This window comes from Lynx rufus, unplaced genomic scaffold (genome assembly GCF_022079265.1).
Source record: "Lynx rufus isolate CCGP_SWC_20201006 ecotype Redwood Valley unplaced genomic scaffold, mLynRuf1.p SCAF_9, whole genome shotgun sequence".
NCBI classification, from domain to species: domain Eukaryota; kingdom Metazoa; phylum Chordata; class Mammalia; order Carnivora; family Felidae; genus Lynx; species Lynx rufus.
This window is the reverse complement of record NW_025814897.1, coordinates 27,885,867-27,957,955: the sequence shown is the minus strand read 5'-3', so window position 1 is coordinate 27,957,955 and position 72,089 is coordinate 27,885,867.

Genomic DNA, 72,089 nt, shown 5'->3' with positions numbered 1-72,089 from the left:
TAGTTGCCGGGGTGGATGAGAGAGAAAGGGAGATGGGAAATGAATGCATCATTGGTATCTCACCTTTAACAGAGATCAAGAAGCTCTTAAAAGCTTCTCATGGCCTTTGAGAATGCTGGGTCAGAATGCCTGGTTACTGGCCTAGAGCCAAGGTCAACATCCAAGGCTTTGGAGGAAGGGAGAGGACTTCAGAATAGGAAGACAAGTGCTTTTAGATTTGTCTACAAAACATCCAAAATTCCAAAAGAAAAGTCTCAGTTATTTAGCCAGATATTTTCTTCATGGAATATCAAATAGCTTTCCATCCAAATTTTTGGCACCATATAGTTTTACAGAGGTATTTTAGCAAACTCAAAGTTATCTATCAGCCTAAACTCCAAAAAGGAAAAACTGGAACTGTACCTGAAAAGGACATCAAATAACAATAAATGAATTTGATTTCGGGTGTAGGTAGGTGCTTCTAACTCAATGCAGAATTTGTAGAGGTCAAGCATACCTGTATAGTCTATCTTGTCCTTCTAAGCTCTTTTTTTTTTCCTGTACCTGTTAACCAATATGCTAATAGACTGAAAGGGCTAGAGACTCACCAAAAAGTATTTATTTTAATACAGATGACTTGTTGCTTTATACAACAGGTATATTCTTTGAAGGCTGTATACATATTGATTCAATAGTAAAATACACAGAAATGGGCAAGTTGGCTTACAGGAGTAACAATCTTCTAACTAACTCCCAATATATCAAGTTGTTAATATTAATTTTTATATATTGTTCTGTCTCTAAACCATCATAATAATGCAAAGTTCAGTTGAATGCAAGGAAGATAACTTTCAGACAGGCTCAGGTAGACATTTACAGCAATCTTTTACTAGGCAACTTTTTCCACATGCCCTCTTTCCTTCCCCATGGTCCAAGCTAACTTATGAGAGTCCTTCATTTACTGATTATTATGGTCTAGACATTGAACTATAATTAGTTATATAATACATGCTCATACAAGCATGGCCCTTCATCTCAAATGACTCAGAAATGCTCATGGGGGTTTGGGAGGTGTGCTCTGGGATGACCAGGAAGTGTCAATCACTTAGACTTGAAAGGTATGGGCTAATAGAACTTAGATGAGTAGGGCTTCCCTTGGGAACACGGAAGATTATTCTAGAGGGACCAAGAGCTGAAATGAACCTGAGGGGCAAGACCAGGGTATGTTTCAGGAACTCCAAGAAACATGGCAGGAATTGAGAGAGGAAAACAGAAAGCAGGAGGATACAGTGTTAGGTATGTGCACAGGGGAATGCTGCTGCTGAACTAATAAGGAATGCATATGGATTTATATGATCCTTAGGGACCAAGAATGGGCCTGAAGACATCATCAGAGTGAATTGACAGATTTTGGTTTAGGAAAGATCATGCTGACTGCAGAATGTAGAATCCATAGGGGTGGAGGGCTAAGAGACCTATTAAGGAGATATTGCAGTCAACATAGAAATGGACAATTGTGTGAGTAGGTCCATGCAGTGCACATCTTTTGTTGCACTCTACCCACAAGCCCTGTACTTCTTACAGTGTGGTGTCCCAGCCAGGCTTTGTCCACCCTGACTTGGCTCAGTGAAGGAGCCCTGTCATCAGACCCTTTCATGCGCCCATTATCTAGACTCTGTTAATGAGGCAGCAATTTTGCTTGGTCATAAAGAGGTAAAGACAGTAATAACAATTGTGAAACTAAGCCAGGTGTGTTCTAAATCTTCTGTGAAGTAGACACAATTTTTCCTTGTAGAGAGAAAAGTTTGAGATAAATAGCAGAGAATTGGTAAATAATTCAGCCTATGACCTTGATGCTTATTGATTCCTGCAGCTGTTTATCTTTCTCTAGGCTACCCAGGAAAAAAAAAAACCTCCAAAAAAACAATTATCACTTAATTATAAAATTGCTTGTCTTGGGAGAGCCTTCTGGTTGGTTGCTGAACACTCCAAGGGGGCAAGTTAATCTCTATAAACCACCCAGCCTGACTGAAGCTGCTGCTTAAAATTCCTAACCACATCCTTCATTATTCTCTTGTATGGATGACAAATCAAAGAAAGAAAGAAAGAAAGAAAGAAAGAAAGAAAGAAGAAAGAAAGACCCACATTTTCTTCTCATTTTCAGACACTTAAGATGTTTATCCAATCAGATAACTCAAATGACTATCTATTTCTCACATATGGGATTTGAATGCTGATGGATTTTGTCCACAGGGGTGCCAGATGTGGCACACACTGGCCCATGTTAGTAGCAGTGGTGGTGACAATAGTTGCTGAGGTTGTTGCAGTAGTAATCTTCAGATTGGGCTGCAAAAGGGAAAGCGAAAAGAACAAGAATTTTATTTTTGTTTTTACACACAGATAGTTTCTTCTTTAACCTTAGTTTGGATATAACATAGGTCCCTAAAGCCAGTCCTGGTTCCCACCATTTTAGGGATAGGGATTTTGTTTCTCACCATTAGTGTCACAGCCACTCTGAGCCAGAGGCTAAATCATGCCAATGGAGTAGGTGATAAACTCTTAGCCAAGCTTGCCTTTATATTCCTTTATATTTATTTTTCTTGTCTTGTTGACCATTTAAAATGTTTGGCTAGCAAACAAACAACCCTGTTAAAAATGGGCAAAGGACTTAAATAGACATTTTCCCAAAGAAGATACACAAATGGCAAATAATTACATGAAAAGATGTTCAACATCACTAACCACTAGGGACATGCAAATTAAAAACAAAATGAGACACACTTCATACCTGTTAGGATGGCTACCATCAAGGAAGGAAGGAAGGAAGGACAGAAGAGAGAGAGAGAGAGGGAGAGAGGGAGGAAAGAATGGAGGGAGGCAGGGGGGGAAGGAAGGAAGGGACCCACAAAATGGAAGTGTGGCTGAGGATGTAGAGAAATTGGAACACTATGCCCTGTGTGTGGGAATGTAAAATGGTGTGGCGACTATGGAAACCAGTATGATAGTTTCTCCAAAAATTAAAAATAGGGTTACCATATTACCATTCAGCCATTCCACTTTAGGAAGACAATTGACAACATAGTCTCAGTATTTTGTTCATCCGTATTCAAAGCAGCATTATTCACAATAGGCAAAAGATGGAGGCAACTCAGGTGTCCAATAAGGGATGAATGGATCTAAAAATTGATATATGTAATGGAATATTATCCAGCCTTAAGGAAGAAAGAAATACTGGCACATATTATAGCATTGATGAACCTTGGGGACATTATGCTAGGTGAAGAAAGTCAGTCACAGTAATGTAAATGCTGTATGATTCTATTTATCTGAGATATCTAGAGTAGTCAGAGTTATAGAGACAGAAAGAACAATGGTTGTCAGGGGCTGGAGGGAGTGGGGAATGGGGAGTTGTTCAATGGGTACAGAGTTTCAATTTTGCAAGATGAAACAATTTCTGGAGTTTGGTAGTACAACACTGTGTATGTACTTAATGCTACTGAATTGTACACTTAAAAAGTTAAGATGTAATGTTATGCATATCTTACCACAATTGAACACTTTTAAAGGCTGCTTGCCTGGCTTTGGGAAATGAACCATATTTCGAACCATATTCAGCAGGAGAATAGGCAAAGTTGTGAAGCCCTATCTTGGTTCCTCTTCCAAGAGTTGACTTTCTGGAAGACCTCAAACAAAACACCTAACTACTCAGTTTACCCATCTCCAAAATGTGATGGATATTATTCTTATCTCATTGAGGGGTGGGGATTGGGAGAAGGTGTTTGGAGCAAGAAAAATGTCCAATGTGTCATAGAGACCAGACTTCTGCCTCTATTCACACCATTATGGGAAATAACAAGTCACACAGACCCTTCTGGCAAAGGGAAGTTGCAAGGGATATCTGTTTCTGTGGGAAATTAACCTTTCTTTAGCACTTGTTACATTGGCACACATATAACCTGGGGAGGGCTGAGCCACTCTCTTGCTTTGTAATTGTGCAAGCTAAGGTCTAAGTGTGGAACTTGAATGCCTATCTTATGGCAAGTCAAGAGCACATGCCCTGCTCTCCACTTTCCACCTTTCTTCATGATTGTCTCCCACGTTTACAACACCTTGATTTCTTTCTTCTGAGTGTCCACATTCTACCCAGCCTCCAAACCCGATTCAAATTGTTCCTCCACTTCCAACTCCTTCTCTGAGCCTCTCTGCAATATCATTTCAACACCCCACTCTGACCATTCCTTTCTCCTATCCCCTTAACTTCCTCTGTCCCTACCTCTTGATAAGTTCTTTGGCTTATGCAGAAAAAAAGTATCATCCTACCAATCTAATTTAGGAAAAACTCAACTAAATAAAGTCACACATGATTTTTTTTTCCTTCAGGGCTTCTGAAATCCTTTTGTGCTTTGATATGTCAACATGCATGGCAGAGCTATACGGAGTGGGATATCATAGGCTGCACTCTCCCAGCGGTTTGTCCGCATAGTCAACTTTGGAAGGATGTCTGCACAACACACTTGGATATGCTGTGCTGCATGAGTGAGTTCTGTGTGTTGGTGAATTCCTTCCTCTTCTGTGGCCTCAAGTCTGATTGGTCTAAGGCTTAATTTGATGATAGGATTTCAGTCTCAAAGAGCTGCTCTTAGTTCCTACTTTATTCCTTTCCACACAAAGGTGCTCTGCTCTATAGGAGCACTACTTGTGTCTCCATTAACACACTCATTCTATCTGATAATCTGGAAAGTTGCTTAAAAGAGGACTATCATGAACTTAATGAAACAGAAACCTCTAAACCAAATGTAGCCCACTTTCCTGCTTACCACCTGCAGCAAGAAGTAGGAGTTGGTAGGAAAAGTGACCATGAGCCAAATGGGGGTTGTATTAGGATTTCTCCTCTACATTTAGAAGGAGAGCCATTGGAGATGCATGGGATCCATGCCTGGGGACTATCTATGGAACTGCATAAGCAGGGAAACTAAATGTTTATACCTCAGAGCCAGAGCTGGCATACGAGTTCCCCACCAGGAGAACCCTTGGGACTTGGCCCTTATACCCATCCCTGCTTAGCCTCTCACAGCTGTCAATTGCAAGCCCACTAGATGGCAACCTCATGTCAGCTGTAATGAAGAGAGGCAGTATCTAACAGAGACAGAGATTGTAGTCAGTTAACATTTATTGGGTGTTTGCTGTGCATCTCACACTTAGAAACATTTTCATGCCTTATTAAATTGGCATGCATAATAACTGTGCAATATGTATTGTATCCCTATTTTACAAATTTGAAAACTGAGGCTCAGAAAGGTAAACTAATTTGCTCAAGGTCACACAGCTAGATCTACTCTCTCTAAGGTAATGTTCACTATAGCACAGTAGTATCTGAGAGAGTGTGTGAAAATAGAGGAACAAAGCTCTAGGAGACACAGGCAGGCAAGGAGTGGAGGAGGAGGTGGAGGACAAGAAAGCAGTGCCTATTCAGCCACAGACTCCTTGTGGAACAATTTCTGGGATGATATTAACCCCTGGTGAAGAAGTCCTAACTTTGAGGAAGGAGACAGGGGAGACAGACAGGCAGATAAGGTGGAGATAGAATGGGTGAAGAGTCTTCAAGTTTCTAACTCCTTCAGATGACCCACTGACCCTTCATTAATGTCAAACACAACCCCAGTTCTCAACACCCATCTGGTAGGCTTGGTGAGAAAGGAGCAAGCTCTTTGGAAAAAGGCTGAAATTTAGGAAGAGTGGCATTTAAATAATCAATCCTGATTTGCTGGATTCTCACAATATGCCAAGGCCTTGATTAGGCTATGCAGGAACATGCAAAATGGTCTCTACCCTCAAGTGACCTACAACAGGGTTGGAGGAATGGGATAAGCCTCACATGGATACCTAAGACTATAATACAATGTATAATAAATGTCAGGAATGAGGAATGATAAATACTACAGGGTTTCAAAAAATTATGCCCAAGTATTGAAGCAAATATTCAAATTTGAGCTAAAGCCTGCTATCCAAGGGAGATGAGAACAACACACACGGAAAGCATGAGAGGCAGGATGAGGCAGTGAGTAGACCCACCAGACCAGATAAAGAGCTTGCAAAGAGACAAGATGAGGTGGAGCCAATTTGTGGTGGCATTTAATGCTTATCTAATAAGTTCAGGCTTTAACCTCTAAGCACCAAGATTTACAAACAGGAGAGTAGCAGGTCCTAGGGTCTATTTTATAAGCTCAGAATGATTGCAAGATGCAGACAGGATAGCCCAAAGACAAGAGGATGTGAAGCAAGTGGAGAAGTATTTGCAGTGAATATGGGTTCTTTTCAACTGCTCAGTATCCATTTCCTCTTTTCCTGGTAACTGTGCTCAAATTTTCCTGTAGGAACCATATCTCACCAGTCTCTACCTCTATGATTTGGAATGGCTGATTCTACTCCCAATCCCATTATAGAAACAAATGCAAGACCCAGGCCTAGCAACACAGAGGGTCCTTTCCCAGGCCACACACAAGGTGGTTAAAAAATAAACCGTGCTTCAAGTTGGTCCAATGAGAATTCACTCTTGCATTTTTTCATAATCACTGGAAATGAAGCATGTTCTTTGCACTGGGTTTGTCAATTGGAGGCTAAAACCCTGAAGGGCTGCTGGCCATTTTGCCAACACTGGAGAGAAGAATAAAATCCAACCAGAGGAAAGAAAGGCCAAGAGATGAGGAGAGTTCTGAAGTGACTGAACCCCTGGGTTCAGCTATGGCTGATATGTGCTCTGGGTAAAAACATCCAACTTCAGAGGCTAGATATTGCCAGAAGGAGGGGGAGTGGTGGTCAAGGACAGCCTCTCTGACAAGATGACTTTGGATGTCTTTCTCATCTTATCTTCTTGCAAGCTCTCTACCTAGCCCAACTGGTCTACACAGAAGGAGGCAGAGGAGTGAGCAATGTGGGTATCCAAGGGAAGAACTCTGTAGAGAGAGAGAAGAGCAGAGCAAAGCCTTGGCTGGGATGTGCTCAACATGTTTGAGGAGCAGCAAGAAGGCCAGTGTGGCCTGAGCCAAGTTAGCAAGAGGGAAAGTGATGGTCAGGGGTAAGGTCATGTAAATCTTTGTTGTCCCTGGAATGGAGCTCGGCCTCTCCCCTCAGAATGAGTGACATCCATTGGAGAGTTCTGAGTTAAAGAATGACATAATGCAACCAATGTTTAAAAGTGTCATTCAAGTCACCCTGCATCTGAGAACAGAAGGAAGCAGGGCAAGGGTAAAAGGGAGGAGAAGATTCAGAAGGCAATAAACACTCCCACCCCCTTTTGCTTCAGCCAGTACTATTTGAGATCTGGTCTTCAGTCCAGGCACCAGGTTGTTAGAAATAGGGGCCTGGGGTAGGGTGGTGGCTGGGAAAAGGAATGGAAGTGAAGGCTGAACAGAAACAACCTGAGAAGCAGGCACCCAAAGAAGGAAGGCAATAGAAAGGGTTAGTGGGCTCATGGCTGGGCACAGGAAAAAGGAGAGCATAAGGAGTCAATAGCTGCCATGTCCCCAGGGGTATGAAGTTCACTGGACTCCCCCACTTGCATGGAAGCTGCAGCAGCAAGTGGTTGGAGGAGGGGAGGCTTGGCCCAGGCTGTGCAGCTAAGCTGGCCTGCATCTCAGCCACAGATTGCATTGGCCTCATCCTGCAGTCTGCTCCAGAGCAGCTACCAGGAGGTTCCTTGGGACAGGGGCAGAATGCATACAAAGTATGTAAAAAGACCTCTAGAGGACTGCTGCGTGCCCAACTTGCCTTGGCCTAGTCTGCAGGCTGTGGGGCGGCCCAAGTCCTCCCCAACAGCCACAACACAGCAATCCTTTCCCACAACCTGAAACCAGTCACTTCTTCCCTCTACCACCATCCTTCCAACACTTTTCTTTCACTGCTTTCTTCTCTCCAGGGAGCACTGAAAATCAGACCAAACTCAAATGCCCATTTGAAGGGGACCTTGGCCCTCTAAGGGGGCTGGGAGGGCAGAGCTGCATGTAAATTTCAGCAGTAAATATGAAGCTCTGTAGCTAGGGGCACCTCCACCAAGGTCAGGAAGCTTCTCCTATATGGAGAAAAAGAAATTGATCTTGCTTTTAGTATTTACCAGGCATTCTCTGAGGAAGACACTTCATCAGCTGCAGCGTTTGTCTTTGGAAAAGACAACATCTTGCTCTGCCTCCTCTTTGCTATCCCACAACTGCTTAGCTTCTGCTTCCAACTGGTCCTCCAGAGTCACATGCTTGGTGGTGGGGCCTGAACCAGAGCCAAGTGTCCCCAACTTGGAGACTCCACCGATGCACCAGTCACCATACTACCTCTCATTTGCTCTGTGGTATCTTTTTGTTGGTGCCTTAGCTCTTATTTCACTTCCAATCTTAAAATGTCTCCATTGAAAAGGACCTCATATCATCCATCACAACATGCTCATTTTATAGACAAAAAACCTGAGATTTCAAAATGTGAGTAACTTGTCCATGGTCACTGAGGTGATATTACAGGCAGAGCCGAGACTGGAAGTCCAAGATCCCTCACTGCCAGTGTGGTGAGCCTTTGTCTAACCTGTTTTCTAGAAAGAGAAGGGGCTGTTGCACACTTCTGTAGTCCACAGCAATCAGCACGGAGCCTTTGAAGTAGTCAGTGCTTAATAGATAGATTTTTATTTGGTAAGAGACAATGTCATGCACCTGTACCTGTGATGGATACAGAAAGCAGAGGCCATGGTCTAGTTTCCTCCCCTAGGGAGTTGAGAGAGGTGTAGAAGAAAAAAGTGTCTTTTCAGATGTTTTCCTGGACTATGATTTGGCTTCTTCCGAGAAGGACCAGGAGCAGATGTGAGGTAGTATTACAGAACGAGGTGGTTGTTGGTCAGGAGCAAGAATTCACTTATTAAATTAAACAACATTCAACAGATACTTAACTACTATATGCCAAGCACCGAGACAGGTCCAGATGCAATTATGAAAGCCTGAAATAAGATGTGCAAATTCAAAGCCCAAATCAAGACACTACATAACACTTAAGTTTTCTGATCATCAGTTTTCCCCTGCATAAAATGGGAATAATAATAGAACCACCCTTACATAGCTGTTGATGGGATCAAATTAGTTAATGTATATTAATTTCTCAAGGTATCTAACTATGGTAGAACCTCAATAAATTAACATGTTGAGTGAACAAATCAATAGTCGAGAGTAGCACTATACAATAAAACTGTCTATGATGATTGGAAATGTTCCATACCTGGGCTGTCTTGTCTTATCTGTGGCTGTTGAGCAGTTTAAGTGTGTCTAATGTCACCAAAAACTGAATTTTAAATTTTACTTACTTTTAGTTATTTTAATTTAAATAGCCATACTCTTTAAGTGTTATAAAACTAGGGGCTCGTGCATCAGACAGAACAGGCCTGAACACTAAGAAGTACCAGAGTTTAAAAAAGAACAGTGAGATGTGGTACTCTCACATGAGATATTATACAGAGTTGAAAGGAAATGACCCATTGAGGGACAAAAAGACATGGAGGAAGCTTAAATACATACAGGCTTTATAAGTCCAACTATGTGACATTCTGGAAAAGGCACAACTATGGAGACAATAAAAAGATCAGAGGTTATCAGGTGTTGGGGGAGGAAGGGATGAATAGGTGAAGCACAGAGGATTTTTAGGGCAGTGAAACGATTCTGTATGACACTATAATGGTGGATATATGACAGTTATGTATTTGTTGAATCCCACAAAATGAACACCAAGAGCAAACCCTATTGCAAATGATGGATTTGGAGTGACAATGATGTGTGGCACAGGTTCATCAGTTGTAACAAATGTATTATGCTGGTGGGGGATGTTGATAGTAGGGGATCTAGGGGTGTGCGCAGGCAGGGGGTATATATGGAGATCTCTATACTTTCTGCTCAATATTTTTTCTGTGAACCTACAATGGTTCTAAAAATTAAAGTCAATTAAAAAAAAAGAGTGATGCAGGAATGTATGGAAGAAGGGAGATTTGAAATAAGTTCTCAAGAACGGGCAGGGCAGGAATAATAGGAATTGTGTTTGCAATGCCCAGTGGTGTTCAGAGGCTATGAGTCAGGCAGTGGGTCAGATTGGAGGGTTTTTATGGGAGAGAATTGGGAGCCAGGCTGGAAAGTAACTGGGGAATCTGAATTCCACATTAAAGAGCCTAAGATGTATTCAGCAACCAACTGAGTCCCTGAAGGTTTTCAGCCAGGGATATGGGCTATCCAAAAAGTGTTTTAGAAATATTAATATCCTAAATAAGCATCCCATTTAGGACTTTAAGTTTTTTTGAGGGTCAGATCCATGTCTTTAAGTTAAATCATGTGAGGTTCCTGCTATCACATCAGGAACTCAAAAGTGCTTAAAACAATTTAAATCAAATAAATTGATAGCTTAGCTCAGGATCATGCTGCTTTACAAGAATCTTCCATTATCAATGTGGTATGTCCCATATTGCCTGGAAAATTATGGGCTTTTAGGGACTCCTGCTTGATGGATTTGTCTAAATGTGTCTAAAAGGAAGTGCACAATGAAGACCCCATCAACACTGGGGACTCAGCATTCAGAATGCTTAAGTATCAGGAAAAGATTCTACTTTGTGCTCTCCTATGGTGCACTATCTTCAAAGGTCCTCAGATTTATTATTTCATCAACAGATCGGAGAGGGGAGTTTGTATGAGATCAAACAAACACAAGTACTATGGGAAGGCTGGCAGGTGATAGTGTATAAATTGCCCGATGGAAAATGTCAAAAGTTGACATCAGAGCAGTGAGAGCGGGGGGAGCATGCGGAACAGAGAACAAACGACTGTGCCTTTCTAAGAGCCAATTCCTTATACAGTCTGGCTAATGCACTGCAAGAAACTTGGGGCTCAGAAACCCACTGAGAATCCACTGAAACCCATTAACTCAAAATATATCCTTTACAAAAAAAGTTTTAAAAAGCATCTCTTCATTTCTGCACCCGTTCACATTTCTGTTATTTTCACTTTCTTTCTCTGTCTCTCTGTTTCTGTCTCTCTGTCTCCTTCTGTCTCTCTGTATCTGTCTCTGTCTCTCCCTCCCTCTCACACACAGATGGACACACACTCCTGTGTGCATTCTTTTTATCTACCCTGCATGTATCCCCTTGTTTCTTTTATATGTCATTCTTTACATCTGCTTGACCAATCTTTCAATGGTAGTGTCTTGATGGTTAAAGGATCTTCCAAGGCAGAAAATTGTATATCTTTTGTCATTGCCAGAGCCTTGCAGACTCAGACACTCAGATATAAGAAAGTGTGTTAAAGTCTCTCCTACCCACGTCCATGCTCATTTCCTGCATCAGTTTCTGTATATCTGAATGAGCCTTGCAGACTCAGACACTCAGATATAAGAAAGTGCGTTAAAGTCTCTCCTACCCATGTCCATGCTCATTTCCTGCATCAGTTTCTGTATATCTGAATGAGAAGGTAACAAGCAGCTTTGGAACATTAAGCGTGGTCTGAATAATAATATGTGCACTATGTCCATCAGCTACTTCCTCACATTGCCTCACCACGTCTTTGCTCAAATGCCAATTCCTGAGAGTGGGCCTTTCCTGACAATCCTACATAAAATAACCACCAACCTCTGGACAACTATCTATTCCACAGCACTTCTCATTACTTGCCACTGGGATATATATTTATTTCTTTGAGATAGGCTATCTCCTCTGTTAAGATGCAAGTTCCATCATGTTTGTAATCCTCAGCAGCACTATGAGGTAAGTACTGTTATGAATGGCATTTTCCAGATGGAGACATGGTAAGATTAGGGAGGTAAGGGACATCACTAAGGCCATGCAAGTACCAGTTCCAGAGGAGAAATTACAACCAGGTCTGCCTTTTACTCTAGAGTCGGTGCTCTCAACCACAGCACATTACCTTCCTCATGGCGGTGGGGTATGGATTCTAAGATTATGTGCTTATATCCAGTGGAAGTCAGGCTTGAATGTAGCTTCCATGTAAAAACCAAAATGGCCTGGAAATCTATCTTCTCCTAACCTACTTTCTCCGCTCTCTCCTTTCCTAGTGAGAGGTGCTAGGGAGTAGCAACCAATTCTAAACTCCCATAAAAAGACAGACTATCAGAATTTCTCAGAATGCAAGTTCTTAGAGAACAGAAACTGTGTTATTTGTAGGCAGCACTATGTACAGTTGTTGAAATAGCATGGAGTATAATCAACAATCTAGTTATATTCATTCCCATGTTTCTGTGAAGTTCCTAGACTCTAGAAGAATATGTAGTCAGTGTGCTACCGGAGTCCAATAAATGTCACCTTACTTTACTTCTCAAAATCAGGCTTACTTTGCTGTAAGCTCCCACCTACTAGTCTTAGCAGTCTGGGCCTCCTCTTTTCTTTCCTCGATAGAATAATATGGTGGACCCGTGTTTTTTTTTTCCTATTGCTACAGCCATCTGTGGACACTGCTGGCCAGCACTGGCCATGGTCCTGGTCATCTGCCATCCATCTCTTGGGCATTCTGCTTTGGACAGGCTTGAGTATGTTCTTTGCTGCAGTCTGCCTTGTAGAATCTAGCCCTCATGTGTGGGGCATGCTGAAGAGCTGGCCTTTCCTCTTACCTGTCTCCAGGAAATCTCCAGCTCTATCCCCAAATGTACACCTCCAATCTCTGTAATGCAGTGTATATACACCATCCTTGCCTTCCTCTTTAGGGACAACCCCACACCACCTTCCACAACTAAACTTTGCAAACATCATCCTGCCCTTCTTTTACTGGTGTTAGGTGCAAATGGAGATATTAAATCCAGTTACATTTTTTTTTCTAAAATTAACTCAACTCATTACCAATATTGTGTGTATTCAATTCATTGACAATTACAAAGTTTTCATTTATTCTCTTCACACCCTGACCATTTGGACTGCCAAATTGGTACCACATTTGGCTGACAAATACATCTGCTATGGCCAAGAAAGAAAAAACAAAAACAAAAACAAAAAACTTCTTTCCTTCCCCAGATAACATCAGGCACATGATTTCTCCCAGGATCCTATCTCACAAGCTGCTTCCCCTTGATGGCTGGCAGTGCCCCCCGATAATCCTCAGTGAAAGGGGAGCCCAAGGGGGTAAGGTTGCAGGGGCAGGACTCCTGTGGTGCTCCTCCAGCTCAGCACTAGCTCATGCTGGTGCATCACTGACACTACTCACAAGTTATTAACAGTTGAACAGAATTCCAAACCTTCTGTTCCTAACACATTTCTAACACCTTTCATAATCCACAGTTGTTATCAAAAGGCATTTGCAGCTGTGAAGAAAGATGGGTGGGCAGGCTAAATAAATTAATAAATAAAGAGTTTTCATGCAGAATGTTCAGCTCGGCACAGCTTGACATCTTACCATGACCCATCTTGGAATAAAACAACTTAAGAAGTTTCTCTCTCTTTCCTGCCCTTAATGCAGAAGAACATACAGCTAACGTCAGTCAGGTAGTACATCCAGTTATAGAGCAAAGAAATATTTTGGTGTTGGTGAAGAGACAAGTAACAAACTAGGAAGGTGAAAAACACATAGATCCAATTGCAATGATCCAATAGCAATGATTCTTAAGCATTCTGAACATGTAAAGTGCACTATGAGTAATGAACAATGAGCACGTGTTAGAGGGCAACTTCAAATCCAGCAAGAGCAGATTTGCTTTAATCCTGACACCTGCTGTGTTCCAGCTTCACTTTCTCTTGCTTTTGAGCATTTGAATTGGGGGAAGAGATTGAACATTGAGGGTTCAATCATTTACTACTGCACAGAGGAATATTTAAAAAGTAACTTATGCTTGCTCAAAGGTTTACAAATTCCTAAAGATCTGGTTGAGAGTATTTCTAATAGATTCTAAGGTTTTAATATTATCTAAGTTAGTGTATTAAAAGAAAATAAACTACTGGGCTGGACCAACAATGATTAATGGATACAGCCAGCCATCTAAACAAACATTTATTGAGTATTTCCTCCATCTCCTCTATGGTAGGGATCATGGTAGGCACTAAGGATAAAATGAAGACTAAGATATATTCCTTGCTTTTGAGATGCTCATGGGCTAGTGAAGGAATCAGAAAAATAAGCAAGTAACTTTTATATGGTATCACCTAAGATATCATGGTGGCTGCATGGGATACTGTGGAAGGTGTACAATAGAGGAGGGAGTTAAGAAAGATTTCTAGAAAGATGAGATCCCTGGGATAAGTCTTCAAGGACAAGAAGGCATTAGCCAGATGGAGAAAAATGGGAAGAATAGCCCAGGCAAAGTGGATAGCAGGTGCAGAGGTTTATGCAGTAATGAGGAAACCAAGAACATTTGGACATTGTCCTCTAGCTCTGTGTGATTGAACTATAAGTTCAGTGTGGGAATGGCAAAGAACAGGTCTAACTCATAGTAAGAAAAGTCTTGTGAGTCATGCCAATGCATTTAAATTTAATCCTGAGGTCTGAGCAGGAGACTTTGGAGCATTGAAAAGGGAGGGGTATGGACAGATTTATAATATATAGATATGAATCTTATATAACTAGAGAATAGAGACTTAGTCAATGGATTGAGTGGAGACATGAGACCAAGAGAAATGTTTAAGGGACAATTAGAAAAATTTAGGTAAAAATAGATAAGGTCCTAAATCAAAAAGCAGTAATAAATATCAATGATAAACATTTAGAAGTATTTCTATTCTTCATAGTGGTTTCCTCTATTGAAAATGAACCATAGAGAATATCACTAGTGGTGCTAATTTTACCATAATAGCAATATTACTACAAGTACTAAAATAGCGAGCTTATCTGGAAACCTAACCAATGTGCAATTTTTTCCCTGATATTTCTAATTTCAAGAGAAAAGGATATCCCTTTGTTTTTGCCTGTAAAGTCTCCTATTTCAGTCCTATTCTGCTTGAAATAGGAACCAGTAGATAAAGGTACTTCTTCTGTAATAAATTTGGGTTTGTGATTTTTTCATACTGAAATATGAATTGGCTTAACATATTATTCTTCCTATTTTCTTCCTCTTACTCCCTACCCTCTCCCTGGTCAACTAAGATTTAACTTAAGCTAAAGTTGGATCCTGATCATGGAGTCTCTGGTGTGGCTGAAGTTACGAAGAGGAGAGAAAGAAACAAGGTCTTCCAGACCCAGGGTCAAAGTGGACCACAGAAGAGCATTACTATTATGCATCTCCATAGCCTTGCAATGCACAGTGACTGTCCCTCAGCCAGAGAATGTGCAATAGACTCTGTTGCATTGGGAGCACTGTATAACAAAGAGACCCCAGGCCTTAGAGTCAGTTAGATCTGTGATCCAGTCCAGGCATGATTTCTTGCCTGTCACATGGATGGAGAAAGGCCTGATTGTTGTGTGTGTGATAAGGCCACATGACTAATGCGCCCAGCACAGAGTCTAGCTCAGAGTTTCTTAACCAGGGGCTGTTTTGTCCCCAGAGGACATTTGGTGATGCCTGGCGACATTTTTTGGTTGTCACAACTGGTGTTGGGTGGGGTGTGCATAGATACCAGGATGCGGCTAAACATTCTAAAATACATAAGATAGTCTTCTACAGGAAAGAATTACCTGTCCAAAATGTCAGTAATGATTGAAGTTGAGAAACTCTTATTCAGCTAGGTCAATATTCCTTTTAGCTCCTCCTCCCCACTGTCCTAAAACTACCCCCACAAGAGTATGGATTAAAAAGAATGCCCCCAAGCAGAGATACCCACCCCATTGGGAAAACCTCTGGTTACTGTCTGGAGGGATTAATCTTGATATTCCTCCCCGCTGTCTTCACCACCATTATTAGAATGACTGGTTTGTGAGGAGTTGACTCATTCAGTCTCCAGACTGTCTGTTTTCCCCTTTACTATAATTTTGAGTGAATTCTGTTGGCCGTCTTGTTGGTCTTGCCCCTTCTCCTCACCATGCTTTTTGTCTTCCCCCAGCCACCATTTTTATCATTTCCTTCCTCCATTCCTTCACTGCTCCCTCTCTCCAAGCTCGGAGATGACTGTTTACTGACCACAGAGCAGATGTGTGTTCTTAGCAAATATTCCCAGGGACCTTTAAGGGATTTTTTTCCACTTTTATAAAACTGGCTTATAAAATGGGCTGCTCTGATTAAGAGTCAGAGTTGCAGATTACATTTGAGACCCTCTCTGTCTCTTATACTTCTCCAAATACGTAGTTGGTACTAGACAGCTCTGCACCTTTCTGAGGAGGCATTTTCCAAGTAGTGCTCCCTTCTACAACAAATAAATGCAAACCTGTGGAGAGGAGAAAGGAAGCGGTCCTCTCTTCTTTTCATGGCTCATTGTATGTATGTATGTATGTGCACACAGCACACAACATCTATGGATACAGAGATCCATACACATACAAGTGGAAGAAAAAAAAAGGTGTTGTGCATAGGACACTCAGAAACAATGCCAGTGCCAAAGGAAGCCTGGCTTCTTGCTGTGGGGGCCCCCTAGGGCTGATTAGTTAGTAGTTCTGCCTGCAGGACTGGAGAGTGGGAGCACAAAGAGCAGATTTCACTTCCCTCCAGGCTACTGGCCCCAGCTGATACCCCACTGTAGCTCTCCTCTGTGCCATTTGCCTCACAGCCTCTGTTTCCAACCATTCATAATCCAGCCCTCAAAATCAAGCAAATGTGGTGATGGACAGTGAACAGTGTCCCTAATTATCATTAGCTCAAGATTTGCCATTATAAGATCTCCCACCCCCGGGTCCGTATGCTGACCAAATCAACCAGGGACAATGTAACTGAGTTTAGGAGAAGACATTAAGGACAAGGGTGGTGGAGCAGAGACAATTCTAATCACAGACAGAAGTCTGTAGTTTCCTTCCTTTTCCCTTTCTGGAGCTTGTTATCTCTTTGGGGAAACAAAGGGGGGCAGAGTGGGTAGTGGGCCTCTCTCTCTCCTCAGTTTTAGGAGCCTAGGCTAATTAGGCTTCACTGAAAAGAAGGATCTAGAAGACCCCCCCAAATAGAGAAAATTTTATTCCTGAAGTCCTGACATTTTGTGCTAGAAGCCACTTTGGTTAAAATATTACTTCTTGATCTGTCATTTCACATAACATTTTAAGATACCAGTATTTATTTTTCAGTGCTGAAAATCTTGTGGAAGTCATTCCATGAAGAACCTCAAATTTGACTCCACCCCCTCTGTGTCCTCCCTGTGACAGAAAGTGGAGGGGACTGGCATGTCTCTCTTGAAGGCCAATCTCCCACCTGCTGTTCCCTTTCCACCCCAGAGATCTTGCCAACCCATGACAAACCCTGTCCAGGAGCTGGGGATTCAAAGGTGCCTGCCTTTGGTGTGAGAAGGGTACTCGGAGGACATGCCATGGGAGTCCGTATGGGGAGTCAGGGAAGGCTTTCTGCAAAAAGGGAAGCCTGAGGAGAAGAGTTTTAAGGTTGAGTAGAAATCATCCAGGTGACAAGGGAATTAGGGGAGAAGAAATGTTGCCTGAGGGAACAGCATGAGTAAAGGTGATAGGGCATGAAACAACATGGGAGGTGCTGAGATTTATAAGTACTTAGCATGACTAGAATATAACACAAGAGGCAGGCAGTAGAGAGGAAGGAAAGTGGAGAGGCGGGGGAGGGCAGAGATCACAGAGGACCCTGCCAAGATATTTAGACTTGATCCCAAAGGCAGGCAGAAGCACTGATGGGTTTAAATTCAGAAATGAAATGATCAGATGCATATTTCAGCTGGATCTCTCTGGCAGCTTGTGTAGGGGGCAAGTGGGGGGGGGTGTAGAGAGACTCATGTAACATTGTTTTGTTTTCACATGAAATTTGAAAGTCTCTGAGATTTATTAGTAAAACAAGGGGCTAGTGTCTGTGAATCACAGTCCACAAATTTAGGTATGTAAAGAGTACATCTTTATATAATTCACCTTAATTTCTCTTTCAAGCTCTTTATGTGACCAGGTTGCTAGAAAACTTTAACTTTCATCTTTTTGAAGTGCCTTCCTCCCATAGATTGTGCCAAGGTTTGGGGAGTGCTTCAGCAATTCCAGATAAGACCATCTCTCCACATGGGTTACATTCATATACCCATGGTCCTGGCCAGAGATTGTGACCTGTCTGTTTAGGAGAGGAAAGAGATAAAGGTGACAAATCACAGTTAACATCAAAAGTGGCTTATTCCACCAAATTGATTTAAAGAAAAAATTGATTTAAAGAAAAAAATATATATATATACATATATATGTATAACCATATATAACCATATAACCAGGCAAAAGGCAACATATATCTATATATCTATATCTATATCTATATATATATATATATATACGCATATACATATATGTATACATATACACGTGTGTGTGTGTATATATATATATATATATATATATATATGACATCAAGACTTTTGTGAGATATTATGAGAGCCTGAACCAGGAGAAAGATAGAAGGAACACTGGGGCTCCTGGGTGGCTCTGTCAGTTAAACATCTGACTCTTGGTTTTGGCTCAGGTCATGATCCTATAGTTCATAAGTTCAAGCTTTGTGTCAGGCTCTGCACTGATGGTATGGAGCCTGCTTGGGATTCTCTCTCTCTCCCTCTCTCTCTGACCCTCCCCTGCTTGTGTTCTCTCTCTCTCTCTCAAAATAAATAAACAAACTAGAAAAGAAAAGATAGAAGGAGTAAAAGAAGGAAATTCAAGAATAATGTAAGAAGTAAAAAAATAAGAGCTAGAAACTGATGACAAATGGAGGGTAGGGAGAGAGGTTCTGGGCTCCTGAAGCAGGCAAAAGGCAATATGGCACCAATGAAACTAGAAATTACAGCAGGAGCAGGAATGTGGGGGGACATGGCAAAGGGATCACCTGGGGACGGCTGAGTTCAGAGGGCCCAGGGCTCATTTGTGAAGGCGACACCCCCAGCAGCTGAGCTGCCTGCTCAGTGCCAGTAGTCCTGAAGCTGCTATCTCACCAGGGCTCCACCTACCAAACCCAGCAGAGCCCAAGCCACACCTTCATGTGGTCTCTTTCTCTTGCCTAGATTCTTCCACCTCAGTGTCCCCCAAATATTTGTGTTTCTCTTTCTACACTGATTCAATTGCATTGCCTTCTTTAAATGTTTTGTATATATGTCTATACATTTTTCCTATGCATAAAGATTATTCTTCTCATTTACATGATAGCTTCCATCATGACAGAGCTGCTCTGTCCTCTGGACACCAGAGGAGCCATCCCAGTGAGGAGGAAACTGGGGGGGGGGGGGCAGAAGCCCCAGGTGTGAATGTTGGTTGTGTTTGATGCCAGCTGGCAGGTTGTAAGTAAGTCACAAGCTTTCTTAGCACCAGCTCCCTTATTTGTAAAATGAGGGCAATGATATATGCTCTGACCAACTCCCAAGGGTGTTATGGTGATCAAGTGACATAATGCATAAAAAATGATTCTTTAAATGGAATATGTTGTTCAAATGTAATTAAGTCACCTTTATATTACGCCTCCCTTGCTTATCTCTGTCCTGCTTCCCGTCTTTCTTAGCAATCCCTCACCCTTTGAATTTAAGCTTGGAAAACCATCTCAGGAAAGGGAGGTTGTGAGTGGAAAAGGCTTGGAACTGCAGAGGAAAGGAGTGTGAGGAAGAAGACTGGGATGTAGCACTCAGGAATCCATGATGTTGACCCTGTGATCAGGGCCAATGTCTGAACTCAACAGTCACAGCCAGAGGCCCAAGCTCTGGACTGAGACTGCCACAGAATGAACATTTCTTTTTTTGCTTTTTCACTCTTGGCAACCCAGTAGAAAATGGCACCTGCTTATCCCCATTCCACGCCCAACAAAATATATCTTTCATCATTTGATAGTGTACATGTACAGCCCATGCAGAGGCACAAAAATCAATGTGCATTGATTCCTAAGCTAGGAATTCATAAACTTCTTTAAGGTCATGGATTGATTTTTTACTTTCGGCAAAAAAAAATGTAAGCCTCCAGACCTTTCCCTTCATTTCTGCCTCCTTACTCATCTGCAGGGACACGCGCTCTCACACATGCCTCACCTGTGTGTGCCTTGTCTTCCCTTGTTAGGTAAAACCGGAAGGGAGAAGCACTCAGATACACAGGGAGAGGAAGAGAGATTCTTAAACACTCCGGCAGCTGCATCAAAGCCTCCTCGCTCTGGCTGAATCCCTGGATTAACCAAATAATGGAACAAATGGATTTGAAGGATGACACCACAGAAATGAGCACAGTGGTCAAAACAGATTCATTAGCGTTTGCCAAATCAAGACTGGGCAGAAAGAGATTGGATTCAATGCTAAAGCCAGGGGCTTTATCAGTGCTGCACTTCAGCATTGATTCTGCCCCTTGGCTCCAAGCAGTGAGTGGGACAAGCACTTGAGCTGGGTCCAAAGGTGGGCACCAGTTCATTGCCAGGAGATCCTGTTGTATCCACATCTGAAAATGGGGACAATATTTGCCTTGTGATGTGGCCATGAAGACCAAATATGATTACAGATGTAAAAGCACTGGTTAGACTGTAAAGCACCAGATGAGTACAAGATAATTATTACTGCAGGGACACAAATCTTCCTTACTTACAATTAGAATCAAAAAGTTTTAAAGAAATTGGTGAGTGATATAACTAGTGGGGTCACCATGAATTCTTTCCCTCCTCCTTTCCTTTTTTAAAGCAATTTATTTTATTGTGATGAGAACACCTAACATGAAATATGCCCTCTTAACAGATTTTTATATTGTGATTTATAGGCACAGTGTTGTACAGCAGATCACTAGAATTTATTCTTCTTGCACAACTGAAATTCTGTACCCATTGGTTAGCAACTTCCTCTCTTCCCCTTTCTCCAGCCACTAGCAACCACCATTCTATTCTGTGCTTCTATGAGCATGACTATTTTTATTATTTTTTTAATGTTTATTCATCTTTGAGAGGCAGAGAGAGACAGAGCATGAGCAGGGAAAGGGCAGAGAAAGGGGGACACAGAATCCGAAGCAGGCTCCAGGCTCTTAGCCATCAGCACAGAGCCCGACAGGGGGCTCGAACTCATGAACTGAGAGATCATGACCTGAGCCGAAGTCAGTCGCTCAACCAACTGAGCCACCCAGGCACCCCATGCGTGACTAGTTTAGAATCCTCATGTAAGTAGAATGTAGAACTATCACATGGTCCTGCGATCTCACCTCTGAGTATCTGTCCAAGAGAATTGAAATCAGGATCTCAAAGATCTATCTGCATTTCATGCTCACTGCTGCATTATTCACAATGGCCAAGATGTGGAAACAGCCTAAATGCCCACCCACTGATGAATGGATAAAGAACATGTGATATACATGCTGTGGAATATTATTCAATTTTTAAAAAGAACCAAATCCTGCATATTTGCAACCTGGATGAACCTGGAGGACATTATGCTAAATGGAATAAGCAAATGCTAGAAGGGCACTTTTTTTTTTTTCCAGATTGTACTGAGGCTGTCAAGCATAAACTCTGCAGCCAAGTACCACTGAGGTCACACCCCAGCCTTGCTACTTGTTAGCTGTTACCTGCTTCTCTAACCCTCCTAAGTCCCAGGTCTCATCATCCCTAAAATGGGGATAACATGTACCATGTGAAGTTGTCCAGGGCATAGAGCAAGGTAGCATTTGAGGCTGCACGGGCTGAGCCACCAATGGGGGCTGGGGCCGTTATCACTATCATGACTCAGAAGATGCCAGTCCTGCCAGCTGGAGGGTTTGCGTGGCGAAGTGGAGCCTGGGAGCCAGGCCTTCCGCGGGACCACAGCCAAGCCCCTTGGATCGGGGCTGGCTCACGGGCCCTGCCCAGCCCGCTCTGCCTGGCACAGCTAGCTTTCTCGGCAGCCCGCGGCAGTTGGTTCCCCCTGCTCCCCAGTGAGCCAGCGGAGCGGGAGTCTCTGGTCTCAGCTGCGGGTGGGTCACGTGCTCGCGCTGGTGTCAGGCTGCTCAATTAGCAGCAAATCAAGATGTTCAGATGGTGCAGCCACACACCGGGCAAGCCAGACCCCCATCTCCCCACTGAAGCCGGCAGATTGCGCCTGTGCTGGCTACCAACTTCCTGTCAGCCTTGCGAGCTTCTTTGTCGCACGCCAGTCTCCTCTCTGAATTCTCAAAGTCCTTTTTACCCTCTGGCCCGGGTCCTGCGCGCTGTCAGCGCCCGTCCGCGATTGCTGGGGCTCAGCTGCTCCCGCCAACAGGTTCCCTCTCATTAGCGGAGGCCCCCAGCCGGCGGGTGGCTGCGGCGCAGGCGGGGAGCCCCGTGCGCCTACCGCCTCAGCTCGGGGTCCTTCCCCAGAGCCCGCAACCTGCCACCTGCCTAGCCTCATTTTCTCTAACCAGCCTGACTCACGGCCAAGGTTCATAGCAGCGTGAGGAGGTGATGCATGATCCTAGACTCCTGAGCCCAAAGTCAGCTTTTGGTAGTCACTCTGGGAGAGAAGGTAGGTACCACAGGTGACTGGGCAAGGACCCAGGGAGGAGATAAGTACTCCTCCAGCCAACCAACTGGTACTACCATAAACACAGGGAGACTTGAGGATCACATGTGTACAAGAAGCTCTTCCATCTTTAAAGAAATAAGATTTCTCTCCTTCCCATATATCCCATGGGTATCCCTTTATCATCTTTTTGACTTATACATGAATGTTGGGGATTTGGGGGCCAAGGGAAGCATATGGGGGAGGAGAGAAAGACCAAGGTATTGCTTGCCCCTATTCCCATGTTACTAGCATGTTGACTCCCTCAGGGCCCTGCTCTAGGCTATGGTGTGGGGACAAGGTCTCTGGACCCAGGAAGGTAGGGCCAGTGAGCAAGGCAAGGCTGAATGCACAAGAAAGAGTGCCTGCTACATGCAGAATGTGTCTAGGTACAGTGGGGGAATGACCTGGTCCCAAGGCAAAGGCGTTTTCGAGGAGGACCACCATCACTGCCTCACTTCCATTAGGCCTTAACAACACAAGTTTAATCCCAAACTGCCTTTTCCTGGGTTGCCTTTCAGAAGGTGTATACTTCTAAACAACTTCTAAAAATTTGTTTCCTTGGAAAACATGATTGAGAAGGTGAAGAAAGTGGGAGATTTGGGTCACCAGTTACTGCTTCCTATGGGGGTCAGAAAAATGGGGGACAGTTACTGCTTCCTGTGATGTCATAGTGACTCTACAGGAGTCCTGTGGAGCAAAGCCACGCCTCTCCCTTCTGCACTTCTCTCTTCATCCAATCTCAGAGAGATAGGACAGCACACAGAAACGCCCAGAATCCACCAAGCTATGCATGCCAGTCCTTACCAGCTCTCTGCCTGTTCTCCAGGAAAGGGGAGAATTGCAGGGAAATCAGTCACATTTTGAATAGTTGGAGCAAGGACTCCTATGGTGAAGCCCTTTGGGCATTAGCCAAACTCCTCCACAGTATTCTGTTATTCTATTATGGTATTCTGGCGTCCTCTTCTCTCTTACCCACTTCAGTGTTCAGCACAGAGCTTGTTGGGGCTGCTTCCTGAAGAATATTTTTGGGATCCTGGCCTTTCTCCTCTGTTACCTTCCAGTAGTCCCAGCAGAAGTCCCCAGAGACGTGATTCTTCAGAAGGTAATTCCAGCTTAACTTCAGGCTAGTCAGATGCTAATCTACCACAGTGATCCTATCACAAAACACCTGGAAAAGGAGAGTTGAAATGTGTCTCTTCTCAGCTTGGAGCATGACCTGACTATGGTCAGTGCTGGAGCAATACCTCTGTTTTGGGGAAGTGGCTGGCAGTGGGGAGGGATGAGAAGGCCAAATAAAGAGTTAGAAAGCTATTTTTAAATGCACAGAAGAGATCCTTGCTTAAAGAGTTGTTGGGGCAGTGGAGTGGGGTGCTTCCTGGGTGGCTCAGTTGGTTAAACATCCAACTCTTGATTTCAGCTCACGTCATGATCTCATGGTTTGTGAGATTGAGCCCTGCATGGGTCTCTGCATGGGTCTCTGCACTGACAGCATGGAGCCTGCTTGGGATTCTCTCTCTCCCTCTCTCTGCCCCTACCCCTCTCCCTCTCCCTCCCTCTCTCTCTCTTTTTCAAAATAAATAAAAACATTAAAAACTAAAAATGAAAAAAAAATTGCTGGGGACTCCTGCATTTGTACTTGACATTGTTATGGTAGTTCATTTCCAAACCCTATTTATCTCATTTCTGCCCTCCTTAGTGGTCGGTCATCTATCCAACCAGGTGGAACAGCTCCCTCCTGATCAGTTCTTCCTGAGTTCAGTGCAGTGCTATAGACTAAAGAAAACACATATTGTCTCTCTTGCTTTATAAATTTGGAAGTTTGTTGCTATTTTGTTCAACTACAATGGCACCTAGTCTCTTTCTACTCCAATGGATTTATTTCCAGGTAGTGGTCACAGCCCATAGGAAGGCCTTGGGAAAGACAGGGATGTGGATGCAGGATATACCCCAGGATTATGCAGGGGCACAGACCAAGGCAAATGGGCTACAGCTGTTACCAGGAGGTCCAAGTCCCAGGACTCCAGAAAGAAATCCCAAGGCATAGAAGTCAGGGAGACCAGAGTCTGGAAAGTTTATAGAACAAGCAGTATAGAGGGAAACAAAGCAGAGTCTATTTCTTTTTTGAGCAGTGACTTAATTATTTTAAGTGCAAGTAGTACCCCCATCCTGCCTTTACCCCCAGCGCGTCTAGATCTTGCTGATTCTTCTGGAAGGAACCATGTTGGGGAAGTGCATTTTTACAGCAAATTAATGACAGTGTGGGAGGAGTAAGGTCCTCTTTAGCCTTTCTGTTTTTTATGAATAATTTCTGGTGATTCACTGTCCCCCAAAGGAAAATTTCCTAAAGTTTCCCTGGGTCCTAAGCTGAGAATGTCTGATATGAGCAAAGCATCTGGCTTGATCCAACTGCTGGATGTTATACTTTGGGGTGGTAGTGGAGTGTCCTGAGGATGGAGGCTATGATGGCCCAGTGTTGTCCTGAGGGCAGGATGTAGACCCCGTGGCAGCAGGAGCCCCTTGGACAGTCAGGTATGGCACTGCACTCACAGTGAGCTGTCAGGTGGAAGAGGTGCCAAGGACAGAGGCTTCTCCCCAGCGGCAGGCCGCAACTTCCTGCCCTCCTCCTTACCCCGCTGGCTTCTGGAGATTCTCCAAAGACAGCAGCAGGCACCAATGGCTAATTGTTCCGAAATAGCTAGTCTCCATTTCAGGGTGCTGCTTGCTTTTGCTTTAGTAGCTGGCAAATGAATCCTCCTAGGGATTATAATAACCCTATCCTGGCTATGTTCCCTGGAATCTTGGCCTCTTTCCCTGGCACTCGTCCCAAAAGGGATGGAAATCTCTTAGTATTTATCCCCTTGAAGATTCCCTGCGCCTGCCTGGCTCCCAGCCACTCCGCACACAGACGGCCCGCTTCCTCCATTTCTCCACGGAGCAGATTGTGCCCTGGCTCTCCCCCCATGCCCATCTTCCCCTAAAGGCTGCTGTGTCCCTGCTGGGGCTGCCCGCTGCTCCTACCTGGTCTCTCTGTCGACACTTTCATCCCATTGGGCCAGAAATACTTTTTCCCTACAGGACTTCTCCACCAAAAGGCCCAAGAGAAGAACTGGGATGCCTTCTCTGGCTGAAAGATACCAGCCACCACTGAAACAATGAAACAGAGTGTTTGCTTCCTCAAAGAGATCACTGTCCTTCCTTCCTGCTAACAAACACACAACTCCGAGGACAAGCTGCCATGCTGGTTCTGCACCTGAAAATGTTAATATGGACCATTTAGTGATGACATACTAGAGCAGAGGAAGGAGGAGTCCACACTGTTCACTTGCCTCATGAAGTTACCGCTGGTTGTTTTGTGTGTCATCCCCCCTCACCACCCCACTAGACTGAGCTCCATGACGATAGGAACCAGGTCTTAAAATTCTTTGCCCTTACTACCAGCCATTCCGTATCCCAGTCACCAAGGTTGGGGGTGGGACAGTGCTTAGCACAGGATTGGCATATATTAAAAGTTCAATAATTCATTGCTGAATGAACTATAATGGCTCAGGTCATATGCTCTTAGCAAAGCCCTTTCACAGAGCATTGAGTTTTAGTGTAGGTGGACCCTGCTTGTACATGGCCATTTAGAACATGAGCTGACCAATGGACAGCAATGGTGCTCACACAGGACATTTTTATTTCACTTGGTCTTGGGTCACTAATCACAGTGGGGATTGGATGAGAAGGTATGTAACTAGATTCCGACAAAGCCATCACTATTGCTGGAAAAAAAAAACATTGAGAATGGGCTGGAGTGTTATTTTGGTATAGGAAATACAGCATATTTTACTTAAGTCAATCCTACAAGTGCTATACAACACAGGAAGATTCTCAGCTGCTTGCCTCTAGGAGCACTTACCCAAAATAGATACCGAACTGAGCAACTCAGTGTAGACTCTCAATTACACACCAGCCACTCTGGTCAGCAGGGCCATCCCTTCCCTTTGGTTGCCTCCAGTCTGTAATGCAGGCCTGCTGCCTTCCTGAAAACAATATTGTAACATTGTCTTTGGGTGCCCTTTGCCAAGTCACTATTGGCTCTCCATGGCAATTCAAATACAATCATAATAAATAAACAGCAGCAATTAAATCATCATATAATAGATCACATAAAACCTTTATGTGGCTGAAAAGCCCAATAAGTGGCCTGTTAACAAAAGAGAAGGGGTGGGTGGGCTAGCTCAGAGGGAGTATGTTTGGAAAACTCAACTGTTCCAAGCAGCAATTATGAATTCCCCATATTCAAAGTGAATTCATGATTTCACTGCTCCAGAGACAGACTGACTTTCCCTGCACAACCAGTTGCAGAGGCTGCTGAAAAATGGAAAACCATGCATAAGGGAGAGCTTGAAATTTGGTCAGAAATTGTTTAGTTAAATCAAATGCTTAAAAAAATCAGATGTTTAATCAGAAGGCATAACACATGAAGAAAGTGAATGTCACTTGGCCTCCCTCATGCAGGGTCATACAACTGCAAAAGATTGGCAAATCCCCAAAAGGCTGGAAAGAAGGCAGTGGTCTCAGAAGCAGGTCCTCCTGGTAAAGAAGGAAAAACTTCCTTTTCCTGCTCATCTCCCTGAGGAAGCAGTACAGAGGAAAAAAAGTCCAGAGAAATAGGAACTTTCCGAGGATTCCGCCATTTTTTAGCCTGAGGTATCTTAACCTATATAAATGTTTTTTTCATCTGTTAAAGGGGATGGAAATGCCTACTTAATTTATTCTGAGAATTTAGTGAAGTAAGAGATATAAGGGATTTAGCACATAACAGGGCACCAAGTGATGTTAGTTCCCTTCACATAGATTCCTATTTGCAAGGCAGTGATACTCACCATTAAGCCATCAATGCCCACTAGATTCCCAACTACTTGCAAAGGTCAAAGTGGCCCTCTTCCATGGGAAAGTCCTGTTTGCCTTGGGAGTTAGGCCTGCTCTGGACTCATTTAGGGCCTGCTTTGTGTCTTGAGAGCATTCTTGGCACCAAGGATGGTCAAGATGAATGAGATAGAGTCAGAGTCCGGATCTCATGAAGAAGTTTGCAAACTAATAGAAGAATCATCCCCCTGATTGCTCCATCTGTGCCTGAAAGCAACAGGGAATCAGAGGAGCCTAGAAGTCATTGGGGAAAGCACCAAAAAAAGGGGTAACCATTGAGCTGAACTGTGAGTCCCCACAAAAACAAAAGAAAGAAAATGAAATTCCAGAGGAAGGAGAATGATAAAATGCATGAAAGAATCCATGTATGTGGTATATTTGCAAATTCCTTAGAAGCACCTGAAGCTCCTGGAACAGGAATGATGTTGAGGATATAGAGCCTTCTTTTAGCTTCAACTGTCTTCACAGGCCATGAAGTCAGGGATACCTGGAAGATCTGTGAGAAAAGGTTCGGGGGTGTGCCCCACAGAGGATGCTAGTGAGTTGGTGGGACCCTCCAGGTTTAGAACTTGAACTTGGGGCAGGGTTAGAAGCAGGTGGGTGTTGGCAGTGGGGAACAAGCTGACTCCATAGTTCTCTGATTGAGCTGTGATCTACCGCCCCCCACACTCATTTTTAACACCTTGTAATATAAAGAGCAGAAATTTAAAAAGAAAGCCAAAGATGACAGTTGTAGGGTAAAAAAGGTGTGGGAAATATGCGAGGAACAGAAGGCTCAGAATTCTGCTCTGCTGTTAGTAACTCATGAGGGGTCCGCAAGAAAACCACAATAGCTGGGCATGGAGCTTGGGGAAAAGAAGCACGGGGACTCGGAAGCCTGCAGAAACAGGGGTCAGAGTCACCTGTGGTTTTTGACATGGTTCTTTCATGTTCTGCCCCAGGGAAGAAGGGGCTGACCCCAGCTGTCATGATGCATCCCAAGGGCTGGTGCTGCCTGGCTATTGTTCGGGTATTGTCTTCTTCATCTCTCTCTTTAATATCCACTCCACAGGCTATGGTGGTGGTGATGCTGTCAGCAAAGCACTTAGCACTTTTAAAAGGAAGAAGTATTCCATAAGCCTTCAGTGAAACCATCGAGACACGTGAATGAGAAGGAAAATCGGGCAGGTTGTTTGGTGGTCCCTTGAAGAAGGATAAATAAGAATGAGAAAAAAGAGTTTTGTCTTCTGAACGAAGATGGCCTGTTATTACTAGCTAAATGCATTTTTAACAGAAGAAGCAGAAAGTTGTAAGTTATCCAATCTACATGGCAAAATCTTCCTAAATCCTAGACCTTCTTTGCTCTCAGGAATTGAGAGGCCAGCTGTCTTCATTGTCTCCAAAGTCTCAGCTCTCTCTGATGTGAAGCAGGTACAGAGCAGCCCACTCCCTACCTGACCACCATTATAGACCACATTTCCAGCCTTTTAGGGGAGTCAATCCCTTTTCCATCATAGTCCCTCATTCCTTAAATCACCAGACACTTGTCTGCTTACCTGCCTGTACCTGTCAAGGAGAAATGAGGGGAGTCCCTCTGTAGCAATCAAAAGCTACAGAAGATGAACAGTTATTTCTAGAGATGAAGGTGGGCATTTGAAGTCCAAGACAGCATCATTTAGTGCAAGAAATATCTCACCTTTGGCTTTACAGGTTCTTGTGGCCATGATAAGCAAGTGGCTGCTCCAGGAATGAATGATGATCAATCTGGTATTCAGTTGAAGAAATAAGTCAGGATTGGTCCACACCCAGCTGTTCCCTCCTCATAGTTTCTAGAGGCAAAGAATGCCCCACCCTCACAGGTGTCATACCGCCAGTGTCTGCCTGACATCAGAACCAGCCTTCAATTAGCTGAACAAATGTGTTCAGTGTTGTTACAGATCATCTCCAAGCCATTTATATTTGGCTTCATAATGCATTATGGCAGGGAGGTGGGATAAGGGTGGGAGGTGGCAGTGGAGAGGTCTGGGTAGGAGAGAGTTGCTGAAGATTTATCTTTCTAATTATGCTTTGCTTAGGGCTAATATTAAAATTAGTTTTAATTCCCTGAGCACACAGCAGCTCAGGAGCATGCTGGGCATTGGGGAGGCTGGCCTAGGGTTTTAAATACGCTTAGGATAGACACACATAGGTAATGGCAACTTGGCTGTTAAGGCCCAACTCTCCTGCCACTAAGGCTAGCCTGGGACCTCCAAGTGTCCCTCGCAGTCTGTCTGTGCCATAGTTCACACAAGGAGGGAGCCTTCATACCACCTTTGACTTGCACTGGCAAATGGCACCAGCAGGTAAACCATGCAGCTCTTTGTTATCATTCTTTGGTGAAATAACCCTAGATATGGTAAATAATATGCAATTATTAAATTAATACAGAATGGTGTGTCCCTTTTACCCCCAGTGCCGGGGATGTGTTGTGCTAATGACTTTTGCTCCTGCTGAGTGTAATTAGTGAGTAATATGCATGGGTGTGTAATTACTGGGTAAACATATTAACCAATAACTTCCTGCTAGGTAAGCACCAGTGAGCACTGACAGCTAGCTGGTAGGCCCAAGTTCAAGTGAAGTAAAAACTAGCCCAGACTTTGGATTAACTCTAGGCTCTAATGAAAACTTACTTTAAGGAATATAATTTAATTTGTGAGCAAGCTTCCCACTAACAGCATGCCTTCATGGCTTTTTAATCAAACCTGGAAGCATAAATACCAAACATCCCAAGACATCTTATTCTTATATGAGAAATAGTTATGTCCAGGAATCAGGAGAGCTCTACGTGGACGTCAGGAAAGACACTTGAGGCTATCCCAAGTTTGTTTGTTTGTTTTTGTTTGTTTGTTTGTTTTAATCTGTAAAATGGAGATAAGCCTATTTCATGAGCTTGTTCTGTCTAGTGAATGAAACAATTAATACAGGACCAGGGTTAGAAATAAATATAAAGTCTCACAAGTGTATGTTATTAAAACTATTATTCCAAGTTGGCTGACACTATGGGGCCTGGGATGTTCTATGGGAAGCTATAGGAGGCACAGATATGGTCAGATAGGGATTAGAATCCCTCTCCACCCTGTTCCCACCCTTAGTGATATCTAGAAAACATTCAGTACTAAGAAGGGAAGTAAAGGCCTTTCATCCTGCAATCTCCCCTAAGCATGCATGCACACACACACACACACACACACACACACACACACACTGTGTGCCACTCTCAGAAAGCTTTCTCATGCATAAAATACCATGAGTGTTGATCTCAGGCAGAATATAGAGGAGGAATTAATGTTCTGAAGACCTGAAGACTCCTAAAATATGTTTAGGCATTTAGTTTGAACTTCCAATAAAGCTTTTTAGGTATTTTAGCCACACTTTTATCCCCATCCCAATATACTTATATACTTGCAACACCTCTGGCTGTAAAGTCTAAGAATCAAGGGTATGAATAGAAGAGTGTTGTGTGCAGAAAACGGGAGGAGAGTGTGGTTGATTACTGGTGAAACCTGCTAGGTCATCCTATAACAGATCCATTCCTGCCATAGGGGAAAACTTGTGACCACATGTCCTATTATATTTCCTGAGTTCTTCTCATCTCTAACACTTCCAGCCTCTTTGTTTACCTCTACCCCTGCATGAGGGCATCTCTGACCAACTCCCCACCCCCCTCATTGTCTTTCTACTCAGTGATGAACTTGTGTGACTTCCATCAGACCTTCACTCAGGCTTGTCCCTACAAGGCCAATGGCCATATTCACAATCAGCTACTCAAGGTGAGAGGCACAGTCTGTGCCCTCAGAATACAGTGGAGTTAATTGGCCATCTGTGAGTCAAACCCAAGACCTGAACTTCACTGGGGCTGAGGCTTAATCAGGTGAACTTACTATCCACAGACACACACAGAATTAACACAGGTAATACTCCCATTTTGGGAAGTTAATGTTGGGTGAAAGAGTAACAGAAATCAACTAAGGTGATTTTTCTCTGGGTATTCACTAAAATCTACATTTTATTTTCAAAGGACATTTGCTATGGCATGATTTTACAAATTTTTAAGTAACTGCTTAGAAATTAACAGAAGCCACTTTGATTTCACTACATATAGTGTATGTTTTAACTTTTAATTTTGTTATTTGGATAGCTAATTAAAACATTCACATAATTCAAAATTCTAAAGATACACAGGGTACCTAGGTGACATCATCTCCTTTAATTCCTGATGCATACCACCAAGTACCTCTGCCTAGTGTCACCAAGTTACCGTTTTCTTATTTATTGTTCCAGAAATAGTCAATCATATATAAGCAAATATATATATATGCACTTTTCTACCCCCTTATTTTACATAAATGGTAAGATACCATATATATTCACCTAAGTAAAATCTTCTTAATGATAATCCTCAAAACATTTTTAAATGACTTAAACATAATTTTCTGATTTATGTAATTTTTTACACTGGACCTCAGGTCAGATGACTCCTGGCTCCTGGAAGATTCTTCCAATTCTTTTTTATTTTCCATTTGCATGAATATCCATCCATTCCTAGGGTACATAGGTCAAATGTACTATTTTTGCTTTTTCAGCACACTATCTAGGGTTCAAACTTGGAGGCGGTAGGGCTAAAAACAGCCATTTCCCCACACAAAATAAACACCAAAATAATAGCTTATGTAGCTGATTTCTTTCACTCTCTCCTTTAGCAGAAGCAGTGACATCTGATGATTACTGCTGAGGGCGACGGAGCGCAGGAAACAATTAATTTAGCGCCTGGTATGTGCTGAGCTGGTACATGCAGTGGTTCTCTCACCCTTCCCACCACATGGGTAGGTGAGGATTATTATCCACGCCTTCAGGTAAGACAGGAGGCTCAGAGAGGAAAGTTTGCTTATGTTCCCATGATTCATTACTTGGGAGTCAGGATTTGAATTTGAAAATGTGTTCTAAGCCTACACTTCCCCTTCCTTACTATCATGCCCTACAAAATCTTCAAAGTGCTAAAGTCCAGGAATTTTAGAGCAATATATGAGTATAGCAAGGTGAAGAATATGGTCTGACTTATGCCAAAGCCTTAGTACAGTGCTCCAAAGAAGCCAGGGCACAGTACTTAACCTCTGGTTTGGTGAATGTTACACAAGACTTTCCTGTACAGCATGTCAGCTCAGTATCCTGATTTTTCTCCATGGCTGGTCAGCACCTGCACTCATTTTAGGTGTTCCCCTGGAGAACAAAGAGTGGGTTAGCTGCCTACTAACCAGGAGTGGGGATGCGCCTCATACTAATACCTACTCATCTTTGCCTTGATGTAAAATAGGATAACCTGCATCTTGATTCCTGCTCTTCATTTTTATCTCTAGCTCATAAAATTTCAAAATCAGTTTATACATAAAAAGATCATATTTTAAATTATATCCCTAAATTATTGTGGGGAAGGGCTTCTTTCTGTGTTCCTTATTTTCACCTTCTCAATTTCCCTAGAAACAGGAAGGCTTTGGCTGCAGCAGTTTCCATCCAGGTAAGGGTGAAAATGGATGAACACAGACCTTTAGATCTTAAATCTCAGATCCTAATTCACTGCCTTTAATACCTGAAGATGGTGTATAGCCGATATTTTTCTTCTCCGATTTTGCAAATCAGAAAACTAAGGCACAAAAGGCCTAAGAAAGAGTTCCCAATGGCCACCAAGGCCATCCTTCTGAAGAATGGTTCCCTAGAACTGGCCTGCGTGCAGGAGCTCACCTGCAGGAACACATATGCTGAGCATCAGGCAAAGGAGAAAAAGAAAAGGTGAGTTGTCTCCCATCAATGCTCAGCTCAAGGCCCTGAAAACACTGTGCAAATCACTGTGAGTAGCTGTGGATCCATTTCATTCAGCAAATACTGTTGGTCCCAGCAAAAAGCACCAGGCCTGGGAATTCCCGCCACGGTAGGAAAATCACATTTCACCAGCTGCTTTGAGCACAGAATGCAATCCCCGGCCGCCAACATCCCTCCCACCTCCAGAAATAGTAAACATCTGCCAAAAGATAGCCCCATTAGCAAAATTCCCCACTTCTGAGAATCTCTGATTGGATTTCTTCTGAGCTTTCCACACGCTTCCCTCATCCCTGGCAGTGACACACTACTTCTCTCGGCCCGTTGGAGCGAGCCCAGGCACAGCTCTGTGGGTGCCCCTGAGCTGGCCCAGGGTAGCTTCCCCGGCAAGAGCACTGACTCTGAGCTGTCACATTCCTGTCAACCAGATGGGAGACCAGCCACAAAGCTGCTAAAGCCTCTTGCAAGGACAGGGCCTCTTGTCACAGCAGGCTTTCTGAGATCTTCCATGTGGGAGTGGGTAGGGGCTGCTTAGTTATTGTGGCCACTGTAGGGGAAAGGGGCCTTTTTGTCATGAGGTTCCCACTAGTACCCCCCATCCCTCCTCCCCAATGCTTCCCCTTCTTGTCCCTTCTGCCCTCACTGCTTAATTGCAGCCAGCATTGCAACAGTATGCTGACAGCAGAGTGGCTCCAATGAGCTGCCATTCCAGATGTCAGGAACACGCTCACAGGTAGGAGCCCTGTAGGATATTTATGGCTTTAATTCCTCAGTAGAGGTTTTTGTTCTGTCACGCAGCGACATATGAATTGCTGCTCATTTGCTCCTGTGTTTCCACGTCAGTGGCAATTATGGAAGGGCTGCTGGCTTCTTGTACGACCCCACAAGTTATGATCCCTACACATTTCAGACTGAGTGAAGCTGAGAAGGATTGCAAACACTGGTGAGAGAGGACGAGGAGACGGCAGAGCAACAGAGACAAGGAACAGGCTTCCAGGCCTTGAGGTGGCTGTGAACTTGTAAGGGAAGGCAAGAAGGTGCCAGATGTTTCCAGGGGTGTTGGACAGCCTATGCTTCCTGATCAGATCCAGGAGGAGGCCTAGGGCGCTGTGGGAGGATGTGAGTCTAGGCCGAGCTGTGGAGGATTGCCTCTACTCTGCCTAGCAGCTACTACCCTCTTCATTCACCTGTGATCGTGCGAAGGTCACTAGATCCAAGTCATCTGGATCCTTCTTTCCCCAGTTTTAAAATGAGGACAGGCAGCTTCCAGCCTCCAAGAGGGAGGAAAAAATTCACTGATGTATGCACAGAGGAGAGAGTCTATCCAAAGACCCAGAGTCATGTTGATCTTCATGAAACTGGGGTATATTCTGGCTCATCCATGACTGTTTTTACACTTATAAAAGAAAAAAGGGCCTGTCAAAATCCAATATGCCACCAACTGAGGAGAATAAATCACCCCCCCTTTTTTTGTAATCTACAACAAATTCATAAAAACAAAGAGGCTTTTTTATTTCATTTTGTCAATAAACCTGGCAATGGAAATACCAATTTGAACAGCAATTTTCCCCCTGGTCTGAGCTGAAATTGGCTCTGGATGAATTGGTTTTCAGTCTTTACATGTAAATTCTCTCCACACCCCCTCACTCTTACAGATAGTCCTGGGACATTCCCCTGTTTCACTGCCATTTCTCTGTCCAAACCTTTGATTCCTGGAAACAACACGCTTTTACACTGCAATGACTCCAATGCCCTTCTGCTCCAAAGCCCAATCACAAAAAGCATGTGGCTGCCAGGAATCGTGTGAAGACCTGTAAGTATCATATAGCCAAATGGACAAGGGTGGGTGGCAGCCTGTCTAGGCAGAGTGGAGTGACGACTGGAATACAGATGTCCCAAGTCCCAATAAAGATGTCCTTTTCACTCTGCACATCACTGACTTTCATCTCCCCCACTTCCAGAAACATTCCTTGGATCCTAGCTGAGCCCTAAGACCAAATCATAGGTTAAGTTTTTTTTTTTTAATTTTTATTTTTTATTATTTTTTTTTCATAGGTTAAGTTTCTAGTAGATTCAAAACAATTCTGGGACTGATGCCTTCATATAATAGGGTTGCCATATTTAGCAAATACAAGTATATATAAAACAATTTTTAGTGTAAGTGTGCTCCAAATTTTGTTTGGGATATACTTACATTGAAAAGTTATGTATTGTTTATTCGAAATTCAAATTTGACTGAGTCCCTATATGAAAGAGGCTTTGCCTCCTCCTCGCTCACATTATTATAAATCAAATCCACAGGTTTTTAAGAAGGCCAACCACTTGTCCCTCATGATGCTAACGTTGAAAGGCCAAGGTGATCAGGCTTTAGAGAGACAGATGTAACTTCCAGTTCTAACTCTACCAACCAGCAAGTATACTATCTGTGGGTCAGTTAATTTCCTCAGGCCTTAATTTACTCATCTGTAAAATGTGGACAATAAATATTATCTACTTCATAAAGGTATTACAAAGATTAAACAACATGTATATAATATTTTTAGTGCAGTGCCTGGCACATAGTTAGCATTCAGTAAGTTCCTATAACGGTGTGGGTATATGATCAGTCTTGACCCAGCTCAGGAAGACTGTCTGGATTCTCTCCCTCATTCCATAGGACATCAGCTGTCTAGACTAGCCAGAACTCCCTTAGCTTCCATTCCTTAAGAAATTCATTCTGGGGCGCCTGGGTGGCGCAGTCGGTTAAGCGTCCGACTTCAGCCAGGTCACGATCTCGCGGTCCGTGAGTTTGAGCCCCGCGTCGGGCTCTGGGCTGATGGCTCAGAGCCTGGAGCCTGTTTCCGGTTCTGTGTCTCCCTCTCTCTCTGCCCCTCCCCCGTTCATGCTCTGTCTCTCTCTGTCCCAAAAATAAATAAACGTTGAAAAAAAAATTTTTTTAAATAAAAAAAAAAAAAGAAATTCATTCTCCACAGTTTTCTAAACCCAATCCTTGAGATGATATTAAAATCTAATGTAGTTCCAGCCATCCCAAGCTGATTGATACCTCCTCTCTTCCTAGGTTCTAAATATCCTTGCACTATTAGAAATTGGAATGCTGCTCTAGTTTCTCTGATGACTGAGAACAGAGGATCCCAGAGGGGTGAACACAGAAAGTGCACAAGTAGGCTTCTTCTAAGGGCCAACACAGTGGTGACCACTTCATTCACCAAGACAGGAGGATGGTCTGAGGTGGCGGTAGATGCATTTGGCAATATTACAAAGTGGGCTGGTACTTCCAGAAACAACACCTACTCTGTCTATTTTCTCAATATTGGTAAGGTCTTACTTTGATTGCCCTATTATTCTTCATATTTTTGATTCCCACAGCAACAGTGATGGGTGAATAATACACAAAAAGGACAAACAGCAGAGCATGAGAAAGTCCCTCTTCACAAACAAATATAATACTCATTCTGCAGCTTATCGGAATCTGTATCTAAAACCCAATGGCCAGTTCCTGTCCTAGCTTTTCAGGCTAAGACATTCTCAAGAATCTTCTCTAACTTCCTTTTTTGAACAATCTAAAACGCTGCAGGTTCATTTTTTTATGTTCCAAGCCCTATTTCTAATCAATTTTCTTTCACACTTTCCTGTCCTCCAGATAAATCAAATGCCAATTTATCTTCTTCTTCCTTATTTTCTGCCTCCTTTCATTTCATCTCTGCTCGTCATTAATCAGCTTGTGCAAGCATCCACATGTATATTCCGCGGATATTTGATAGTTCTTGTTTGCAGCAAGGAGTGGTACCTCAAATTCGTCAAATACCCAAGCGATAAAGAAGAACACTATGAACTGCAAGGAAACAAAGTAAAATATTTAAGGCAATTAGAGAACAATTCGAGCTAGTAATACGATTAATGACTAATAAAGTTTGTATGCAGCTTTACAGGGCACAAAGCACAAAAAAAGCCTGAATTCTATTAAATCTTCACAATATGTAATCTAACCTGATAATAGAGAGAACAGAATGGTGGAGGGGAGTGAAAATGGCATTTATTGTCAAATAGATTAGGTTTGAATTGCAACTCCTCCAGCTAATGCATTGCATGTTACCTGGCCAGCATCATGCAGGCTCAGTTTTCTCAGCTCTAAAATGGGATAAGAAAACCCAAGATGTAAGTGTTTGTGACAATTAGTACTGTTGCATATAGAATGCATCAATAATCATTGGTGACTTATTATTATTCTCATTTAATGTGTAAGGAAATAGAGGCCCAAAAAATTTTACAGGTTTATCTGAGGTCATATGACTAGTAAGTGACAGAACTGCAACTCAAACCAGGTTTTTATTAATTAAAGCCTCTTTGTGGCCCATTCAATGCCTCTCAGAACCTAACGTGCACACCAATCACCTAGAACCTTGTTAAAATGTAGATCTTGAGTATGACATTCCTGGAGATCCTGAATATTTCACAAGCTCTGTCCAAGGTGATGCTTGTCCTGCCAGTCCACACTTCAGATAGCAAAGGTATAAACTTGAGTATTAACCAGAATTTAGAATTACTCCAGGGTGATGCACTTGGGCCTTTGAGAATTGAGGCTTTTAGTGTTAGTGATAAAGATAGAATGCAAAGGGTCACAACTATTTATTAAAGATGTTGAGTGCTCTAAAGGTGCACAACAGAGTATCAAGTGGTAGGGATATTAAAATGAACCAAATATTCTGAGAAGCACATATGTTAACAAGTAACTCCAGCAAATGGACCTAATATATTCAGAGGCTGATAGGGAGATCCACAAGATAAGAGAGAAACGCAGAGCATGTGTTTGCAAATGCAGAATAAGGACAGTTGATGAAGAACCTTGAAAGATTCCTAGAGGTGTGTAACCTTGATGCAAGCCAATAGAGACCCACCTTAGGTTTAAAAACAAGGTATTAAAGTTTAAACTTGGTTTGAAATAGACAGAAATCAAGGATGCCAACCATGAGGCTCTTAAAGAAAGGAGAGGTGAGCTTTTGAAGACCTAACTTTGGTAGAAACTGTGGAAACAAAGAATGAAATACAACTGGAGGAGACACTGAGGAGAACCATGTGTAGGGAGTGCTGGACTTTAAACTCAGAGTGAGGCCTGGGCTCCATTATAGCTCTTCCCTGTGTGAGCTGTTTCTGAGCTTCCATCTTTTCAACCATAAAATACAGACCATCTATTTCAGGGGCCATTGGGAGGATTAAATAAGATAATGCATGTGGATGCCCTTTGAAAACTCTAAAGCACTATATAAATTAAGAAGCTATTATTATTAAGTTTCTCATGCAATATCTGACACATTATCACTGAATTAATTAAGTAATGAAAGAACAGAATTTAATGAATACTTGGCTATGAAGAATTAAGAAGAGGAAAAAACCAAAGGTGATCTCAAAATGTCCAGAGTTCTAGAATAAGAAAATAATTGCACTGTGTTTAATCAGAATGGGAGCAGGGAATCTGCAGGAGAATGTGATGAGTTAGGAGTTTGTAAATCATATGAAAGACTTGGCCCTGATAAGTTTGAGAGTCCCAGAAGCAGGACATTTCACTGACTCTCAAAAGAAATGCTGGGATCTCTAACAACTTGATTTAATTTTTATTATCCCTAATACCACCCATCACTATTTGTTGTCCAGCTGTTTGGCCTTGGGCAAGGTGTTGCTGAGCATTTGTCACCTCATCTATAAAATGGGCATACAAAGAATACTTACTTCAAAGAATGACATAAAGTCCACAATTGATAATACTTGTAAAGCTCTTCACCCAGGGCATGGAGCATCCTAGGTTCTCCATAACCCCCCTCCAATACCATTGTCATCATTGCTATTATTATGGCAATGTTTAAAACAGAAAACAAACATGGAAACCACATGTGTCCATATCAAAACACAAAGAGCATTAAAGCTAAAAGGGACCCAAAAGTTCATGGGTCCAAGTTTTCCTCATCCACAACATGTTACCACCATTTTACATATAAGGAAACTGAGGCCCACGAAGGAAGCTAATGATCAATATCATTTCTTTGGAGAGCTCCCATTGACACTGAAGGTGCAGAAAATCTCCAGGCAGTAAAGAGAAAAAATAAAAATTCTAGCTGAAAGCACTGAGTTTTGAGCTTGGTCCATGATTAAGGCCACTCTTTTCATCGAAGGAGAAGTATATTCCTTCCAAGCTGGACTATTAATTAAAATTCAGCGATGCTAATTTTACTGCCAACTTAGGAGATTCTTATTACATTTATTTTCCAGGTAATTGCTGCTTGTACAGGAGTTCAAATAGATGTCTTTTTTAGATGGTGCAATAGATCAGAATTATAATAGTTAAATTCCTCACTCTTCATTTTGCTCCCTCTGATTCTAAAGCCTACTTACTCAAATTATACCAAGAACTCCCTCCCTCTTTCTCTCTCTCTTCCTCTCTCCTCTCTTTCCTGTGCTCTTGCTCTAGTCTGCCCTGTGTTCTTCCTCTCCCTCAATAAAATCCACAGAGACATGGAAATCCACAGAGACATGGGGTAGCAAGATAGAGTTTCTGTTTTTTTCTTCACCATTTTATCACACCATTTCCCCTTAGAGGAGGAACCAAAAATAATCCTTTACATATGTATAGAAAGAGATATCAAGCACTTCTCCTTACACAACCCATTTTTATCCCAATTTATATCCCCACCTTACAGATGAATAAATTGATACTCAGATAATCTTCCCAGTGTCACACAACTAATAAATGCCAGATTCTGGTTTCACCTCTTATTTTTTTAATCTTGGCCAGGAAAAAAAAAATCTGGGAAAAATTTTAATACACTGTGCTGCCAAACAGAAAAAAGTAGTGTAAAGGGGCAACTTCACTCTCTGAGAAGAAGGGTATCTGGGTGGGAGCCATGGAAGCCAGATAGAACTCCTCAGTTCTGTACAAATTAGAGGCTCTCTTTCTACCTCCTATGTATCATGGAACCTGCCTCTTACAATGAGAAGAATTTCTTCTCTCTTCTCCATAACATTGAATTCCATGATGATGCTATGGCAGGATGAGGCCACACTGGAAGGCACCTATATGGGAACTTGTCTTGGAGGCATTTTTCAGGAGGAAGCAGCAGGCACCTGAGTCCAGGCACAATTAACTTCCTAGCTATGAGCTTTAGTGCTCCTGAGATGCTTGGATATTCCAGTCAGAGTACCAGTTAACTTTATGCTAGAGGAGTTGGCTGACAGACAGAAGTGTATATTAGTTTTTAAATCTCAGTGGCAATTGCCATTTACTGCATCCTTATTATGTGCCAAGCATGATGCTAAGCACTCTACATGCTCCATTTTCATTTGCACAACAACTTTGTAAGTTGGGGACTATGATTATAATTGGGTATATTTTATGAGTGAAAAAGCAGAGGCTCAATAAGTTAAGTTACCAACATGAGGTCATGTAGGGGCCATGATTTAAATTGCTGGGGCCATGATTTAAACCTGGGTGTCTCTCATGAAAAGATGCTCAACATTGATCATCATCAAAGAAATACAAATCAAAACCACATTAAGAAACCTCCTCACACTAGTCAGAGTGGCTAAAATTAACAACTCAGGAAACAACAGATGTTGACAAGAATGTGGAGAAAAAGGAATCCTCTTGCACTGTTGGTGGGAATGCAAACTGGTGCAGCCACTCTGGAAAACATTGTGGAGATTGCTCAAAAAATTAAAAATAGAGGGGAGGAGCCAAGATGGCAGAACAGCATGGAAGGTTTTTTTTGTGTTCCGCATCCATGAAATACAGCCAGATCAACACTAAACCATCCTGCACCCTTAGATAACTGATTTGAAGATTAACACAACAATCTGCAGAAGCAGAACTACAGAATTCAGCAGGGATGCGGCACAGAGAGGTGAACTAGGGAAGAGAGAAGCTGTGGAGGACAGGGAGCTGTTTTTGCTTGCAGAGAGAGGATGAAAACAGGGGAAGAGTACAGGAAAAGCACACCTCCCAAAGCAGCTGGAGAAAAAGTGGAAAAGTGTAAATAGCCACAGGGACTGAACTAAAAAGAGAGAAAGGAGAAGGTTTAAATTCCACTAAGACTCTATAAACAGGGGGAGTGCAGAGTCTAAGACTCCAAAGCTCTGTACCTAGTGGTGCTCTGGTGGGAAGGGCGAATCACCAGGAGCAGAGACAGATCTGGGGGATCTTTCGGCCACACAGGGAGAGGTGGTTCCCCTGTTGGGGAAAACATTTGGTAAAGGCTGTGCCGCCACCCCACAGGCAAAAGTCCCAGTGGACCCTGGAGAACAACCACATTCACTGGTGCTAGAACAAGTTCATTGAGGGTGAAGCCTTGTGCCGGATGTGTGTTGTGATTTTCCATAATCCCTGAAACACTGCTGCTACACGATCATGTGAACTTTTTCTGGGGTGGGCTGGCACTAGGCCACAGTCTCTGGGCATCGGCGGCAGCACAGTCCCATGAGCAATCCTGGGTGTGGCTGGCATCCAGCCATTGCTTGTTGAAACTCTCCCATAGAGAGTCCGAGCGGGTCAAAGCCTCAGTCCCTCAGAAGTGAGGGGTCAGGAAACACAGCCGCATCTGAGATAAAACTCAGGAGGGAGGTGCCACCTGGCAGCCTGACAACTTAGTCACAGATAGTGTAGAAATGGGGAGTGGATGGAAGCCAGAGACAAAGAATGGGTGAGCGACTGCTGATCATGGAGAGCAAAGTTCTGACACTAGAGAGTGGGTAGCTGGGCGACACCGTTTTTTTACCTCTCCAGCGCATGCGCATATGCACCTACAAACACCCAAACAATCCACCCCAGTAAACTAAGCAGTGCCATCTAGTGGAGAACAGAGCCATTACACTAAGTCCACCAAACTGGGCCAACCTTGCTATTCAGGAACACCACAAGTCTCTCTGCCTGCTTCTTTTATGAACTATAAAGTGCTTCAGGGTTTGACTTCTAAGGGAAAATGATGTAATTTCAACTGTATTTCAACTGAACTTTCAACTGTATTTCAGTCTGCCGGACCATCTATCCAACTTTCTTTTTTTCTTCTTTTTCATTTCTTTTCTTTTTCTTGAATACAGAAAGACAAAAAATTTGTATTTTCAATTTTCATTAAAAATATTTTTAATTTTTTCTACTATATTTTCTACTTTTTTGTAAATTTCCAAATTCTATTTTACTTCCATCATTTCATTATATTCTATTTCCTTCCCTCCCCCTTTTTTCTCTAATTTATCAAGCTCCTTTCAACAACCAGACCAAAACACACCTAGGATCTAGCATCATTTATTTGATTCTTTTGTGTGTGTGTGTGTGTGTGTGTGTGTGTGTTGTTGTTGTTGTTGTTTTTAATTTTAATTTTTTTTGCTTTATTTATTCCTTTTCTTCCTTCAAAATGATGAAACAAAAGAATTTACCCCAAAAGAAAGAGCAGGAAGGAAGGACAGCCAGGGACTTAATCAACACAGATACAAGCAAGATGTATCTGCTTGTAATCTGGTATGGACCAGAATTTAGAATCAAGACAATAAGAGTACTAGCTGGGGTTAAAAATAGATTAGAATCCCTTTCTATAGAGATAAAAGAAGTAAAAGCTAGTCAGGATGAAATAAAAAATGCTATAACTGAGCTGCAATCTGGAATGGATGCCACAGTGCCAAGGATGGATTAGGCAGAGCAGTGAATCAGCAATATAGAGGACAAACTTATGGAGAATAATGCAGATAAAAAGAGGGAGACTAAGGCAAAAGAGCATGATTTAACAATTAGAGAAATCAGTGACTCATTAAAATGGAACATCAGAATCATAGAGGTCCCAGAAGATGAAGAGAGAGAAATTAAGGTGAAAGGGTTATGTGAGCAAATCATAGCGGAAAACTTTCCTAACCTGGGGAAAGACACAGACATCAAATTTCAGGAAGTACAGTGGACTCTCATTAGATTCAACAAAAACCGACCATCAACAAGGCACATCATAGTCAAATTCACAAAATACTCAGGCAAGGAAAGAATCATGAAAGCAGCAAGGGAAAAAAGTCCTTAATGTACAAGGGAAGACAGATTGGGTTCACAGCAGACCTATCCATAGAAACTTGGCAGGCCAGAAAGGAGTGTCAGGATATATTCAATGTGCTGAATTGGAAAAATATGCAGCCAAGAATTCTTTATCCAGCAAGACTGTCATTCAAAATAGAAAGAGAGATTAAAAGTTTCCCAGATAAACAAAAATTAAAGGAGTTTGTGACCACTAAACCAGCCCTGCAAGAAATTTTAAGGGAACTCTCTAAGGGGAGAAGAGACAAAAAGAAAAAAAAGACCAAAAGCAATAAAGACTAGAAAAGACCAGAGAACACCACCAGAAACTCCATCTCTACAAGAAACATAAAGGCAATGAATTCATATCTTTCAAGCTCACTCTAAACGTCAATGGACTAAATGCTCCAATCAAGATATAGGGTAACAAAATGGATAAGAAAACAAGATCCATCTATGTGCTGTTTACAAGAGACCCACTTTAGACCTAAAGATACCTTCAGATTGAAAGTAAGGGGGTGGAAAACCAACTATCATGCTAATGGTCAACAAAAGAAAGCCAGAGTAGCCATACTTATAACAGACAATCTAGAATCTAAAATAAAGACTGTCACAAGATATGAATAAGGACATTATATCATAATTAAGGAGTCTATCCACCAAGAATACCTAACAATTGTAAACATTTGTGCTCCAAATGTGGAGCACCCAAATATATAAATCAATTAATCACGAACATAAAGAAACTCATTGATAATAATACCATAATAGTAGGGGACTTCAACACCCCACTTACAACAATGGACAAATCATCTTAACAGAAAATCAACAAGGAAACATGGCTTTTAATGACCCACCAGACCAGATGAATTTAACATATATATTCAGCACATTTCATCCTAAAGAAGGGGAATATACATTCTTCTCCAGTGCACATGAAACGTTCTCCAGAATAGATGACATACTGAGACACAAATCAGCCTCAACAAGTACAAAAAGATCAAGATCATACCATGCATATTTTCAGACTACAATGCTGTGAAATTCGAAATCAACCACAAGAAAAAATTTGGAAAGATAAATACTTGGAGACTAAAGAACATCTTACCAAAGAATGAATGAGCTAACCAAGAAGTTAAAGAGGAAATTAAAAAGTACATGGAAGCCAATAACAGTGATAACACCACAGCCCCAAACCTCTGGGATGCAGCAAAGGCGGTCATAAGAAGGAAGTATATAGCAACCCAGGACTTCCTAAAGAAGGAAGAAAGGTCTCAGATACACAACCTAACCTTAAATCTTAAAGAGCTGGGAAAAGAACAGCAAATAAAACCCCAAAACAGTAGAAGACAAGAAATAATAAAGATTAAAGCAGAAATCAATGCTGCCAAAACCAAAAAAAAAAAAAAAAAAAAAAAAAAAGTTAAACAGATCAATGAAACCAGAAGCTGGTTCTTTGAAATAATTAACAAAATTGATAAACAACTACCAAGTTAGATCAAAAAGAAAAAGGAAAGGACCCAAAAAATAAAATCAAGAAGGAAAGAGGAGAGATCACAACGAACACTGCAGACATACAGACAATAATGAGAGTATTGTGAGCAATTATATGCCAATAAAATGGGCAATCTGGAAGAAATGGACAAATTCCTAGAAACATATAAACTACCAAAACTGAAACAGGAAGAAATAGAAAATTTGAACAGACCCATAACCAGTAAAGAAATCAAATTAGTAATCAAAAATCTCCCAAAAAACAAGAGTTCAGGGCCAGATGGCTTTCCAGGGGAATTCTACCATTTAAGGAAGAGTTAACACCTATTCTCTTGAAGCTGTTCCAAAAGATAGAAATGGAAGGAAAACTTCCAAACTATTTCTATGAAGCCAACATTACCTTGATTCCAAAACCAAAGACTCCACTAAAAAGGAGAACTATAGACCACCTTCCCTGATAAACATGGATGCACAAATCCTCAACAGATATTAGCCAATTGGAGCCAACAATACATTAAAAAAATTATTCACCATGACCAAGTGGAATTTATACCTGGGATGCAAGGCTGGTTCAATGTTCACAAAACAATCAATGTGATTCATAACATCAATAAAAGAAAGGGCAAGAACCACATGATCCTCTCAATAGATGCAGTGGAAGCATTTGACAAAATACAGCATCCTTTCTTGATTAAAACCCTTAAGAAAGTAGGGATAGAAGGATCATACCTTGAGATCATGAAAACCATATTTGAAAGACCCAACGCTAATATCATTCTCAATGGGGGAAAAACTGAGAGCTTTACCCCTAAGGTCAGGAACAAGACAGGGATGTCCACTCTTGCCACAGTTATTCAGTATAGTATTGGAAGTCTTAGCCTCAGCAATAAGACAACACAAAGAAATAAAAGGCATCCCAATCAGCCAATAGGAAATCAAACTTTCACTCTTTGCAGATGATATGATACTCTATATGGAAAACTCAGAATATTCCACCCAGAAACTGCTAGAACTTATCCATGAATTCAGCCAAGTTTCAGGATATAAAATCAATGCACAGAAATCGGTTGCACTCCTATACACCAATAATGAAGGAACAGAAAGAAAAATCAAAGAATCGATCCCATTTACAATTGCACCAAAACCCATAAACTACCTAGGAATAAATCTAACCAAAGAGGTGAAAAATCTATACACTGAAAACTATAGAAAGCTTATGAAAGAAATTGAAGAAGACACACACAAAAAAATGGAAATGCTGGGTATTATGCTAAGTGAATAAGTCAGTCAGAGGAAGACAGATATCATATGTTTTAACTCATATGTGGAATTTTAGAAACTTAACAGACGGCCATGGGGGAAGGGAAGGGGAAAAAATAGTTTCAAACAGAGAGGGAGGCAAGCCATAAAAGACTCTTAAATACAGAGAACAAACTGAAGGTTGATGAGGGGGGTGACAGGGAAAGGGAAAAATGAGTGATGGGCATTGTGGGGATGAGTACTGGGTGTCTGGGTGTTGTATGTAAGCAATGAATCATGGGAATCTACTCTGAAGCCAAGAGCACCATGAATACACTCTATGTTAGCTAACTTGAAAATAAATTATATTTTAAAAAAAATGGGTGAGGGGCATTAAGGAAGGCACTCGCTGGAATGAGCACTGGGTTAGTGATGAATCACCCAGTGATGTGAGTGATGAATCACTGCATTCTGCTCCTGAAACCAATACTACACCATCTGTTAACTAACTTGAATTTAAATAAATAAATATTAAAAATAATAAAATAAAATAAAATAAAATAAAATAAAATAAAATAAAATAAAATAAAAATTATTTTATTTTATCCTACAAAATAGGACTAGGTAAACAAGGAAAGGAAATATTGTGCCTAGAGCAGTGGTATCCAAATGAGAAGGCTTACACTGCAAGGGAGGTGTGTATGTTTATCCAACACGATGTAGAAGAAAATATTAGTTTGTCAATTTATATTTTGATACAACCCTTTGAAAATATGTACATATGAGTTTTGTAATGTAAATAACACATTAGTACAATAGTACATACATAATTTATAGAGAAATAAATGTAAGATCTTTCTCAAATTTTACATATTGGGATCAAAAATACTCTTTGTCTTGGGGTCTGGGTGGCTCAGTTGATTGAGTATCCAACTCCTGATTTCAGCTCAGATCATGATCCCAAGGGTTCTGGGATAGAGCCCCATGTCAGACTCCACACTGAGTGTGGAGCCTGCTTAAGATTCTCTTCTCTCTCTCTCTCTCTCTCTCAAATTAAATCAATAGATAGATAGATAAATACAATACAATACAATACAATACAATACAATACAATATCCTTTGTCTTGATATACAGGCTTGTAGGACCTTAGAATTGGAAAGGATTTAGAGAACCTCTAATATAACTTTATGCTTCTACCTGTCCTGGCTGGGATTTCTGGGATTAACTTCAAGCTTTCTTTTGAGTGTTCTGGGTTTGCAACTTTTCAGATGGTTTTCTTTACCACTATTTCATAGCAATCATGACATTAAGCACTTCTTTTCAATGACTCAAATCTACGTATCCCAGCTACAGGCCCAGTGAAGCACTGTGCACCCAGCTGACTCAGCAAACACAGAATGTGACCGAGGTGTGGGACATAGACTTTTATGTGAATGGTGCCCAGGACTGGCCAATAAGGTGGCTAAGCAAACATACCTGGGGAAACCAGCAAGAGGTAATCAGGAGACATTAGAGAGACTCATCAGCACCCCAAACACAGGAATCCCTACAGTGGTGAAAGCTTGTCTGTCCTGAGCCTTCCAGTCTGGTGAATTAACTTGGAATGCTACTTTTCCCTTCTGACCTCAGCCCTTCCACATTAGTTTTCTTTCCAGTGCTTATGAATTGCAGAAGTCTTCAATTAGCACCACTGACCTGGCTCTTCAGGAAGAAAACTGTCAGTGCACTGACAGAGAGCTGGTGGATACACAGAATGAGGCAGCGAGTGTGGAACTTTGCACTGATATGCAGGTTACGGAGGCAGTCACTGGAACCCCACATGGGCTGGAGCTGTGACCAACAGGAAAATGACAGGTGTTCTTAGAGGCTTGGACAGTTCCAGAGAAATCACTCAGTGCTGGCTGGCTCCTGCATGATTGGTTCTCTAGACAGACTGACCTTTGTTACTTATTAGGGTGTATGCTGCCTCTAAACCCATTTTCAGATTACTGGAACCCACCCAATGGAGTTTTATTCACCATTGACTTCAGCCTGAAGGGGGCTGCCAAACATCCCAGACCATCCATTCATTTAGCAGTGGTAATTGCTGTGGTCACCACAAGTGTCTCTTAGCACTCATGTTGCCGCTATAAGTCAAGGGGCTATTTTAGGCAGAAATAAGGGCACAGACTGTTGGGACAGGGCATCCACATTCTAATTCTGCTTTGTAAGCTACTAAATTGGCAACATCTGTAAGCTGCTGAACTTCTCCTGGTCTCCCTTTCCTAGTCTGGAGAAGCTATCATAGCCCCCCTTTGAAGTGGTGTGTTGTACAAATAAAGTGAGATAAGATGTGCTGCTCCTTACCAGTGTCATGTTTCTGCATCACTTTGCCTGAGGGTCTCCTTTTGTGGCTAGAGACTGCCCTGCCACTGCCAAGTAAATCAAGGCCTCTCAATCCCACAAGAGGAGGCACTGAGCAATGATTGATATCATTGGCATATAAATATCCTAGCTCCCTAGCCTCAGATTTGAAAATACCAAGGTGCATATACCACACTAGGTCCAAAACCTCCCAAGGGGCTAAGCTCAGGCACTGTGGTGGTAACTTGCATGATGATATGCCATGTATTGGCTGCCTTCCCTTTCCCCTCTCAGTCCTCACTCTTCTACTGGTGTACCCTGGAATAACCATCCACATCAAGTGCCGTACTTGAATCCTTGTCTTTTGGTTTGCTTATGAGGAGACCCCAACTAAGATAATACATATTGTTCTAGATACACTGTTTGATAAAAAGTAGACAATGAGAAGGACCTGGCATCTTTAACATGGAATTTTTGTGCAAATGGTAGACCATACCCCTTAACCCTCTATAATTCATCTTCCTTCATCGCTTTCCTCCTTACCATGCCAGAGTCAAGGAATCCTATCTCCTAAGGGAACTTCTTTCATGGCCTGGGTAGGTGCTGTTGTAAGAGAATAGAGTTAGGCCAACACAATTAGCCAGCCAATTTATCTGTTGTTTATAGCATGCCCAACACTGTGCTAACCTCTGTAGAAGTCTTTAATAGAAAAGTCAGGGTCTCTGCCTTTAGATTGGGATGATACGACATGTGCAATTAGGACCAGTACATTTCTTTTTTTTAATTTTTTTTAAATTTTTTAATGTTTTTATTTATTTTTGAGACAGAGAGAGACAGAACATGTGCAGGGGAGGGGCAGAGAGAGAGGGAAACACAGAATCTGAAGCAGGCTCCAGGGTCCGAGCTGTCAGCACAGAGCCCGACACGGGGCTCGAACTCACGGACTGTGAGATCATGACCTGAGCCTAAGTCAGATGCTTAACCAACCGAGTCACCCAGGTGCTGCTGGAGCAGTACATTTCTAACCCATGATGCTTTGATAGAGTGGTACCTCTCAACACTTAGGCTTAATGCAACAAAGTCTGCCCATTTCCTGCCCAGGTCCCCTGCCCTTGCATGGTGCACCTGTGCCCCAGTTGAAGGATGGCGAAGAGCTCATAGCTCAAATCTTCAAATCTTCATCTGGGCGACTACCTCCCAACATCACCAGCCCCTCTTCTAGCAGTAACTGAATGGCTGGGCAACACAAAACGCCAGCCCCTTGCCTCAAAATGGGACTAAGCTGCAGTGTGCTTGTTCTCCAGAACTACCCCATAGGATAAACCAGAAGTCACTCTCTCTCTGAGATGATATCCTTGCATAATTTTTCTCCATTGGCCTGTCTGGTTCCCTTCACTCCTTTTCTCCTGAGAGCTATTCCCCAGGGAAGTGCATAGTCTCACACCAGGCTTCTAGGAAACCTGATCTAAAACACTACCCATCAGCATTATCTGTGAAGTTTATAAAAATACCTCTACCTGGACCTAAACACCTCAACCTACTGAATCAGAAGCTATAGATCTCGGGGAACCTGGGTGGCTCAGTTGGTTAAGGGTCCAACTTTGGCTCAGGTTACGATCTCAGTTTGTGGATTCAAGCCCCACACCGGGCTCTGTGCTGACAGCTCAGAGCCTGGAGCCTGCTTTGGATTGTGTGTCCCTCTCTCTCTGCCCCTCTCCCACTTGCTCTCTCTCTCTCTCTCTCTCTCAAAAAATAATCATTAATATAATTTAAAATAAGGAAGGTACAGATCTTCATGGTTGGGGACCAGAAAACTGTGTGGTTTAAAGCCTAATAGGTATATCTCATGCATCAAGTATCTCTCAAATGTTTATTTTGGAAATTTCAAATGTACAGAAATAATTAAAGAATAATATAACAATAAATACCTACACACTTCTTATCTAGATGCACCAATTATTAATATATTTCCTCAATTCTCCCTTTTCCTCTCTCCTTCCATATCAAAAATAATTTAAAAGTAAATTATAAGCATCATGACATTCCATTCTTAAACACTTCAAACATGAATCTTCTAAAAATAAAGACATTGTACACAATCCCTAAAAATTTATTATTAACTGGTTAATATCACCAGAGTATACAGTCCATATTTAAGATGCACCCTCTTTTTTAGGTCAAGTGTTGAGATTTTCTCAACTGCAGACATAGTAGAAGTTCAGAGAAAGGAAATCCATATGCGTTGAAGAGCAAGAAGAAGTCTTCAAGCGGGAAATAGGATTTGAATTGGACTTTGAAGAACTAATATTAGAAAAGAAGAGAAGGAAGAAAATTCAAAGAGAAATGAATAAATATATGCAAAGGTACAGAAAAGGGAATAAGTATGGCTCTTGGTGGGAGGAGGTAAGTGAGCAGACATAACAGACTGTGGAGCTCAGTAGAAAGGACTCATAGGTCACATGGAATCAGAGCACAGAGAGATTTGCAATTTAAGCAATCAAAGAAATAGTGACCACATACTGAGAAATATTAAATGTGACTGGGTTTATGACAGTCACATCAGATTTTCAGAAAACATTCAGATGGAAAGGAGAAAGAACAATGTTTAAAGATTTAGAGTCAAAATTTAGATGGGAAATTAATCAGTGATTAAAATCCATTCATTCACATATTCATTCTACAAATATTTCCTGATCTCATATTATTTTCCAGATACCAATCACAGCACAGGAAAGAGAGAAGCCCTGAAAAAGACAAACAAGGTCACTGCTTTCCTGGAGCTCAGGTTCGTGTGTGTGTGTGTGTGTGTGTGTGTGCACGCACACACACGTGTAATGTGTTGGGTGGGAGGAGGGCCTGGAATCATTCAATAGTCAAGAAAAAATTAGATTGATAGTGATATGGTTAAACTAAAAAAATAGAAGAAACCAATATAGTAGTGATTGGGGCCTACTTTAAATTCGGTATTCAGAAAAAGCAGTATTTAAAGCAGTGTTTGCTGGAGCCAGCTACCAATTCAAAAGAACAGATTGCTAAGATTTCCACAATTTTGGGAGCTGTTTGACATTACATTGGTAGCTTTAAGTAGGCCATGGCAGAATATCCACACAAATTGGCAAAGGCAACAAATTATGGCTTCTTTTTCCAGAGAGCTGGCTGTTATGCATTTGCCAGTGCACCACTGCATTGAAGTTAAAGCCTGAATGGCAGAGAGATAGCAGGGTAAAGATCTGGAAAAGGATATTCTAGGCTATCAGAGCAAAGGCTCCACAATGTAGAATAACCTTGGCATATTTGAGGAACACAAAGAAGGCTGAAGTTTGGTGACACTGGGGAGAGAGAGGAACACAAGATGGGGATGAAGATTGACAGAAGCTGAATCCCTTGGGAACACATAGACCTGTCACGACATTGGGGCTTTTATTTTGAATGTGACAGAGAATCATTGGAGGATCTTAAGCATAAAGATAGCATAATTTGAATCATGTTTTAAAAAGATCACCTTGGTTGTTAGAGAATGGTTGGGAGGAAAGGAAGAGTGACAGCAAAGAACTCAGCAAGGAGTTTAGTGCTTACAAAGCAATGCATATACAAGGTTATTCACTGCAACATGGTGTAGTGGCAAAATGTTGGAAACAGCCTAATGTCCATTAATAGCAGAGGAAATAAATTGGTAATGGTCTTTCCATATAATGGGACTGTTCAACAGTTGTTTAAAAAATTATCCTCTTTACTTACTATTAACAAAATATCTCCAAGATATATTATTAAATGAAAAATAAATTGATACAGATGGAATTGTAAAGGATGATGCTTTTTGTGTAAAATGGGGGAGGGGGTACAAAAGAGACTTTGTTGGGTTTGAATGTACATACATTGCAAAATATCTAAAAGGGGTTATAAGAAACTAATAGATCAAAGCATATTCAATTGCCATTTTTGGAAGTCAAAAATAACTTAAAAATATCAACGATTGCATATGATTTGGCCTAAAAGTTTTTATTTTTATTGTTGTTTTTATTTGATATTTGTTACAGGAGAGAGAATAGATGTGGTACAGTGTTGTAAGGTGCACTTCTTAGTGTATGCCCTTTTATGCTTTATTAAACTGTGAAAAAATGATCCTTTATTCCCTATTTTAAAATTAGGTAGATAAATGATTGATACATAGATGACAGAGTGAGGGAGAGATGAGAAGCTCATGCAGAGGTCCAATAAAAGTTTATGGGAGCTGAGGTTAGAGTGGTAGCAGCAGAAATGAAGAAAAGATGGATTTGGGTTATAATTTCAAGAAGGGTTGATAGGACTCACTGTTAGATTTCATGTTTGGGATGATGCAATTAAGAAAAAGAGGAAGCAAGGAGACATCCTCACTTAAGCACTTAAATATAGTTGCTCGAGAAACTAAATCAATGGTGCTATCATCTATGAAGACAGGAAAGACGGGAAGTGGCAGGTTTGGTGGGGGAAAAGATGCCGAGAAATGTTCAATAGGAGAGAGCCATAGACCCTCAAGTGGGTACACCAATTAGGAGCCAAGACAGGCAAACCTGGGGTTTGGGAGAGAGTTTAGGGCTTTGGGCTATAAATCCAAGAGTTATCTCCACTGTCAGAAGGGAGAGGAAGATATTTTCAAAAGGGATTCTGTGAACTTCAAGACTCTTTTTTTTCCCTTTTGTCCAGGAACATCACAGAGGTTGCACAAGAGGTAAATCAAACTGAATGTCAGGGGAAAATGAGTAAACCAAGAAAATGTGAATAAGTTTCCTCACATTTAAACACCCCTGTGCCTACATATCATGTACTATTCGATCCGTGTGCACTTGCACACATCATCTAGGAAGTTGAGAGGAGAGGTTTTCAAGGGTGGCACCATCACATGGGGACCAATAGCGGTCTTCCAGCGACGGAAGGGCTCAAGGTAGTTTCCTGAGTGTCAAATGCCACACATCTCCCCACCAGGTTGGTAGGAGATGCGGGGGCACAAAGTAAGTTCAAACAGGGGAGAAACCAAAATGATTCTATCCCCCCCCCCAAATTGGCTAACCCAACTGTAAAAAATAACTCAAAGAGCAATAGAACTCAGTGATGGGAGAAGGCAATCAACTGACCTGGTCATATGTGGGACTGGAAATGAAAGAGTAAGGGACAAAAACAAGATAAATGGGAACATGATCAAAATAAAAACCTTTGAGAGATCTAATGATTGGGATTCTCTGCCTAGGATTCAGGCTTAGTACCCAGCAGGGTTTGAAGTGAGCTTGGCAGTGGGGAATGGAGCAAAGTCTCTGTAGGTTTACAGAAGAAGCATGAAAACGGAGGCTCTGAACACAACCGCACACACTTATCTTCAGAGAAGATGGTCCCCAGGCGCTTCTGGCGAGTGCCAAGCTGTTAGCCTTGCATCCTCGCTCAATTCTAAAAATGGATAATTAAATTCTATTGCTCTAATGAAATTCCCCCTGTCGTTTACACTGCAGAGTGTACGTGCAGCCTTCCAGGAGACTGGGGGGAGAGCCCAACTTAACAGGAGATCATCTACATAGCACAACGCAAAATAGAGATGAGTCATTAGCTAATGAAGGTGAGCCCTGAGGGTAACTCAGGTGAGAAACTCAGGACTGAAACCGGACAAGATTAGATCAAAACATCTTACGTTCTTCAGGTTTGCGCTGTCCCCACTGAACAAAATCCGGGTAATTGCCACATGTGTACTTAGTTTGGTATTCTGAACACCTAGGTCTAAGTTCACCCTGGAGAGAAGTATACATAAATTGTTAGGCAAACAGTTCTCTTGTCTACTCAGAAATCTTCCAGAAAAGTAGGATGTGACTGTATATAGAAGCATACGTTGTTCTTATACTCACTACTGCTATTATTGGATCCATGACTGACAAGGACAGAAGATGGTATGAAATGTATGCAAAATTTTAAGTATACATATATTTATGAATATACATTTGTGGGCTCTTGTGGGAGACCAAGAGCTTGGTGCACTGAAGATTCTTACAGAAAAATTTTAAAAATATTAACTCATATTTCACCTTTGAGTGTGAGGTCACGAGGCCCTCAAGATCACCCTGGTGCTCTTAGATTGGCCTACCCTGTCAGTGAAACAGTGTCGGCCCAGGAGAGTCCAGTTTCATAATCTGTGTTAGGTTCTTACCATCTTTTTAACAGTGGGAACTTGCCACTGACCCTTGCAAAGAGTTCATAAAAAAAAAAAAAAAAAAAGAAAAGACATTTGGGATCCAAAGAGACACCAAAAAATGTACACTGATATTAAAACCTAAGACAGGAGCAAGGGGTAGATGGGGGAGGAATGAATTAAGGAAGCCATCATGACAGTGAAATGCATTATTACCTAGTTATTCATGCACTCTTGGCTTTTCAGTTGATGAACTTTTCACACCAGAAGTGGGGAAATTAATCAACTTTTCCTCCCTGCACGTCTTCTTGTGTCTTCTCCGCTGTCTCACCTAATTGTTTTGCACTCAATATGGACATTGTTCTCATTTCAACTTTCTCTGCAAAGCTCAGACGCCCTTACCTGACCCTGAAATACATTCTCACCTCAACCAGCATAACGTGTCTTTTCATTTCTGCAGCAGTTCCTCAAGCAGACGTGAATGAGAAAGTTCCTTGGCTTCTTTTGTGAGAGTCGTGCCATTCTGGAGCCTTGCCTCCTGCTGGATCACACTGGTAGAAAGTTTTCAGTTTTCCTTGCTACATCCAACAGCCTCTCCTCTTCCTCCCAAGTCACCTAGGAGAACAACGAAGTGTCCAAAGGTGTTGGGGACACCTAGCACCAGACTTTGTGAAGGCCCTGAACAATGTCCAACTCCACCTGTCAAGTAATGACCTGTCTGAAAAAATTAGCACAGATGTTTCTAACTTTGTCTAAATTATTGACGAAAACTGGGTGGGGGGGGACCTTTTTGGATGTGTCCAATTTCTGAATATTTCATGATATATGAACTGAACTTCTGGCAGGCTAAATAAACTTCATAATTATTGTCCAGAGTGTTCACATTTTGTAGATAAGCTCCCCTCTCCTGTGATACAACCCATTTACATGCCTTAAGAATCATCCTGGGAATTGAAGACCTTTTGAACACTAAGCTAACTAACACCAAGCTAAGGCCCTGGCGTCAACTCTCAGGTTTAAAACCATTTATTTGAGGCAGTGTTGACATCACTCTTATGTGACAAATTTACAAAGGAAGAGACACAGCTTGGCACATGAAATATAAGATGATTCTATGTCTTAAGTACTTAAAGCCTATTACCAAAATAGGTGTGCAATGTTGCCGTTATAAATATCATGCTTAACACCTTTTGATTCTTTTTACTCTGAAGTGTCCTACCTATTATGGAACAAAGAAAGGCCGTCTTTTAAATCTCGCTCACTTCAGCTTCCTCAGAGATGGATGTGCCCCCTCTGAAACTCAGCTTCACATAAAAGCATGGCCGTACGCTGCTGTAAATCTGTTTTACATCAGCTTTTATGTGAGCCAGGTCTGGACTGGGTTTCATTATCCACCCCCCCCCTCTTTTGGTTTGGTTTGTGGTTTTTTTTGACTGAAAAAAAAATGTTGACTCCAGCAATTCAGATTATTTGCTTTGGAAATGATATGAATGCACTCTCCCTTAGAGAACACTGCTTGGGACACGTGGAGCCCATGGTGTCTGTTATGGTATGATGGAATGAGCCATCAGCTTATGGAGGTTCCTTCCAGGCACTGTGCTCCCTCCCTCCCTCCAGTGGAAATATCACTGACATTAACTCTGCAAGGGCAGACCCCCAAAATGCCATGTTGAAATCAGGGGAAATTGTTATATGTCAACATCTTGAGTCTATCATGTGGTCTCCACAAAAATGTCCTAATTTGTTTTATGTTTATTTATTTATTTGGAGAGAGAGAGAAGGAGGGAGGGAGGGAAAGAGAGAGGGAGAGGGAGGAGTAGAGAGGAGGGGAGAGAGAGAATCCCAAGCAGGCTCTGGGCTGTCAGATAGGAGCCTGACACAGGGCTTGATCTCATCAACTGTGGGATCATGACCTGAGCCAAAATCAAGAGTCAGATGCCTAACCAACTGAGCCACCTAGGCGCCCCAGAAATGTCCTAAAAAAATTGAGTTTTATTTTAATGTTAGAAGCTGTTAGAAGCTGATTCTCTGATTCTCTGATACAATCACGTGTGCCTTCTGAGCTGTGCCTATTCAAATATAGCCTTTAACCACTAGTTAAAGGATCTGAATTATATTTTAATCAGCACCAATTTAATTAGAATTAAAGGTGGTGTAGTGGAAAGAACAGTGGAATGAGAGAAGATACAGGTTCATTGGCTGTGTGATTTGAGCAGGTCAGTTTCTCTGAGCTGCTGTTTCCTTATTCCTAAATGAGAGGCTATTACCAGATAATCTGAGAGGTTTTGTCTGATTCTGTGTGGTTCTCTGGGACTGTGGTTTTATGATCACTGGGTGCCTATCACAGAGGAGAGAAACTGCTAGTCCTTGACTGGACTTTATCTAGCTTAGGGTAATATAGGTTGGATCCCTGACAATTGAGACCAGAAAATGTTTTCTTTGCCATATGGCTGTGCTGTCCAGAACAAAAGTTCAGATGACTTAAAGATAAATTGGAGTTTAGGACCTTTTTCCTAGCAATAATGTAATGTTTTAAAGTACTCTCCTAGGATTAAAATGGTGGACTAGATTAACACTCATTTGCCTCCAGTTTCCTCTAAGAAACAATTGAAATATTAGCACAGAAGTGTAAAAAGGAATAAAATATTACTAATATGTAATAGCTACAAGAAGAAGGGCTTGGATATGGGGATATCATTAATAAGCAGGCATTTTAATAATTTCTTGGAGACAGAAAACAGAACTGAATAAGGAAGCAAGTACAAAAGGCCACTGCCTACAGGCAGCTAACGGGTGATGTGGGATCCATCCTGACCCATGGAACCCTATGAGGTTCTGAGCTGGGAGTGAGCAGGCATAGCGGAGGGAAGGAATGAAAAGTCAAACTGAAAACAAAGGAGAAAAAACAATTGTTTGCTGAAGAAGTTGAACACATTGCGGAAAGTTCAGTCTCTCAGTTAATCATGTTGATACTTAACACAACAATGTGGTTCTGCCTTTTACTGCCCAGAGTCCACAGTCAGAATTCCCAATTATTCCCTTAAGTATCAACATGTAAATAAGACTTGCTTGGAATAGGAGAACAAGAAGCAGGAAAGACACAGGCTTAGATAAGAAAAACCTGCAAGAAAAATTCATGATTCTGAAAACAGTAAAGAATTTTCATCATCATCATCATCATCATCATTATTATCATCATCACCATCATCTCATCATCATCATCGCTGATGGATTTGAGAAGATACTTTCTCCATTTTGAAAAACAGAATAATTGGAGCATAAGAATATTAAAAATACAACTGACAAATTTTAAGTGCTATAACTAGAAAACAAAATTAATACCCCAGATATGATACAAAAAATCTAAGACAAAGAAATTGTGAAAAAATTAAGAGATAAAGGGGAGCAATTCAATAGATCTAACAGCTCATGTGAGCCTTAGAGAGAGAAAATGGAATAATGGAAAGACACCATGGTTAACAATATAATAGATGAGAATTTCAAGAGCCAAAAGATGAGTTTTTAGATTAACAAAAGGTTTACATCTACATATAGTTCATTGATAAAGAGAGGACTCTAAAATTTTCCAGAAGAACAAAGTAAAGTTACCTACACAGGTATGAGAATCAGGCACACATCCCATCTTACTTCCAGTTAGCAACCTGCATGTAGAAAGATCATGTAGCAGTGTTTTCAATTTTCAGAAAGAATAACATTTTAATCCAGAATGCCTACCTACACAGTCATCCAATTGTAAAGGTAGAAACTCACTTTTAAAATGTAGGAGCTAAAAAACTTTCCTTCTAAACCACCTTTTTGGGGGAAATTGTGTGAGAATGTATTCCATAATCGCAGAAGGGGAAAATGTGAACCAAGAAACAGGATTTCATTTAATAGAACAGCAGAGGACATTTCATAACAGCTACTGTGTGTGAAGACTAAAAACCCACCCACAGAGACGGGAGTAGAATGGATCTCCAAGATGGAGGTGAGCAGGGAAAAAAGGAGACTTGTGAGGCTAGATGGTATAACTGAGCATCTGAAAAACAATTAAAGTCATGACAAAGGCACTGGTACAAGAGGAAGGTAATTATTCTTCATGAAAAAAATTATCAGAAATTTCATGTTCTAAATAAGAAGCAATGTAAAATGAGACATGATTCTAAGCAAATGATACGGTATGAGAACACAGAATCTATTTGACTTTGAATCTAGGAACAGTCTCCTCGAGAGGACACCCATAGAGAAGGAAATGTAATCTCAGCCCTCTCCTTCGCCAGAGATTGAATAATATTTTTCATGGTCACAATAATGTAAATGCTATTTATTAGTTTTCAACTTTTAAAGAAAACCTATGTGTGTGATGGGGGGAGGGGGAAACAGAAGCCTTATTTGTGCTGTAGACCAGAATATAAATGATGGATAAGCCTTGTCAATGAGAGAGAAAGAAGCATGATATAGAAGGAGAAGCAAAGGAAGAATAAAAAGTTAGGGTGTTGACCCCTCCTCTGAATCAGAGAATATTAAAAAAATACTGTCAAAAGTCTATGTTATAAAAAAAGGAATTTAAGTATATTTAAGTAATTTTAAATGTAGCAAATAGGATACTTTTTGAAAACGATAATAAAAATGTTATGTTAGAAATTCTGATATCATTTCTGTGCGGTGACGCTGGAGCTTGAGGTGTTTCTAAGTCCCCAGGTGAATGGAAAATGCAGTGCTGGCAGAGAGCCCCTGCCCTGCAGGGCCTTGAATAGGATTGTAAGTAGAGGGGGGTGGGCATGGAGCCAGGGGCAGTTTCTCTGCAACATCAGCCGCTCTGTGCTGTATTGATTTATTACCATATGAATATACTATCTTGACAGAAATTGAATTTATAATTTTTATTTTTATTTTTTTAATGTTTATTCATTTTTGAGATACAGAGAGAGACAGAGCATGAGTGGGGGAGGGGCAGAGAAAGAGGGAGACACAGAATGTAAAACGGGATCTAGGCTCTGAGCTGTCAGCACAGAGCCAGATGTGAGGCTCCAACTCACAGACTGTGAGATCATGACCTGAGCTGAAGCCAGATGTTCAACTGACTGAGCCACCCAGGTGCCCCTGAATTTACAACTTTAAAGGTGGATTTGATAACCGGGAACATCACCAAGGTACAGAGCCCAGGTGAGGAACCGGTCATGGTTCAGAGCATTGTAGCCTCCAGAGCCCTGGGGTTGAGGAGTCTTCAGGTGTCCTCTCAACCTCCCTTCTTTTCTTTAGAGAAGGGGATCCTGGGGCCCAGAAAGGCTAATAGGCTGCCTACCTCAGGTTACAAAACTAGTCAGAAGTGGGGGAGGGACTCTTAGGTGCCAGCAGGCTCCTCTCCTCTGTCCCTCCCACTATTTAACCATCATCTCCCTTTTCCTTCTCTAGTTCCATCTTTATTATTTTCCTTTAAATGTGCCCTTTGTGTCTCGTCTTCTTCCTCCCATTTTTCTGAATCTCTCCTTTCAACTGCACTGTAAAGAAAACCAAAAAAGAAGGCATGTCTTAGGGGATATGGTCCATTCTTACTGAATTGGAATGTGTTTTCTTATTATTAACATGGATGAGCTTCATCTATATTAGGCCACTTTCTCTTTCAAAATGAACTAAATTATCTGACATTTTACTTCTACTTGGCCTTTGATGCCTGTCTCTGTGCCTCAGCCAGCCTCCATGAAGTAATGGGTCTTCATCTTGGCTGCAAAGACCCCTCCTCTTCAGAAAAGAAAGCTGAGTGAGGGGCTTGCCTGATGTTATGCGTCACGTTATAGAGAAGCTGATTTTACTTTTTTCCTGGCTGTTTTTGCTCTTTGTTTCTTCTTTTCAATAAGATCAGTATGAAGGACACATAGATCTCCATTGTTCTCCCCCACAGTCATGGAGAAAAATGGCTGGGCCAGAGAAACAGGTAAGAGATTTATAGACCCCCACGAGATCCCAATTAATAGAAACCAGTGGGAATATTCCCTGCCTGCCACTTCTGAGGAACTTAGATGTGCAGCCACATCCTCTCATAAAGCAGAGCATGTTGACAATAGAAATAAACTATCTGTAATAGTGCTCAGAAAATGCTTTATATGCATTCCTAAGCCATATTCTGTGTTTAAACTCCAGCTTTTTAGTATAATTTTAGTCTTAGAACTTAACATTTTTACAGCCTTTTTCTCCAAATAATCAATATTGATTTTAGTGTATCTGTTATTATCCTGACATTAAGATTTATTTTCTTGCTTTGCTTTGCATGAGATGATAGCTTATAGAATGAACATTTATTCCATTCTTTCAGGAAAGCTCACAGGATAATTATCTTGCCCCATTGGCAAATCATTCAGCTTATATTGTATTGAAAAATAATAATTGGCTTTGCCCCCTCATCAGGTTTGAACAGCTTTATTATGATTATGCTTGCTGTTACGCTGTGATAGCATCTTTGCAGATTTGGGAACTGTTAGGGACTCAGAAACCTGAATCCTTTTAAGTGAGATCCCTACTCCAAGCTTTCTTGGAACCCTGTTTGCATTGAACAGTACAACGTGCACCAATGCTCCACTTCTCAGATCGAATTTCTAACATTACCTTCTACTTGTGTTTTTACTGACACAAGGAACCTACCTTAGGCCCAGTTGTAGAGCATCTTGGGTGGTGGTCTTCAGAAGTGAGCAGAAGGTGACTGGAAGAAATGATAGCACCAGAAGAACTAATCTTTATATTCACATGCTCACTACAGCTCATGCACTGGATATCTCACAAGGAGGCCAAACTTTAGAGGAAGCTTCAAGATGTAGAAGAGAGAGCATGAAATTAGAAACCAGCTTGGGACCTACTCTTTCCTAGCTCTGTGGCCCTAAACAAATTAGATGTGCCTCTCTCTGAGCCTCTGAGTCCTGACTTATTAGGAACAATAACACAGGAATATGTCTATTGTTTGGTTTTGTGCATTAAATAAATAATATTATATATAGTGGTTCATAAATGGGGTTTTATACAAATACGTGTTTATACGATATCAAAATGTAGGAGTTCATGCAAAATGGCCAGAGGGAACACAGTTTGTAGGGAGACCTACCTATTCATTCCCTCTTTAATTTATTCACAACGAATATTTATTTAGCACCTGCTGTGTGTTATCAGTCTCTGTGCTAGGTGTAAGAACATGATCCTGCTCATGGATCTTAAACTTGGTTGGAAACATAGATGTTGGTCCATTCATTCCACAAACAAACAGAAAATGTCAGCTGTGATGATGTCTATGAGTATTTTTGAAAGCTTATCATAGAGTTGTAACTCAAGGAGGTGGCATTTGAGCAGAGGATTGAAGGAGGAGGAGAAAGCAGATAATTGCAAAGATGGAGGGAAAAGCATTCCAAATTGAAGGAACAGCATATACGACAGCCACATGGCAGGAAGGAGTTCAGAGAGCACAGGAACTGGGAAAGGTCAATGTCTCTGCAGAAGGAAGGACAGTGGTCAGAACAAAGGAAGGCCACAGCAATTCTGATAAGACCCAAAGCTCAGGGTTAAATGGCCATGTTTGTTCTGGGTGATTGGCTCCTGGATTGTTTGTGTTTTCTTCTTCAAAATGTCTTTGCATTACAGAAAAAGACTAATTAATAGACACAGGAGGTAAAGATGGAAATGAGAGGTCGTGTGGCAAGGAGAGTGGCCAGTAAAGAGCAGAGCGCGAAGTAGATGGGCAGAGAGAAATCCCAGCTGCAGTGGCTCAAGCAGGCGATGTGCCATGTTCCTTACGAATACCCAGTATGTCACGGCGGACGTGGGACTTACAGGCACTGTGATGGACACATTACGTTTATCAAGAAGGGAAAGCAAAACAAATAGAAACCAAAAACAGGCGGTGTAAGAAAACCACAGTGGGTGGGGTCCAGGGCTTATTCCATGCGATCTCTTGTATTTCCTAGAATCCAATCATTCTGTCCTCTCCAAAATCATACATGTTAGCGGATAGAGCTCTCCATCTCAAAGGACACCACAATTCCGTCCTGCAGCTGAAACTGCCGCACTCACTCTTGCCGCAACCTCCTTTAGCTGGGTGAGATGTTAGAGGCCCGTGCATCGCAGGAGCTGCTCTTTTTCAGGGGATCTGGGTTCTGGATCAGCCTTCAGCAGAGATTTCAGGGACGCCGGCAGAGCGCGCGGACATGCTCCTCCAGCTGACCTGCCAGGAGACGGAGCATCTGACCCTGACACTCAATTAGCAGAACAGACGGTGTATAACGTATGCTTGACACTGATATGATTTAACGTTAATAACTGGTTTTCAAATATTTATTACAATGGCTGTTTTAATAAATATTTCATGAACACTATTTTTTTTCAAAAACCTTCTGTTGCCAGCTTTGCTGCCTTAATTTGCCTTAATGAGGATTTTTTAAAATGCAGTGATAAATTGCTTTCCTGCCAGTGTACAGGAGGTGAAGAGGGCTCTTATGGAATATCCTTCATCTGGGGCAGCGAACCCTGGAAAAGATAAAGAGCCGGCAAAAAAAAAAAAAACAAAAAAACAAAAAAACCCTCCCAAAAGAAGGACCAACAGCTGTTGTATTGCTCCTCTGAGGAGACAACCAAACTTAGATTGCAGCCTCCTCGAGATAAAGAAGTGTTTCCAAGACGGAGAAGGTCACAAAGCCCTTGAACAGGTCACCAAGGACTGTGGTAGCTCCCTAGGAAATCCTGGAAAACATCAAAGCAAAGGGAGAATGCATCCCAGCCTGGCCTGAAGAAGGAGGGAGCTGGAATCCATTGGTGGGGAGGGGCCTGCAGCTTGACAAAGAAATGCCTCAGTACTGGAGGAAGCAGTGAGCACAGAAGGTGCTGCAGGCAGGAGAGGGTCCTCTGCTGCCCTTCAGTCCGCCCCACTGGAACCTGAGGACCCCCTGAGTCCCGAATGCACAGAGTTTCCCAGGGTGCCTGCCTCTGCCTTCACCTACAGGAATGCCTTCCTTGTGGGGTTCCTTTTGCCTCATTTCCTGAACCACTCCTCCCAGAGCTACTAAAAATTGTGTTCCTCGAAGTTAAATCAGTTTCTTTTGCCTTTGGAATATTACTGAATTTGGGACGCCTCTCATGATCCATGTGACAAGTGGATCCCGTTAGCCCTGGAAAGCTTATAAAATGATGCTGTGTCCCATCCCTGAGATGGTGCTGAATCCAGAAAGGAGGAACTATGGAGCACCAACAATGCCAGCAACATCTGGTGAGGTTTAGAATGAGGGGCCTGCCCCAGTCTAGGGCCCTGAAGCGCAGGCCCAGCTGCCACTGGCTCAACACCATTACCAAAGACTACCCCGACCACACCCCCAGCCATGCTGTGTTCAGATGACTGAGATCCTGCCTGAGTAAGTTCTCCTTAGTTCTGGCTGATTGGCCTTCCTGGCAGGACTAGAGCACTCCATACCCCACCTAGTAACCCACAGGCATTGTTACCCTGCTTTGCTCAAGTTCATGTGACTTCCTAACCCCAATGCCTACCTAGGGACATAAGAGCACCCTTGAATAACAAGTGACCCAATTAAAACCCTTCCATCCCCTATTCTCTATCTCTAGTGGGGGCCACTCCTGGAACTGTTCTTGTCCCTTCCAGCTGTGCCTTTTTGGCCATCTCCACAGCTGTTTAACTCCCCTAGACCCTGTCTCAGCCCAGTGTTCCAGTCTTCTGCATTTCACCATTGGCCCCTATTGCCTTCACTGATCTTACATGTGATGTTTTAATTATGTTCAAAGCAGTTGCTTCTTAATGATTATGTTCTTCCTGTCATGGCCTCTCGTGGAGGGCCACTGCGTGCGAGGCATGGCGCCAGGAGACACTGTCCACACTGTATTCTTCCAGAATGGAAACCCCTGGAATCTTGCAGACCTGTTCTGCTTCCCCAATTCACCAACATTTCAAAACAATGGTTTCCACGGACCAGTTAGGTGGAACCTAAGTGTAGACAAGAAGAGACAATTAAGCACAGCAAGCATTTCAGACATCTACTGTGGGCCACACCACCTGCTGCAAGTGCAGAGAAGAAAAAGATGTAGAGGACATAAACACATAATGATGTATATCGTTTGTTGAGTTCTATGATGTACAGGTGTACAGAGGCTATGAGTTAGGGGTACTCCATGCAGGTGCTGGGGTGGGATGCAGGGGGCACACATGATCTGAGCCTTACATTGACTAATGTTAGCCATTTGAAGAAAGGTGTGGGTTCAATTGGAGGGACGGGCATTTCAGAGAAAGAGAATTTCATGAGCATGGGCACCTACTTCCCTGCCTGCATGATGAAGTCATTATCTACACAGTTTAGTATACACTAAGTTTTTGTGTAGAACATAAAGTATGAGTCTGAAAATGCCAGGGGCAAGGCTGGAGAATTGGACAGTAACCATGTCATGGAGAGCTCATTTACTTTCTTAAGAAACTGCATCTTATCCTGTAGGTACTGGGAAATCACTGAAGAGTTTAAAAGAGGAATAATATGCTTAGATTTAGGTGTTAAATCATCACCTCCTCCAGCAGCTCTGGAAAAAGCAGGTTTGAACGGACAAAATAAGGCAGAAAGCCTAATAGTTAATAACACAGTTTTATATACAGAAGGTAAAGACTTTAACTGATAATAATATAGCTAATATTTATTGAGTGCTTGTATGTGTATATGTATGTGCCAGACATCATTCAAATTCAAAGTATTATACATTTAATGTTCACAGTAGCTGTACTGGGAAAGAACTATTAAAATTTCTATTTTTCAAGAGAGAAAATAAAGTCTAGGAAGGTCAAGAGCTTGTCCAAGGGCGTAGAGTCAAGGCAGTTGTAGAAAGGAGAGGTAAAAGATTCCAGAAATACTGAAACAAGGCACTAAACAATAGGATAAAGGGGCCAACTGAAACAAAGCACTAAACAATAGGATAAAGAGTGGGAAGGCAGGGAGGGGTTAAGAGTGATGCCCAGTCTCCAGCATAGGTCACAAGGGTATGGGGTCACAAACAAATAAGGTATTAACTTAGGAAAAAATTAGGGCAGGATAAAGATAATGAATTAAGCTTGGAACCTGAGCAAAAGATGTATGTGGAACATCAAGGCAGCCATGCCATCCAGGCAGATAATGGTAAGACAAAGCCTAGGAGCAGCCTAGATGAGAAGAAAACTCTTGGGAGTCATCTACACAGAGCTGGTAGCTTGTAATGGTCAGAGAAGCCTACTTCAAAGCTGAAAATACCCCTGCCTAAGTAAATGTAATATGAGAAGTGATTCTGATACTCAGCTTTGAGATTTGATAGAAGGTGACTAAATATATAAAGGCACCAGCACAGCCTATTACAAATAACCAGTTTGGGGATGTTGGGCCACCTCTCCAGCTGAACTACAGTTACTAACACCCTTACTTATTCCTCTGGAAGTCCTTTCATTGATCCTTTCTTGTTTGATAGCAACTGGAGGAATGAATGTATCACATGGTCAGATGAGTCAGTGCCAAAGGGGCTGTACTCAGGCTGAATGACAGTTTGCCCTATCTTCAGGAACCATTGACTGAGCTTACACACACACACACACACACACACACACACAAACACAGACACACACACACACACACACACACACACACACCAAACAAAACAAAAAAAAACACACTGATGGAATTACCTGGTGAAAGGAGGCCTGTGTGACCCCAGCTGCAGAGAAGATAGAGATTTCTGGCCCCCCTCTGGATGTGCCATCACAGTGCAGGACAAGGAATGTTTGGAAAGCCAGGGCAGCAGACAATGGTCTCTGATTAAAGTTTGTGTGCAAGAATCTGGCTTCATCAGTGGTCTCTGCTAGTAAATTAAATATGCTTCTTGGTTTAGTAGCAATGTGTGATTGTTACTTTTGATTCTAACAGACCCAGAGGCAAAGTCAGCTTAGTCTATAGGAGTTGAAGGCAGAAACAGAGTAGTAACTGAGGTTTGGAATAAGACTTGAGCAGAGCCCTCTCAAATGACCATGGGCCTTCTAGCTAAAATTTGAGAGTGAAGTGAACAGACGAAAAGAAGTGTTGGGTCAAGGGGAGAACCCAGATAAAAGCCAGTGTTTCAAAGTCTGGCAGAGGAAGGGAAGTCCAAAAGGAAGGAAAAGTCACCAGGAAAGGATGGACAAGAGCAGATGTGATGCCAGAGAGGAAGGAGGCAGGAATACAGCAGACCTGGTTAATGGCCTAGACAGTTAGAATGTTACTGGTGACCTTATTAGGGCAGGAAAGCCTGATTACAGTGCAGTGAGGAGAGGCACATGGTGTGAGGATGTAGAAAGGGAATGTGGACGATAATGTTGGGGTAATAAGGGTAGGAAAGAAATTCAGAAGCTGATGGGGAGACATGGTGTTCAGAGATTACGATTTTACATACATAGTTGGGTGTATTAGCTTCATAGAGCTGTCACAACCAATTTGCACAAACTGGGTGTCTTGAAACAATAGATATTTATTATCCTACAGATCTGGAGTCAGAATTGCAAAATCAAGGCATCAACAGGGCCACACTCTCTCCAAAGTCTCCAAGGGAAAATCTAATCCTTGCCTCTTTCAACTTCTAGAGGCTATTGGCATTCCTTGACTAGTAGCTGCATCACAACAAGATTGTGATGGTTAATTTTATGTGTCAATTTGACTGGGTCACAGGATGCTCAGACACTTGGATAAAGATTATTTCTGGGTGTGTCTGTGAGGGTGTTTTTAGGTGGGATTAACATTTGAATCAGTAAACTGAGTAAAGCAGATTGCCCTCCCCAGTGTGGGTAGGCATCATCCAATCTATTGAGGGTTTGAACAGAACAAAAAGGCAGAGGAAGGGAGAGTTTACTTTCTACCAGACTTTATGAGCTGGGACACAGATCTGCCTCTGCCCTCAGACTGATACTTACTCTATTGACTGTCCTGGTCCTCAGGCCTTTGGACTCAGACTGGAACCACACCACTGTCTCTCCTTGGTCTCTATCTTACAGACAGAACATTGTGTGGGATTTCTCAGTGTCTCTAATTATGTGACTCAATTCCTCCAAATACATCCTAGATATAGGTATAGATATATAGACATAGATATAGATATAGATATAGATATAGATATAGATAGATACAGATATAGATATATAGATGATGTATAGATATATAGACACAGTCAATAATCTACATATAACTTTTGACTCCCCCCAAATTGAACTCCTAAGAGTTTAGTATTACTGTTGATCTGAAGCCTTACTGATAACATAAATAGTTGATTAACACATATTCTATATGTTATATGTATCACATACTGTATTCTTACAATAAAGTGAGCTAGAGAAAAGAAAATGTTATTAAGAAAATCATAAGGAAGAGAAAATACATTTATAATATTGTAATACATTTATTGAAATACTCTACAAATAAGTGGACTGCACAGTTCAAACCTGTGTTGTTCAAGGGTCAGTGGTATATATATATATATATATATATATATATATATATGCTATTTCTCGGAGAACACTGACTAATCCAAATTTCTCTGTTTTCTCCTTCTCTGTGTATTTGTCTCAAAACTTACCCTATCTCTCTTATAAGCTCACTTATGATTGAACTTAGAGGCTATCTTGATGATCCCAGATAAGCCCCTCCTTTCAAAATATTTAACTTAATCCTGTCTTTTGCTGTATAAGGTGATACTCTTTGCATTATAGGGTAATATTCACAGGTTCCAGGGATTGGGAAGTGAGTATATCTTTGAGATGCCATTTTTTTTCAGCCTACCATGGGGGGAGCAGTATACTTCTAGGCAGAGGAAAATACATGAAAGGAAAGAAATAGTTAAAGAACTGGGAAAATACAAAATATTGGAGAAAAATTCTAAAAGACTTGGGAAGCATCAGGAGAAAGAACTTACCAAAAGCAAGTAAAAGGATTGATGAGTGGTATTAAGTTCTGAGAGCATGAATCTTTATTTTGGCTGTGGTAAATGTTTCATTTCCATCCACTTGTTGACCTAGGGTAGGAGCAACGATTGTGGGATCATCAGCTCACAACCAGGGTTTTGCTAATTCAGGTACTGCCCATGTCATGTTCTGTGAGTGCCCCCTGGCAGGGGAAGAGGGCAGCACTGTCAAGGTTACCTGGACAGCCCACTCTCAGCAGTGCTCCAGCATGGACCAGTTGTATCAACCCTGCTAGCTGTCATTCTGGTCATTTTGGGGAACACAGACAATAGGAAATGAAAGCGGACATTCAGATTTCCAGTGGCAATGGGATGGGGGAGAAGTATTGCCAAGAGGAAAGAAGTGAGGGTAGGCATGAGTCCTGCGTGGACTGGGACAGCAGGTGTGGAGAAGGTCAGGAGTGGAGAGGAAAGTGCCCAAAGGCGGGGCAGCAGGGAGAGGAAGGCTGGCATTGGCAAGAGGAGGACAGTACCAAGTGGAAGAGACAGCTGGCAGCATGTGGCACCCCAACCTATTCTTTCAAAATCTGCAAGCCATTGTACCCATGGAGTGCTGCTGAGTCTCCTCAGTCACCATAGGCTCACCCAAATGGGATGTATTCTTGGATAACTCATGTTATCTCCTAGGCATCAATTTTTTTTCATCAACAGAATGGGAATAAAAGAACATACCTACTTCAAAGTGTTGCAAGGGTTAATAGAGTTATGTATACAGGGCCTAGGGGACAGCCCCTGGCATATCAAGGCTCCTGATGAATGATAATTGATCCATTATTACTTGTGTCTGGGACTCAGGTCTCTATGTGATCCACATGCACTAACCCACAGAGTCCTCTCCCCTCCCTGGCACCCACACTTTTCCACATTTTTGCAAAACCCTGTTCTCCAGGTTGCTAAGCCAGTGGACTTCGTCCTGGCTCCTGTCAGCCCTTCCAGGGGAATGCTGCTCCCCACCACTGAACACAGAGGCTACACAGCATCCCATGGCCAGGCAGGTTCCCATCTCCTGCCTGCCGAATCAGGAGGCTCTGTTTCTTTCTCTGACGACAGCCTTTTTCTCTCCTGCTCCTCTGCAGCCCAGGTACCTATACAGCAATTTGTTCCAGATGCTGAGCAATTTGCGTAGTCCTGCTCAGCATGAAAAATATTTCCCCAATGCTTATCGACCTCTGGAAAAGCTGGTGTTTTCAAGCCTGCCAGCCAATCACCAACACTTAGCTGGAAGTGTGTGGGCCTTTAATCATCATTGTCCAAACACGGGAAGAGCAGCAGCCAGCAGAGAGAGAATTCTTGCTGGTTAAACCCTGGGAAGTGGTGTGTCGCTCACCCACTGAGCTGTGGACAGAAGTCCCCAAAGAGTCATTGTTTGTTTGTCTTTCTAGGAGCTGTGTCTCCAGGAGTTTGGGGAGAATGTACCTGATGAATTAAGTGGATTCTCAGCTGAAACAGAATCAGTGAGATGGAAAAAGTGGTCCAAGAAGGCTGTTCAATGAATCAGGACCTTCCTGCCTCTGCAGAGGGGCAATACTCTCTCAGGGCAGGGAGCAGAGAGAGCTACTGACATGTGCTAATTGAGTGCCTTGTTTATCAATATGTGGTCTGAGGGCCAGCAGCACCCAGAACCTTTAGAAATGTAGACTCTCAAGCCCTACCCCAGACCAACCGCATCAGAATCTGTATTTTTTTTTAATTTTTTTTTCAACGTTTTTTATTTATTTTTGGGACAGAGAGAGACAGAGCATGAACGGGGGAGGGGCAGAGAGAGAGGGAGACACAGAACCAGAAACAGGCTCCAGGCTCTGAGCCATCAGCCCAGAGCCCGACGCGGGGCTCGAACTCACGGACGGCGAGATCGTGACCTGGCTGAAGTCGGACGCTTAACCGACTGCGCCACCCAGGCGCCCCCAGAATCTGTATTTTAATAAGATTCCTGTGTGATATCTATGTAAATACAGTTTCAGAAGCACTGATTTATGAGACACATAAAGATCCTATCCTCTTTCTCACCCCAAAGTATCTCCTTTCATTAAGCTCTGCTAGAGATGCTGGCAATTTACACATTCATTACTTCTTAATTAAGACAGGGAATATTTTTTGAAAAGAGGTTGTATATAGAGTCATTATAATAATGGGGTCCCACTTCTGCAGGCCTCAGACTTCTGTGGACCTTCAATGCAAGATAAGGTTAGATTTTCCCTTAAACCCTTTGTTTCTCACCCACAAGGCTTTTTTTTTTTTTAATACTCTGCAGCAGCAGCACTCACTAACAATGTTTATTACAAGCCCATGTGTTTGTTTCCTTAATCACCAGTGATGGGAACCAGCCCAAAGGCACACTGAAGCTGCTCATGGTAGGAGAATATCATTAATATGTCAAAAATGTGTGCCTGCCTCTTGTGCTACACAACATCTCCAGGCATGGCTGCTACCTTCCCAAAGATTACAGTATAATCTGTAGTTTCTTTGTGGAAGAAATTAAAAATAATCTTAGATTTCCAAGCAGCTCCCTGTGGGATGCACATTTTGCCTCCTGTGACCCCAGTACCTTGCTTGGTATCCAGAACAGCATCAGCCCTCAGGGTTTGCAGGATGACCAAATGCTCCTACCTTGTATCAAGTACCCACTACATGCTAGGCATTTCTACTTGCTCTCTCTTTCTATTGCTCTAGGGGTCTATTTACCACTCCCAACAGTTATGTGTTCCACGCAACCATCCTACTGAGTAGATAGTAACTATCTGCCTTTCCTGTGGCAGAGGTGTCAGGGAACAAAGCAGGTTCATTGGACCCAAAGCTTCACTGTTTTCACCACTTCACTTTACCTCCAAGTAAAGAACAGAATGGATGGATGGTGGGTAAAGGTTGTGAGAGCATGTTAGGGCACCTTAGCAAGGCTTGCTCTTCAAGGACCCCACCCCAAAATGCTTCTGAGGACAAAACCCAAAAATGGTCATGAATAAGAGAGCAGCAGCCACTGTTGTCCAGTCACCTGAGGTTCCCAGGACCAGGTCACTTCTGTCCAAAGGCTGCCCCTCACCCCCCCTAATGCCAACTTCACTGGGCATGTGAGGAAGCAAGCAGATTAGGATTCAGCACAGTTTCCTAAGCAAATGCCCAAATCCTGTGGGGGAAATCAAGCTATGGAAATTAAAACAAAAGTAATGACAAAAATCAGGATTTGTACTGTTCCCCCACCCTCCCGCCACCAACCACCAGCTTTTCTCCCCATGGTTTGAGAAGTCCAGAATGCCTCTTGGTACATGATTAAAATTTCCTCTTTTGGTGGCTCCCTCCCTGTCTCCTTCATCTTTTTTGGTCTGAGCCGACACGAGAGACAATTAGGGACTGTATAATCATTGCTGCTGGGGCTGTGCTTCTACATACATTCTCCTCAGAAGGGGCTGATTACCATATTAAGCATCTTTCACTTGACAAAAATCAGTGAGAATGTTTCCCTCCATTTTCCCTAGAATACAGACAAGAGAGTCAAGAGGGAAAGGCAGCCAGCCACCAATGAGGTCTAAATCATCAGAAACTCTTCTGTCTTTCATAGCACTTATTTCCTTTGATGTTAAAATCTCTTTTTCTACTTGTGATTTATTTCTTCTTCTTCTTCTTCTTCTTC